Source organism: Nicotiana tabacum, chromosome 4, assembly GCF_000715075.1.
Source record: "Nicotiana tabacum cultivar K326 chromosome 4, ASM71507v2, whole genome shotgun sequence".
Taxonomy (NCBI): domain Eukaryota; kingdom Viridiplantae; phylum Streptophyta; class Magnoliopsida; order Solanales; family Solanaceae; genus Nicotiana; species Nicotiana tabacum.
In genome coordinates, this window is record NC_134083.1 from 126,345,851 (window position 1) to 126,417,427 (window position 71,577).

Below are 71,577 nucleotides of genomic sequence, written 5' to 3' on the forward strand. Positions count from 1 at the left end.
TATGTGATCCTTAACTTGATGTTGTAATGTTGTTTAAAGCTCATGTTGTATTCTTGACTGTCTCCCCCTGTATTGTTGTTCATTCTATTGAGATAGTGTTTAGTTATACATACTAGTATTATTCGACAGTACTAACGTCCCTTTTGTCGGGGGCGCTGCATCTTTAAATAGATGCAGGTGGTTACATAGCAGACAGTGTTGATCACAAATAGTGTTGCATCCTCTTCTCAGCGGACTCGGTGAGCCCCATTTCATTCTGGGGTCATGTATTGTACCTTTTGTTTATATTGTGGTCACTTTTTCAGGTATTGCCGGAGCCTTATTGCCGGTAACATATTTACTTTCTTTTGTATCTTTAGAGGCTCCGTAGACACTATGTGGGTTGTATATGGGTGCTAGAAAGGTCAAACGGATTATGTTGTATTTTGGATTTTTGTTCCACTAAATCACAAAATGTATGTATTTGAAACTTTATAGGGAAGTAGCAAAATAAAATGGTTTAGTAATGTCTATATATACGGTCATTCTACTGTTTAGCTAATAAAAACATGCCTTCTCTTATCATGGGTGAGTTGGGTAGAAAGTATCTAACATGCTTGCTCGTCCGGGTTCACTCGGTTGAGCGCTGGTCGCGCTTCCCGAGGTTGGGGCGTGACAAACTTGGTATCGGAGCCTAAGGTTTTAAAGTGTCCTAGGATGTCTCAGAGCCATGTCTGGTAGAGTCTTTCTTATTGGTGTGTTGTCGACCACATCTATAATTTGGAGGCTACTTGGACATTTAGGAACAATGCCCTTCTTTGATATTCTGGATCGTGCGATGAAACTAAATGTGCAATTGTTCCTCCTCTAACTCGTGCATTCCTTTAACTTTCAGTATATGGCACCTAAGAAGAGAGCAAGAACTGCCCAAGGAGCCAACGCCGCCTTAGGAGTGGCAATTGACCCTTTATTTGGTGATGCGGGTGAATATCAAAGGGGTGTGGATAATCCCCCGACTGCTACACTACCTGATTCCTACTACATCGGCCCAGGCCACACCAGTTCCTACACGTACTAAGGGTGCGATGGTTCCTCCACCTGACATTCCGATTGCACCTCCAGCCCCAGCTTCCGGCTCTGGTATTTCTGATGGGGATCTTAGGGGAGCTATTCAGATGCTGACTCAGATAGTGGCTTCTCAGGCCCAAAGGTCGAATGTTGCACCTACATCCTCTAGCCAGAAAGGGGATTCTACTAGTTCTAGGTTGAACAGGTTTATGCAGTTGGATCCTTCGGTGTTCACGGGTGCTAATCCTGAGGAGGACCCACAAGACTTCATTGATGAGATGCATAAGACTCTCTGGGTTATGCGCGCTACTAAGACGGAGGGAGTGGAGTTGGCCGCCTACCGCCTACCGCCTGAAAGGGGTGGCCTATTCTTGGTTTGAGCTGTGGGAGGAATCTCGGGAGGAGGGGAGCCCTCCAGTGAGATGGAGTGAGTTTGTTGATGCCTTTATAAACCATTTCTTTCCTGCCGAGACTAGGGCAGCCCGTGCCGCAGAGTTTGAGAATCTAAAGCAAGAGAGTAGGAGTGTGTGGGAGTATCACATGGAGTTCGTGCACCTGTCAAAATATGCTATTCACATGTTGCCTACTATGGAGGCTAGAGTGCGTCGGTTTGTGCACGGCCTTAGTCCCTTGGTTATCAATGAGGCCGCTACAACTGCCTTGAATTCAGATATGAACTATGGAAAAATGGTAGCATTTGCTCAAGCTACAGAGGACCGCAAGTTGAAGAACAAAAGGGAGCGAGAGGGTACCAGCAAGGCCCGGTCCGCGGGCAACATTGGGGAGTAATTTGGTGTGGGAAGATCAGCTTTCAGGGAAGGGTCATCAGGGCCATCCCAGTCTTATGCTCAGTCTTTAGCCAGTGCACTGCCAGCGGGGCACAGTCTGCAGTAGAGGAGTCGCTTCAGGTCAATCAGGGCAGCAGGGGACCCCACCATCAGGGCCGATCAAGAGGGAGATTCCCGCAGTAGCGGAGGCCCCCATGCCCCAATTGCAGGAAGATGCACTCGGGGATCTGCTACATGGACTTACCTATATGTTACGGGTGTAGATTGAGGGGTCATATTCATAGGGAGTGTCGTTCATCCCGCCAGGGTATGGGTAGGGGCACAACACAGCCATCCAGTTCTGCAGCTGCTACATCTTCAGCACCCTCTCCAGCTCGAGGCCCTCCGGCACCAGCAGGGCATGGTGCAGCTAGGGGTGGTGCGTAGAGTTCAGGAGGACCCAGCCATTTCTATGCTATGAGTGGTCACCAGAGTGCAGATGCTTCTCCAGATTTTGTCATAGGTATATCGATTGTCCAAACTCATGATGTATATGCTCTTATTGATCCCGGTTCCATCTTGTCCTATATTACCCCTTATGTTGCTATGGAATTTGGGATAGAACCGGAATAACTTCCTGAGCCGTTCTCTGTATCTACTCCGGTTGGCGAGTCTTTTGTGGCCGCACAAGTTTATAAGGGGTTGTGTTGTCACGGTGCGTGGTCGGGACACCATGGCCGATCTCATTGAATTGGGGATGGTTGATTTTGATGTAATTATGGGGATGGATTGACTTTATTCGTGTTTTGCTAAGCTCGACTGTCAAACTAGAACTGTGAGGTTGGAATTTCCAAATGAGCCGGTTATTGAGAGGAAGGGGAATAATGTGGTGCCAAAGGGTGGGTTTATTCCTTACCTTAAGGCCACAAAGATGATTATCAAGGGGTGTATCTATTATTTGGTCCGGGTTACGGACACCAGTGCTGAGGCGCCTACGTTCGAGTCTGTGCCAGGTGTGAATGAATTTCCAGAGGTCTTTCCTGATGAGCTCCCTAGGATTCTGCCAGACAGAGAGATTGATTTTGGGATTAAAGTGATGCCAGGCATGCAACCTATATCTATTCCGCCCTACAGGATGGCACCAGCAGAATTGAAGGAACTAAAGGAACAATTGAAGGATTTGTTAGAAAATGGTTTCATTCGACCGAGTGTGCCACCATGGGGTACACCGGTTCTCTTTGTGAGGAAGAAAGATGGATCACTGAGGATGTGTATTGACTATCGGCAGCTCAACAAAGTCACAATCAAAAACAAATACCCACTACTAAGAATAGATGATTTGTTTGATCAGTTACACGGTGCTAGATACTTCTCCAAAATTGATTTATGATCCGGGTACCACCAATTGAAGATCAGGGAGCAGGATATTCCGAAAAAAGCTTTCAGAATCCGGTATGAGCACTTTGAATTTCTGGTAATGTCTTTTGGGCTAACAAATGCCCCGGCAGCTTTCATGGACCTTATGAATCCGGTTTTCAAGCCTTTCCCCGACTCCTTTGTGATAGTGTTCATTGACGATATTCTTGTATATTCACGAGGTCGGGAGGACCATGCCGATCATCTCAGGGCAGTTTTGTAGACTCTTCATCAACACCAATTGTATGCGAAGTTTTCAAAAGTGTGAACTTTGGATTGAATCTGTCACATTCTTGGGTTATGTTGTCTCTAGAGAAGGAATTAAGGTTGATCCTCAAAAGATTTCAGCAGTAAAGAATTGGCCTAGACCTATAACGCGAACCAAGATTCGTAGTTTCTTGGGCTTAGCAGGGTATTACAGGAAGTTTGTGGAGGGGTTCTCTACTCTTTCCTCTCCGTTGACTCAATTGACTCAAAAAGCGGTTAAGTTCCAATGGTCCGATGCTTGTGAAAGGAGCTTCCGGGAGTAAAAATCGAGATTGACTGCAGCGCCAATGTTGACCCTGCCAGAGGGTACAAAAGGGTTTGTGTTCAAGGATCGGGCTTGGGTGTGTATTAATGCAACACGGCAAGGTTATATCCTATGCTTCTAGGCAACTCAAAAATCATGAAAAGAATTATCCAACTCATCACTTAGAACTTGCGGCGATGGTTTTTGCATTTAAAATTTGGCGTCACTAATTTGTATGGGGTCCATGTGGAGGTATTCACGGACTACAAAAGTCTTCAATATATTTTCAAACAAAATAAGCTGAATCTAAGGCAGAGAAGATGGCTTGAGTTACTCAAGGATTACGACATCGATATTCTATATCACCCGGGAAAAGCCAATGTTGTGGCGAATGCTCTTAGCCGAAAATCTATGGGTAGTTTAGCATACATGGAGGTATATCAAAGTCCATTGGCCAAGGAAGTCCATCAATTATCTAGTTTGGGAGTTCGTCTTACGGACTCTAATGAAGGAGGGGTAATTGTGCAAAATAGGGCTGAATCATCGCTTGTTGTGGAAGTCAAAGAGAAGCAATACAACGATCCATTTTTGGTGTAATTGAAGGAGGGGATTCAAAAACATAAAACTATGGCTTTTACTCTTGGCATGGATGATGGTACACTAAGGTACCAAGGGTGGCTATGTGTTCCGAATGTAGATGGTCTCCGGGAAAGAATCATGACCGAGGCTCACGCTTCTAGGTAATCGTTGCATCCAGGTTCTACAAAGATGTATCACGACTTCAAGGAAATCTATTGGTGGAATGGCATGAAAAGGAATGTGGCGGACTTTATGGCAAGGTGTCCGAATTATCAGCAAGTGAAGGCCGAATATCAATGGCCTGGTAGATTGGCACAGAACATAGAAATTCCAATGTGAAAGTGGGAGATGATTTTGTGGTAGGATTACCGCGCACTCCACGCAAGTTTGACTTAATTTGGGTGATCGTGGACCGACTCACGAAATCAGTACACTTCTTGCTTGTTAAATATACCGACACAGCAAAACAGTATGCTCAGTTGTATATCAAGGAAATAGTCAGGCTACATGGCACTCCAGTTTCTATCATTTCTGATCGAGGGGCTCAGTTCATGGCCAATTTTTGGAAGAAATTTCAGCAAGGTTTGGGTACTCAGGTAAATCTTAGTACAACCTTCCATCCACAGACTGACGGGCAAGCAGAGCGGACTATTCAGACGCTTGAGGACATGTTGCGTGCTTGTGTTCTTGATTTCAAGGGTAGCTGGGATGATCATTTGCAACTCATAGAGTTTGCTTATAACAACAACTTTCATACAAGTATTCAGATGGCACCATTTGAGGCATTGTATGGTAGGAGATGTAGATCTCCCATTGGGTGGTTCGAGATTGGGGAAGCAGAGTTAATAGGGCTAGACCTCGTGCATCATTAAGGAGCGGTTGGGAACTGCTCAGAGTTGTCAAAAATCCTATTCAAATGTTCGTCGCAGAGACATAGAGTTCAAAGAAGATGAATGGGTATTTCTGAAGGTTTCCCCCATGAAGGGAATAATGTGGTTCGGAAAGAAAGGGAAATTGAGTCCGAGGTATGTCGGGCCGTACAAAATCATCCAGAGGATCGGTGAGGCGGCGTACAAGATTGAGCTACCACCTGAGATGTCATTAGTGCACCCGGTATTCCATGTGTCCATGTTGAAGAAGGTAGTTGGAGATCCGTACGCTATTGTGCCGATTGTGACCATTGAGGTTAATGAAGAATTGTCATATGAAGAAATCCCAGTTGCCATTCTTGATAGACAAGTCCGAAGGTTGAGAAATAAAGAAATTGCCTCCGTGAAAGTGTTATGGCGAAACCAGCAGGTGGAAGAGGCTACTTGGGAGTTTGAGGAAGAAATGAATAAGAAGTATCCTTACTTGTTTGAATAGCTGTGTAATCCTTTCTTTTTATGAACTTGTCACCTATGAATTTTGTATCACTTGTTCAGTTAATGTAAATGTGTTCCTTTTGATTATACGTTGTTTTCATGAGGCCACAGTTGGTATTATTATGAGTTATGTTACATCGTTGGATTGTGTACATGTTTTTAGGATGTGATTCTGGGGCTCTCTAACAGGTGAATAGGCCTAGTTACAAAGGAAACTCTAGCAAAATTTTTGAAAATTTAGGGAGTTAGTTAAATTTTGGGTTGCTGGTGTAGGGTATGAAAACTGAGTTGCATGAGGTACTAATAGTAGACCCTGATCCTCATTCGAGGAAGAATGATCTTAAGTGGGGGAGGATGTAAGGCCCCATAAAAGTTTTCCTAAACACTCGGATTCCGTGATGCCAAAGCAGGCGTAGAGGTTAATAATAGTAGAAATTCTTCGCGGCGAGCTTGCGAACCGTGGTTCGGACTTTTTGGATTGAACCACTCTGTGGACCGAAGACTGGTCGCAGAGTGGGACAATTTTCTGGGGCATTTTTGGTGTCAATTTCGCGGCCATTATACGGTTGCATAACCGTTTCACGGGCCACACTCTTGTCACATATCCCGTCTTGGAATTTTTCGGAGGGAGGTTCTGCGGTGCACTATGCGACCATAGAACCGTTCTGCGGTGCATTATGCGGCCGCAGAGTAGGTCTGCGGGCCGCATAGTGACCGCAGACCCAGTCAGTGTTTTTCCAGCTTTGGCACCCCAATTTTGCGGACCATATAATCATTATGCGATCGCAGAACCTATTCCGGAGCTTTATTTTTGGGGTTTTTAAACCCGATCCTATTCCGTTAAAACACCTACCTTGGACCATTTTGAACATATGTTTTGATATTTTTATAGTGAGAGAGAGGGTCCTAGAGGGAGAAAGTGATCTTCATCAAATTGCTCTTCAATTCTCACTTAAAACCTTGAAGATTATCAAGAGAGACACCTAGGTCTTCTTCCTAAGAGATAAGATTCTATCACCCAAACTCTTAATTTCAAAATGTAACTAGAATGGGCCATTAGTATAGTAATTCATGGGGATGGGAGTGCTTACCTTACATGCATGTGTTCCTAAGGTATGTGTGGAGGTTGTGACTTAAAGATAGAAAAGAATGGGGTGTGGGTTGGTGGAGTCTTTCATAAAAAGGGGCATGAAACCTTAATACACACATTGTGTTTGATAGAATGCTCAAGTGAGCTAGAATTATGACCGTTTTCCTAATTTTGGGTTCAATTTTGCTATATTGCTAAAATAGATTGAAGTTGCTAATATTCCGGAACATCATAGAGTTTTAAGAGGCTCAATTGAGGTATGTTGGCTAAACCCCTCTTCTTAGAATTGAATCCCACGGTATTCATGCAATCGACGTAAGTCCCAAATTGAACGTCCTAGAAATTGCTATCGTGAATGTGCTTGCTTTGAAAATATATGTGTAATATATATTCCCATGCTTTCATCATGTTATCTTGTCATCTGAGGAAATGTTCAAAACTTAGAATGTGCTAAAAATGCCTAGACTTCAAGTCAAATTCGATTAAAGACTACTATGTCAAATTGTGTGAAAAGCCTTTATGTGCCTTAGATTCTAAATTTCTCACATGTGAAATCATAAGCCTTGAATGAAAAACCGTGTTATTATTGATGATAGCAATAATGTTGGAATGTGATAAAGAACTTGAATCATGAAATACGGCCAAGCATCCAGAATAACTTTATAATTGGGGCCACTCGTGCCATTGTATTGGGAAAAGGGGAAAGAAATATGAATTGAGATGATTAATTAAAAAGGGGTGATGTATCAAATGATATGGCCTAGCCAATCGGGCCGAGATCGAACTCCGTATAAGAACACAGTGGTATTGTATATGGAATTGTGAATATGGTTAATGTCTCAAATGAGATCAAATCGATCTTGCTGAAGAAGTTTGGTGAAACCCTCACAAAGGGGGACCTGACATGGTATTCACTCTTACCCGAGCATTCAATTGACTCTTTTGAAATGCTTGATTATTCATTCTTCAAGGCCTATGTCGGGGCAAGAAAGGTCCAAGCCAGAAAGGTAGACATATTTAGGATTGCGCAAGGTGAGCCTGAATTATTACAAAAATTTGTGATCCGATTCCAAAAGGAAAAGATGTTGCTACCGGCTGTACTAGATGAGTGGGCAACAGAGACATTCATAAAGGATTTGAATCTACAAAGCTCATGCGCCTCCCGGTAGTTGAAGGAAAGCCTGCGAATTCCAAGCAACCACATGGGTGGATGTCCATAACCGTTATGAGTCAAAAATAAGAATAGAAGATGATCAGCTCAGGTTCCCGACATCAACCAAGGGACGAGATCGAGACAAAAACCAAGACAAGTTCAAAAGTGACTTTGATGCTGATCGACGGTCTTCTAAAGGTCATTTCTTGCCATATGAAAGAACTAAGGGATGCATCAGCAAAGTGTTTCGGTCCTCAAGCAAGATCGTTCCCTATAGAAGAACCGACCGTGACCGGAATAGCAGGTCATTACAAGAACATGAGGTATCAGGGGCCCGGGACTCCACATATCCTAGGTTATCGGATTATAAATTTAACATCATCTTAGTAGAGTTGGTATCAACGATGAGGAATATCAAAGAAGCACGATTCCTAAAGCCAATGAGATCCAATCCCAGCCAGAGGGATCCCAACTTGTGGTGCAAATATCATGGGACTCATGGCCATAGAACTAGGGATTGCCGGCATCTACGAGAAGAGGTGGCGATGTTGTTAAAGAATGGCCATCTCAGGGAATGTTTAAGTGATTGAGCCAAAAATAATTACGGCTGAAGCCGGGATAATGCAAAGCCTTCAAAGGTGGTAGAAGACTCTCCTCGGCACTTACTATTACAATGAACGGGGAGGATAAGGAAAAAACTTCTTTCATAACAAATTATGGCACTTACTGTTACAATGTGAGGCCGTCTGGGCATAAGAACGCCAGAGCTACTTATCAAAGGCTCGATAACAAAATGTTTGAGAAACAAATAGGAAAAATAATGAAAGTATATATCAATGACATGTTACTCAAGTCTTTAAATGCAGGGGATCATTTGAAGCACCTCCAAGAGACTTTTGACATTCTCAGAAATACAACATGAAGCTTAACCCAGAAAAGTGTGCGTTCAGTGTTGGTCCTGTAAGTTCTTGGGGTTCTTTGTCTAGCAAATAGGGATCGAGGTAGATCCCGATAATATCAAAGACATCCCGGACTAGCTAACGAGCGTAAAGGAGGTATAGACATTAATCGGAAGGTTAGCCGCTTTAAGCAGGTTCATCTCAAGATCCTCGAAAAACTTTCACCACTTCTTCTCACTTCTCAAAAAGAAGAACAATTTCGAGTAGATCTAGAATACCAACAGGCATTGAGAGACCTAAAAAGGTACTTGTCAAGTCCCTCGTTACTGTTAAAACCGGGGGAAGGCGAGTAGTTACTAATATATATAGCAGTCTCGGAAGTAGCGGTAAGTGTTATTGTTATCCGAGAAGAAGAAGGTACGCAATTTCCTATTTATTATGTTAGTGAAATATTATCGGGAGCGGATACCCGCTATCCGCACCTCAAAAAAATGGCCTTAGCTCTTGTAGTCGCCTCTCGAAACCTTAGGCATTATTTTCAGTGCCACTGATAGCCGTTGTGACAACCTTTCCCTTAATGAATGTCCTTCACAAGCCTGAGTTGTCAGGCCGGTTGGCTAAATAGGTAGTCGAAATTAGTGAATTCGACATTGAGTACAAGCCTAGGATTGTGATCAAGTCACAAGTTTTGGCCAACTTGTGACTGCTTTCAGTCCCGGATCAATGCCCTTGGTGGCTAAGGAAGCAGTGTTGATGTCGAAAATAATATCGGGAGTTTTGTTTACGGATGGGGCTTCCAATGTAAAAGGGTCCAGTCTCGGGGTAGTTCTAGTTACACCCTCGGGAGAAACCCTGAGGCATGCCATTAAGACTATTCCATTAACTAACAATGAAGCCGAGTATGAGGCTTTGGTTACAGGAGTTGAACTGGCCCGAGGACTTGGCTTCGAGGTCATCGAGATCAAATGTGATTTCCAGCTGGTAGTAAACCAAGTGTGCGGGATGTTTGACATAAAGGAAGAACGTATCCAGCAATATGTGAATAAGGTTCAAGCATTGCTTTCACGATTCATGGAATGGTCGATCTTACATATTCCGAGAGAAGAAAATGTGGAAGCAGACGCATTGGCTAATTTGGGGTCATCAACAGAGATGAAAGGATCTGACTCCGGTACAGTAGTCCAACTTCTGCACTCAGTATTGGACATGGACGATTACTATAAGGTCAACTCAACCAACTTGGTCTAGGACTAGAGGAATGAGTTCATCGAATATCTTCGGCATGGCAAATTACCCGAAGACCTGAAGGCATCCTGGTCACTACGAACCAAAGCACCCCCTACTACCTCGTAAATGGACAATTATATAGAAGATCTTACCTAGGACCATTGGCCCAATGCTTGGGATCCTCAGAGGCGGACTACGTGATGAGAGAAGCCCACAAAGGGATTTGCGGGAACCATTCCAGTGTAGATTCGTCAGCTCTAAAGCTGGTTAGGGCAAGGTTACTATTGGCCCCATATGGATCAGGGCGTAAAGGCATTCGTTCAGAAATGCAACAAATGTTAACGCCATACGCAATTGGTGCACCAACCGGCAGAACTCTTGCATTCGGTGTTGTCCCCATGGCCATTCATGAAATGGAGAATGGACATAGTCGATCCTCCACCATCGGGCCCCAGAAAGGTATGATTTATGTTAGTTTTAAATAACTACTTCTCTAAATTAGTTGAAGAAGGTCCTTACCAAAAGATCGGTGAACGTGAAGTGATGGACTTCATATGGGACCACATAATCTGCCGATTTGGAATACCGAAGGAAATTGTTGTGACAACGGGCCGCAGTTCATAGGCTCAAAAGTCACAAAATTTTTGGAGGATTTGAAAACCAAGCTCTCTACCATCCAAGTGCTAACGGATAAGCGGAATCAAAAAATAAGGTGATTATCCAAAACCTTAAAAAGAAGCTAGAAGCTGCTAAAGGCAAATGGCCCGAAGAGCTACCGGGTGTATTATGGGCATACCAGACATTGGCGAAGTTGAGCACAGGTGAAACACCTTTCTCTCTCGTATATGGTGCGGAAGCTCTGATATCAATGGAAGTAGGAGAACCAACTCTAAGATTTTCCCAATCAAACAAAGAAGCAAATAATGAAGTACCGTTAGTGAGGCTGAACTTGCTAGACGAACACAGGGACTTGGCGTACGTGGGGATGGTGGCCCAAAAATAAAGGATGTAAAGATATTATAATCGGAGGCACAAGGTCCTTACCGGGTTTAAGTTTTTACCAGTAAAGGATCGTACGAATTGGAGAACCAAGATGGAGTCAAGTTGCCTAGTAATTGGAACGTGACTCACCTCAAAAGGTACTAATGCTGATGGATCCTATCAATATTGAAAATATGTGCTGCACTCTTTTTTCTTTCGACCAGTTTTTGTCCCAATCGGGTTTTTCTGGCAAGGTTTTTAATGAGGTAACAACGGAAAACATACTACAAAGGGAGCGTCATCGATAAGAATAAGACCTTTAAATGACAAGTCATTGAAATCTTCACATCAATGATAAATCTATATGGGATGGTTAAATAATCTTTGGCTAGATGGAAAACCACTGATGGAAAGCAAAGCTTGCCATCAAACCAAAGACTATTTAACCATTCTCGAGTTGTTTGCACCAATAAAGCAAGACTTCCAGCGTTCCAATTCTCATATTTCACATTCGAACACTAGGGGGAGTAATATAAGATACGGAAACAATGAATGTCATGAGAATTGGGGACTTCTAGAATCGGGAATAATAATGTCTCATCAGGGTTGGGGACTGCATGGCCAGCCCTGTAGAAATAACTTGTACAAATTAGCCTCATGTATTGGCAGTTTTTTTACTTTAGCAAATGAATGCTCGTGTACTTTTAAAGAAAGAAGGAATCAAATAAAATTATTTAATTTTTATCTTATTTATTGTCTAAATGATGAGTTGATTTTATCATTTGAAAGTTAACAAAATACTTCAAATGCTTTTGTCGAAATGAACAGGAGACGTCCTCTTCAAGAGCACTGTAAACACAAAAGGTCCCTCTCTTATGTAACCCTCACAGTAAAAGGTTGATTTCTCAAGAATTTATGCCCGGAATCAAAAGCTATCGGATGAAAGCATACCCAAAACTTTAACTAATTCAACGCAAAAGGAATGCATTTTTCACAACAGTTAAGCACAAATATTCTTCATTCATAAAAGTGTCAAAATTGGAGCCTGAAGAGGAGAGAGGGATATGCGTCTCCCCCGATGGAGGAAGGCGGATCTGCCGCCGGTTCTTGGCCTTCATCCTTGTCATCTTCAATCTCCCTTTCTGTTCCCGAGTACTCAGAACCGGTACTCGTGGAGTTAGTTGTAGAGGGCTGAGGAGGAAGGCATTTTCGAGCAGACAGCTTCAGTTCTCGGGCCTGGGCAATGAAATCATCTATATTAGAAATGCCCCTTTGGCCTCTTCCAAGGTCTTCCTACTCATATAGTATATTGCATAAGTCTTCTCAAATACGAGGGAATCCGCTTGGTTCTAGAGCTTTGCTTGAAACTTTTCAATTTTGGCCTGGAGGCCGTCTCGCTTGGATCTCAAGGCACTGAGGCGAGCATCGAGCTCTACATACATAGCCAAATGGAGCCGGTTTTGGTCCACTGACTTCTTTAGCCTCTCCTCCAGTTAGGCCCTCCTCTCCTTGGAAGCATTGGATTCCTCGGGTTTGGAGGTCAGCTCTGCCTTCAGGTTATTTATTTGATCCTCTGAGGCCGACTCGCGCTCGGCAGCTGTAAGCATAGCATCATGTAGCTAGGCCCACTTGGCCTTGGCCTCTTGAAGCTTTTCATGCAATTGAGCAGCTTCTTGACTATGGGCCATTTTCTCTTGCTCACTCTACTGCAACCGTGCCTCGAGCTCATCTATCTCAGCAGCTTTTGCCTCCAGAATCGGGAGGCACACAGCAAGTTGGTTCCGTTAGGCCAACAGTTGATCTCGCTCGGAAGCAAGTCCTTGCTTATCAAGGATCAATCTCTGCATGACTTCGGAAGTGAGAAAGTTGGCCTGTAAAAAAAAGAATATCAAGGTTAGAATTCCCATTGCAGCAAATAAATGGAAAAGAAGTGATAAGAGAACAAGAATGGTACCACTGCCACATTGTAATAGCATTATTTAACAACATTCCCCAGAAAAGGAATGCATTTTCTTCCAATCCTTCTCTGAAGCCAGAGGCTTCAGATAATTCGCAAGCTCCACCGGCTTGGACAAAAGATGGCTCCCTTTCAAAACCGAAAGAGTGGCACTTCTCCTCCCTCGAGGATCTGAGGAAGGGGTTGAGTAATTATGCCCCAAATTCCCGTGGTTGGGAGACCGGGGAGAGAAGCACCTCCCTCTCGGTCATCTGTTACCGGTAGAGGAGATGTAGTTGGTGCTGGCGGCAAAGGAGCGGTTGGTATTGATGGGCGTGAAGTTGTTGTCGTGGAAGGATGAGAAGAAGCTGCAACAGGGGCAGCGCTGATTATTTCTTGCTCAGTTGCCGAAGGCAGAGAGGCCCAGGGTCCGAACTCCTTGGACCGGAGACAACAACCAAATCCATCTCCCCCCAAAGTGCTTGGACCTCTTCTACGGTCGGGTTTTGATCCCAGCTGAGCATCCGGTTGAGCTGATGAAGATATTTTCCTCCTTTTAAGGGGAGCCACTTCATCACTGTCTTTCACATAATCTACAATAACCACGGTGGCCGGTTCGGTCATTGTCTTATCCCCAAAGTGCTTGGACCTCTTCTACGGTCGGGTTTTGAAGCTCTCCCAGCTGAGCATCCGGTTGAGTTGATGAAGATATTTTCCTCCTTTGAAGGGGAGCCACTTCATCACTGGCGTTTCCATCATCCACAACAACCACGGTGGCGGGTTCGATCATTGTCTTATTTTTTTTCTTACTTTGACTCCCAGCCGAGGAAGAACGTCGCTTTTTTGGTTGTTTGTTCTCTAGATGGGGACTCCGAGAGGAATCACTGGAAGTATATCCGCGGGCACTCTGTCGAACAAGGGCACTTTGTAATAACCTCATGGAGTCCTCGGGGTCAGCCAAAACATCGACCTCAGGGTAGGTGATAGACCCCTGCAGAACTCCTGAATTAAGCAACAAATGGAATTAGCAAAATTACCTATGTTCATACAAAGATAAAAGGAAGAAGGACTTGATTTACCATGGTTCTTGGCCTTCACCCATATTTGAGGGCCATCTCCTTCCACCAGCGGAATTCTAGTGTTGTGATTTCCAGAATCTTCTGAACCCACTGGTCTAGGCCTTGAACCCATGATGGTTCCCACCGGGTAGCTGGAACAAAAGAAACGAAGAGGTCAACAATAACAGAAAACAATCTTTTCACGAAGGAAGGAAATGAATAAATCGTAAACTTACAAAAGCGATTCCACGATTCAGGAAAAGATGGTGTTGTGGCTGGGATGATGTCCCTGGTAGCGATGATGATAAACCGCTCCATCCACCCACGATCATTTCATCATCCACGCTGGTGAGAAGAGCGTGGTGGCCACGTTTGCTGAATTTTATTACAATAGAGATCCGCAGTAGAGATTCATCATGTGTGCAAGGATTAGGATTTCCCCAATCTCCGTGCACAGTTGGTGAAAGCAAGCCACCGTTCGCCATATAGATGGCCCTACTTGTGCTAAGCAGACCCGGTACCGATGGCAAAACTCCAAAGTTACGGGGTATAGCCCTGCATTCGACCCCATAGAAAAGGGACCAAAGGGATACGTATAAACATTCGTAAAACCCTCTATGGTGAAGTTAACCCGCTCTATCATATTCGGAGCGAGGATGTCAAGGTTAGGGCAGTTGCAGTCCTCTTTCACGGTGGGGATACCAGAAGTTCGAATGGATGAGGGATACCTACTAACAACCCAAGTTCGTAAAGACGTAGAAGGGGCCTTCTCTTGGAAGTCATTATAAGTACTGAGGTTTTTAGGTATAATGGTATTTACAGTGGGAGGTTCAGAATAAACACCAACGTTTTTGTTTTTCTTTGGGCCTCCACCGAAGAGAATGCCAGAATTTCCATAGGGTGCGGTGAAAGAAGCCATGATAATAAAAGGTTAGTAAAGCTTTTGCTAAGAAAACCGGAAAAGATGAAAAATTCTCCAAGAAGAAGAGTGCAGAGAAGAAGAAGGACTTATAAAAACTTTGGAAGTATAAGAAGTAAAATAATGAGTAGAAGTGAAGGGGGTCTGATTATTTATAAAAAACATGGTAACACGCATCCTAAAAGTATTATAATATTATTTTATTTTTGTAAGCTATTGTTCTTCTGTATTTGACATTATTTGGATCATATTCAATTCGAATGAGGTCTATTTCTCAAGGCTATAACTATTCAAGTCACACGGTTTGAATTTACTTTATTATTGTTTACTTTACTTATAGTTGAATCTATCGCTTTGTGTCAAATTAATCTACGTATCCTTAAAATCAATTATAAATTCAATTGTTATCCGATTTTAAGGGTAAACAGTTTAGCGCCCATCGTGGGGCTAAGGATAATAGTGGTTATTTGATACAAATTTCCATAACACACACTATTTTTCATTTGTTCTTTGAAGTGTCTTTGATTCCAAGCTAAAATGCAAAAATGTCAAACTCTCAATGAGCACCTCTACATATTGACAATGAGTCCGATCACCAAGGTGAAAATAATAACATAGCACCCGTTAACGAGATACCGCCTGCTGATCCCGCTAGAATTCCAATCGCAGATCCGATTGACGTTAATTCACATGTGGCTATCGATGCAAATTTTCCTACCGACCCCAAAAATAGTGTTCGTGGTGGAGCCCGATCGGCAACTCAAAACACATAAAACTTTGAAGGAGATAGGATCAACCTACGAATGGTCTTCGAAATGTTGCAGGCTCAATAAGCGGTGATAGCTCAGTTACAGAACCAAAGTCGTGCACCAAGCAGGGCTGAGTCCGATCCTCCCCGGGAAGTCACCCGCAACGAACATGAATCGGGGGCTAGATCCAAAATTATAAAGATGCTTGAGGAGCTGACAAAATGGATAGAATAAGGGGAGAAGAAGATCGAGGCTAACGATAAAAAGATGGAAACTTACAATTCCAGGGTAGACCAACTCCCAGGAGCACCTCCGATATTGAAGGGCCTAGATTCCAGGAAGTTCGTACAAAAACCCTTTCCTCCGAGTGTGGCTCCTAAGCCGATCCCCAAAACATTCTGCATGCCTGAGATTCCTAAGTACAACGGAACGACTGACCCAAACGAGCACGTCACTTCATACACATGCGCCATCAAAGGAACCGACTTGGAGGATGATTAGATCGATTCTGTCTTACTGAAGAAATTCAGAGAAACCTTGTCAAAGGGAGTCATGATATGGTATCACAACTTACCCCCTAATTCTATTGATTCATTTGCTATACTTGTAGACTCTTTTGTGAAAGCACACGCTGGGGCTATCAAGGTCAAAACCAGGAAATCAGACCTCTTCAAAGTGAGGCAAAAGGATAATGAATGCTCATAGAATTCGTATCTCGATTTTAAATGGAATGGATGGACCTGCCACCGGTCGCTGATGATTGGTCTGTTCAAGCTTTTACTCAGGGACTTAATATTCGAAGCTCGGTGGCTTCACAACAGTTGAAGCAGAACTTAATAGAATATCCGGTTGTTACATGGGCTGATGTGTATAATCGGTATCAGTCAAAATCAGAGTCGAAGATGATCATCTTGGGGATCCTTCGGGGTCTGTTTATCCAGTCAGAACCTTCGACAGAGTCAAGAGAGAGAGAGATCGTGAACCAAGGCCAAATAGGGATATGTATCAACCATATAACAGAGATCACAGAAGTAGTGGGTCCGGGCGAAACCCCATAGGAAACGAAAGGAGGAACGACCGAGGTCAAAGCAGCCGGGGACTTATGACCAAAAATGACCTCAGCATGTGTAAAGACGCACCAAGGCTATCGGAATATAAATTTAATGTCGATGTTGCCGCCATTGTATCGGCTATCGGGCGCATCAAAGATACCAAATGGCCTCGACCCCTACAGTCTGATCCAACCCAAAGGGATCCTAACCAGACGTGCAAATATCACGGCACTCATGGTCACAGAACGGAGGATTGTCGATAGCTGAGAGAGGAAGTAGCTCGTCTATTCAACAATGGGCACCTTCGGGAGTTCTCGAGCACCCGAGCCAAGAATTATTTCAGGAAATTCTAACAAATAGGAATAACAAGAAGAACCCCAACACGTCATTAACATGATCATCATATGAGTTGATATCCCACAGTGGCCGATGTTGAAACGCACCAAAGTATCCATCACTAGAGAGAAACGAATTCAGGACTACATACCGGAAGGAACTTTATCTTTCAATGATGAAGATGCGGAAAGGATCGTACAACCCTACAATGATGCACTGGTAATATCTGTACTCGTAAATCAAATTCGGTTTAAACGTGTGTTAATTGATCCAAGTAGCTTAGTTAACATCATTCGATCAAGGGTCGTGGAACAACTCGGTTTGAAAGACCAAATCGTGCAGGCAGTTCGAGTTCTAAACGGATTCAACATGGCTTGTGAGACCACTAAAGGCGAAATAACATTACCAGTAAACACCGTCGGGACCATCTAGGAGACCAAATTTTATGTGATCGAAGGGGACATATGTCCAGCATCTTGAACCTCTTTGTAATTAAATCTGGCACTGCTCTCGGCTTAAATGGCAATTGCGTGTATTTTTTCGAATCCGGGCCTTTCAAAACTGGTGGTGCGCCCGAAATCTGATCCATTCGAGCGTGAAATTCCTTCGCATTTTGATCCATCCGTTCATTCATTTCCCTCATAAACCTCATGATTTTGATTTTTAAAGGGTCATTCCCGTTGTCATTCCCAGATTCGCTACCGGTTCCCTCGGCGCCGTCAAAGCCGACTTCACCTATTGGGGTGTTGTTGTCGACCTTCTAGGCCGTTTAATTTGCAAGAGCGTTGGGAGGAATCGGGACCCTTCCGTTTGCATTATTGGAAGCACATGATAACGCTATGTTTTAACTCCATCATTACTCGGTCTTGCCTGAGAGGTGACTCATGGTTGCCTTCTGCTGTTCTCTTAAGATTTTCACCATTTTCACGACATGTTCTTCCTCCACATCATCGGGAGTTGGCTCCTGCACATGTCTGGGTAAATGCCCTTCACGAACAGGGGTTGCTTCATCCCCTTCATTACGGGTGTCGCTGATTGAATCTTCATGTTGAGGCAAATCTTTGTGTCCCTCAACGTTGTGCATGATGTTGACATCATTAGCTACCATTGCTGATTTCGTGCTAAGAAAAAATCAAACACGTTAGTAATAAATGTAAGGATCAAAGCAATTACGCAACTGTCTAAGCCCCACGGTGGGTGCCAAACTGTTTACCCGCAAAATGGTATAATTAAATTTATTACGTGGTTTATAGACAAGAGAACTGATTTGATCCAAAATTGATAAATAAATAAGATAAAAGTAAGACTTAGTGATAGAAATTGAAGAGGAAGACAATCCTGGCTTTGAGCGCAATGTCTCCGAGGACAGAAATAAAAGCAATGATAAAGAGCAAATAAAGTTGTTTAATTGAGAGTAAAATATAGCATATGTTTCTCTAAGAATTTCTTGTGCTATAATGGCTGTTGAGCATGCTATTTATAACTATACCTAGGGAAACAAGATCCTAGGATGAAACCCCATTTAAATGATAATAAGGGAGTCATTGATGAATATGTAACGGTAAGCCATGAATGCAAATATCCTCTGTATCGGTTGCACGTTAATGTTAGAGAATATTCTCTCATTGAATCCTATCTGATGGCAAATACTCGATCTGTTCCCGTTGATCATGCTCCCTTCAGGATTTACCCAATGTCGATTGCAGTTGTTGTTCCCTGTACTGGCTGTTACTTGACTCGCCTTTTACCTGTGTTCGATTTCACGTGTCATGCTATCATTCGACCATTTATTATAAACCAATTTTACCCCATACAATAATGTTACTATCCTAATAGCTAGTTTCCATCAAGCAAATGAATAAAAGACATGTATTTTCCATATAACTTTTATAATTTAAGCATGGTTAAAAAATAAGCAATTTTATTATAATTAAATTATTTGTTTTTATGTAAATACTAGACATGACCGCCAACTATAATCAGTGCAGAGTTACCTTACATCCAATGACTTAGAATTTCGAAATCATATGTACGACCAGAACCATGAAAACTTCCACTACAATTCACGGCCTTGCCACCATTCCTTTGCCACTTTACTAAGTGTATTGGTAAAAAATAAATGTTACACGTGGAATTATATGAGGGTGACATGGCAAGAGACGTGGATCACTAAGAAGATGAAAACTGGAGTATCGCATTAAAAGATGCATAATTTACAACAGGTACGAATAAATCACTCACGAGACGAAAGGGTATGGTTGCTCGAGCCTAAATTACTCAGTGAAGAGACACAGGCCGGATGAATCAAGACAGTAAAGAGGGAAGATTCATGAACCTCTAATTAATGTAGAATAAGAATCAGAACCATTACAGAATCTTCATGAACAGCTACAATTGCCAATTATAACGTTTCATTAATATCATTAATGCTCATAATGATTCGATCATAAAAGGGAAGAAACGTTATATTTGTAAATCCCTATATAAGGGAAGGGAATTTCACTTGTAAAGATAGGCTCTGATTATTATTGAAATATAACTACTTTCTTGTGCTCTCAATTGATTATTTTGTCATTTCTTATTCTAATTTCCTTTCTTATTTCTGAGAGAATATTGAATTTCTTGATTATCAGTAACCCGAGTACTTCTAAAAATAGGCTTTGACTGAGAATCAAATTCTTTTGTTAAACAAATTGGTTCCGTTACTGGGAATCTGATAATCTTCTCTTACTTTCCAAATCACTCTGTCTCAACTGAATCATGTCGAATGTCAATGACAACAACCAACAGGTGGAAGGAACTCCAGTTCCATCACCTTAGGGAACCCCACGTAATTCAAGAGAAGCATCACCAGAAAAATCCACTACTCATAACAATGAACAACATGGAAATGAACAAACTGTCGAGCAGGATGCTGTGAAGCAGTTAATTGCTGAGTACGTGAATGATGCTCTCTAGGCTTTCGTGAGGGGACTACCAGCTGTGCCACCCACACCTCCACCAAATAATACTGCAACTGTGGAAATTCTACGGTCAGGGTTGATTAATTCTGGAAGCGGAGGAACTCCCAACGAGTCACGTAATGGGAGACCAGGTACGCCTAATAATTCTGATTTACAAACTTTAATACTAACCTTGCAGAAACAGGTGAAAGAATAAAACGACTGTATTGAGCAAATACCCGGCATACCACCTGTGATCAAAGGAGTTGATTTCGACAAATATTCACAATAACCATGGAAACCAAGCGCAGCTCCATTACCAATTCCCAAAAAATTCAAAATGCCTGACATCCCAAAATACGATAGAATGACCTATCCATGTGACCACGTCACTGCATTCATCACGGGAGTAAAAGGCAATGATTTAACCAAGTAGGAGATTGAATTTGTGCTGGTCAAAAAGTTTAGGGAAACACTTACTAAAGGAGCGTTAACATGGTACTCTCTTTTACCTGAAAATTCTATTGACTCTTTTGCTGAGCTTGCAGATCTATTTATAAAAGCACACTCGTGTGCACAAAAAGTTGAAAAGAGAATGGAGGATATATTCAAAGTAAAGCAAGGAGATACAGAATAGCTTCGAGAATTCATAGACAGATTCCAACGTGAAAGAATGTTGCTACCAAGAGTATCCGACAATTGGGCAGCCATGGCATTTGCAAGCAATTTAAACGAGAAAAGTTCAGAAGCTACGAGGAGGCTTAAAGAGAGCCTACGAGAATTCCCTGCCACAACATAGAATGATGTCTATAATAGGTACAATACCAAATTATGAATAGAAGAAGATATCGTAGCTCAGCCGAGGGTTGAAGAAAAAACAGGTTCGAGGCGGTCGGAATCTGAGAAGAGGTTCGGTAAGAATAGGTACGAGCCTTATATGGGACCTTCAAGGCGAGAAGCTCGTTCCAAATTCGAAAATGTGCGGGCTGATAACTGGTTCGCAAATAGAGATTCAGGTTCGTCAATGTCGAGATTCAGCAAAGATCGAGGTGAACGCAACAGAGATGCTAATACAAACGCAAGGATTGGGGACTACAATTTTAACGTAAATACCTCCGAGTTGGTCGCTGTTTTAAGAAGCATGGGGGATAAGGTACGATGGCCTAAAGAGATGAGATCAAATCCAAATAGAAGAAACCCAGACTTTTGGTGCTAGTTCCATAATGACCACGGCCATAGAACATTATACTGCAGATTATTACAAGGTGAGGTGGAACATTTATTAAGGCAGGGCTATCTGACGGAATTTTTTAGCGAGAAAGGCAAACAAGCTTACATGAAAAATAGGCAAGAACCCCTGAAACCTTCATCTCCAAAAAGAAAAGTAAATGTGATAAACGGCGAAGAAGAAGTCAACGGCGTAACCTATACAGCTGCGAGAAAAACAACAAAGTTCACAATAACTCACGGGAAGCGAACTCGCCAAACTCTGGAAGACGGCAACATAACCTTTGATGATGCAGATGCCGATAGATTAATGATTCCTCACAACGATGCACTGGTAATATATTTATTTATACATGATACTAATGTAAAACGAGTTTTGATTGACCCAGGTAGCTCCGTGAACATCATTCTATTACGAGTGGTGCACGAAATGTTGATAAGCGATCGTGTAGTTCCAAAAGCACGTTCCTTGTCTAGGTTTGATAACTCAACCATTGTTACAAAGGGCGAGATTGAACTAAGCACATACGCAGAAGGGGTCATCAAAGAAACAAAATTTCAAGTGATGGACACGGATATGGCCTATAATGTGATTCTTGGGAGGCCGTGGATTCATGATATGGATGCTGTGCCATCCACATTATATCAGGTTATCAAATTCCCTTCAAAATGGGGAATTTAACAATTTCGAGGAGATCAACAAACTTCAAGGAGCATTAATTCGGTGATACAACCAAGTCAAAAAGATATGAATGTAAGTCAAAAAGATACGAGTGCAAGTCAAAATGATGCGGGTGCAAGTGAGAAAGATGCGGTAAATCAAATTTCAACAGAAACTATACCAAAACAAACAGACATGGACTCCAGACCAGATGTAATTCAAGAGCCAGAGGAGAACGAGAACATTAAAACAACGATTGAGGAGCTTGAAGCTGTTCCACTTTTTGAACAATGGCCAGATCGAAGAATTTATATCGGAGCAAGGTTAAGCCTAGAAAGGAGAGGTAAATTAATTGAATATTTAAAAGCTAACACGGATTGTTTTGCATGGTCCTATTCAGATATGACAGGTATAACTCTGGAGGTGATGACTCATAAATTAAATAAAGATCCATCATTCATACCTGTCAAACAAAAGAAGAGGAAGCAAAGATCATTCAAAAATCAATTGATCGATGAAGAGGTACAGAAACTCTTAAAGATCGATACAATATGCGAGGTAAAATATCCTAATTGGCTAGCTAATACTGTGGTTGTTCCGAAAAAGAACGGTAAATGGAGAGTTTGTATGGATTACACTGACTTAAATAAAGCATGCCCGAAGGATTCATTCCCTTTACCGCATATAGATCAATTGATTGATGCTACCGCATGCCACGAATTATTAAGCTTTCTAGATGCGTATTCTGGTTATAATCAAATAAAAATGGACCCTTTAGACGAAGAAAAAACTTCATTTATTACAAACAGGGGGACTTATTGTTATAAAGTCATACTTTTTGGCTTGAAAAATGCTGGAGCCACGTGTCAGAGGTTGGTGACCAAGATGTTCCAAGAACACCTGGGGAAGACGATGGAAGTGTACATTGATGATATGTTGGTCAAATCTACACAAGCAGAAGGTCACTTTCAATATCTTTTAACTACCTTCGAGATCCTCCGCAGATATAATATGAAACTGAACCCAGAAAAGTGCGCTTTTGGCGTAGCTTCAGGTAAGTTTCTAGGATTTCTCATATCTAATAGAGGAATTGAAGTAAATCCTGCACAGATTAAAGCTATTGAAGAAATACCTGATATACTCACAAGCAAAAAAGAAGTACAAAGATTGACAGGTAGGATTGCAGCTCTGGGAATATTCATTTCAAGATCTTCAGAGAAAAAGTTTTGAAGAAGCAAAATCAATTTGAATGGACTAAAGAATGCCGACAAGCCCTCAAAGATTTGAAGGCATACTTAACAAATCCCCCCTACTGTCTAAACCAAGGGATGGAGAAATATTATTTGTACATCTTACAGTTGCAGAAGTAGCTATAAGTACAGTTTTAGTAAGGGAGGACAAAGGTAAACAATCTCCTATTTATTATGTTAGTAAATCTTTATTAGATACCGAAACTAGATATCCTCATCTAGAGAAACTAGCTTTATCATTAGTCATGGCAGCAAGGAAATTGAGGCCATATTTTCAATGCCATCCTATCTCCGTAGTAACTGTATATCCATTAAGGAGTATTTTGTATAAACAAGAATTGTCAGGCAGACTAGCAAAATAGGCAATAGAATATGACATTATTTATCAACCTAGAACATCAGTAAAATCTCAAGTTCTAGCAGATTTCGTCACAGATTTTAATACAAAAATAATTCCCAAAGTAGAAAAGGAATTACAAATTTTTATTGGAGCTAATCCAGGTATGTGGACTTTATTTACCGATGGCTCTTCAAATGTCAAAGGAGCCGGTTTGGGTATTGTCTTAATCCCACCCTCAGGTGAAAGTATAAGACAAATAATTAAATGTTACCCTATTACTAACAATGAAGCAGAGTATGAAGCTGTAATTGCAGGTTTGGAACTAGTGCGGGAACTCTCTATAGAGCAAATCATGATTAAAAGTGACTCTCAGCTGGTAGTCAATCAGATGCAGGGGACTTACACTGCTAGAGAGCCACGAATGCAATAATACTTGGAAAAGGCATGAGAACTGGTCAGGCAATTCCAATCATGGAAGATCGTGCAAATACCCAGGGAAGAAAACCCAAAAGCAGACGCGTTGGCTAACCTTGCTTCAGTTGCAGAAGTAATGAGTGAAGAAAATGCTATTGTAATACATTTATTTCATTCAGCATTTGACCAGGATAAATATGAGGTAAGCTTTAACAATTTAACCTGGGATTGGAGAAACGAGATTGTTAATTTTTTGCAGTACGGGATCGTACCTGAAGGCAAGAAAGGATCTCAAGTGCTTCGACGAAAAGTTGCTCGTTACTGCCTAATTCGAGATAATTTATATCGAAAAATGTTTGGCGGTCCTTTAGAAAGGTGCCTTGGACCCAATCAAACGGAGTACGTGATGAGGGAGGTACATGAAGGACATTGCGGAAATCACACAGGTGGAAGATCTTTAGTTAAAACACTAATCAGGGCAGGATACTACTGGCCTAAAATGGAAGAAGATGCGGAAAATTTTGTAGCCAAATGTGATAAGTGTCAACGATATACCAATAATATGCATCGACCTGCAAAGTTATTACATACAGTTATTTCCCTATGGCCATTTATGAAATGAGGAATGGATATAGTAGGGCCTTTACCACAAGCTAAAGGAAAGGTACGGTTCTTATTAGTATTAACAAATTACTTTTCAAAATGGGTAGAGATAGGAGCTTTCAAACAGGTACGAGAAAAGAAGGTGAAAGACTTCATTTGGCGAAACATTATATGCCGGTTTGGAGTTCCAAAAGAAATTGTATATGATAATGGCCCACAATTTATAGGCTCGAAAATCACGGAGTTCTTTCAAAGTTGGAAAATCAAACGAATAACCTCTTCACCTTACCATCCCGTGGTAAATGGACAAGCTGAGTCAACAAATAAGATTATCATCAATAATTTGAAGAAGAGACTAGAAAAATCAAAAGGGAATTGGCCTGAAGAATTACCAGGAGTGTTATGGGCTTATAGAACCACAGCAAAAATAACCACGAGAGAAACTCCATTTTTGCTTGTGTACGGTTCAGAAGCTTTAATCCCGGTTGAAATAGGAGAACCAAGCTCGAGATTGACATTGACAATCGAAGAGTCGAATGATGAGGAATTAAGAACAAACTTGGACTTACTCAAACAAAGAAGAGAAGCATCTTTAATATGGATGGCAACATAAAAGCAAATCATAGAACGATATTACAACAGAAAGGCTCACCTCAAGTACTTTAAAATTGGGGACTTCGTTCTTAAAAAGGTTTTCCATTCAACGAAAACAACCGAAGCAGGAAAGTTAAATCCAAATTGGGAAGGACCCTATAAAGTTCGAGGTATCGCTGGACAAGGTGCCTATGAGTTAGAAACCATGGATGGCAAGGTTTTACTATTGAGTTGGAATGCTGTTCATTTAAAGAAATACTATTTTTGAACAAAATAAATACCCACGATTAGGTATCGTTCAATTACGATTTTTGTTTTGTACAGTTAAAATTATACTAACAATTTTAGATGATAGGAAAAAAGCTAGCCCACTCCAAATGATGATATTAGACTTGAAGGACATGCGGAAGCAACATTATTCCCGGTCTAGGGTTGCAACCTTTCTGATGGAAATATAAAGGGTTAAGCAGTCATCATCTAAATTATATATACCTCCGAGTCCCGTATCTTTTTCCTTTTCAGGAAATAGACCACATGTAAGGAATAATCAAGTGCTCGAGATTTCATACTTCAAAGCTCAAACACTTGGGGGACTATATATATATAAGGAAGGCAAAGAAGACTGGAAACGTCAGAATTAAGGTCAAGCCCGTGGTCTACCCAATAAATCGAAAGTTAAGAGCAAAGTCAAGAGCCAACAACGCAAGCCTGATTCAAAAACCTATGAAGAATACACTCGTGGATGTAAATTTCAAAATCTTACGAATGTTTAGGTTAAAGGCAATATTTAATCATGGGTTGCAAGATATACCCTTGAATTTTGTAAAATCTGTTGTAAAGAAAATAGTTACGAAAGAGTTATAGATGATACTTAAATACATGTAAAGTATTATACAATTTGAAAGTTCGAATGATACAAAACTTCCTCAAAGTTATTCAAAGAAATGTGTGTGTTCCTATTTCTTCTTTCGTATGTTTACACCATTATGAAGTTGAGGCGTCTTCTTCATTAAGTGTCGTTTATAAAAGGGCCCTCTTTTATAATTCGTGCTTGTTCAAAAAGTCACGGAGTGTTGAAGCATTGTAAATGCATAATAAAAGAGTAGAACAGAAACTCAAAAATAAAATATTATATAAACCCGGTTAAAACTAAGTGTAAACTTAGTTCAAACCAAAGTATTTGATATTGAACCCCAAAACGGATTAGGGGTAAAACTTGCCAACCATTCCATAATTAAAAAAAAAAAAATACAATAAAATTTCCAAACATAAGTTCATTACGGGGTAGATTCTAAAGTAGTACTATCAGCAGCGGGAGAAGTAAAGATGGCATCATCAGCAGCAACAGAAGGTTCGACTTGAGCAGAAGCGATTTGAACACTAACTTCACCAGGAGTAAGTTTATCACCCTCGGGAATGCCGACCTCAGGTGAATAAAAGTTTTGACTTTGCTGAGTTTTTTCAATGGTTTTCTTAGTTTTTGCAATCTCAACAGTCAAGTCAAAACCTTCCTGGTTAGCCTTTATCAAAGTCTCGAGGCGCGTGTTCAAGAAAGCCCAACTTACATCAAGAGTTCATTTATCCTCAAGGGCCTCGTAATCCGTCTCCCATTGCTCATTTTCGGCCTCCAACTCTTTATTTTCAGTCAAAGCAGCATCATAAGAAGTTTGTAAAGGGGCGAGTGATCTCTCTAAGAACTGAACTTGGTTAGAAGACGTACGTAGATCTTCTTGAGTTCGGGTGAGCATTTGAACAAGATCCCTGTCATAAACTTCTTTTTGGTTCAGTAGTTCCTTCAAGCCCCTAATTTCTTCAGTGGGTTTGGAAAGCTGCTCAGCAAATGAAGACTCGAGAAGGTCTTTATCTTTGCCCGCTTGACTGGATGAGGCTTTCTCAACTGCCAACTCTACCGACGTTATCTTCACTTGCTGCTCCAAGGTACACTTTTCTTCCTCTAAGATTTCTTTCTCAAGTTGAAGACCTTCGAACTGTTCCTTCCAGTTATCCACTTCGATGCGATAGTCATTCATTAGCTTCTCAGTATGAACGATCCTCTTCATCATCTCCGTACTAATCAGATTGATCTACACAATGAAAAGGAAAATGTGATTGTCAAATTTATATGAAAAGGAAATCACATGCAAAATAAAAAGCTAAGGCTTATACCTTTAAAGATGAATGTACAATATCATTCATCGATGTTAAAGAAATTTGGTTTTCCAAATTGGACTTCTCAACTGGGCCAATCAATGGTTTCAGCCATACATCAGCTTGGCCAGATTTCTTCAGAAGATTACCATCCTCAGGAACCTCGATGGTAACTCTTTTCATTACCCTACTGTTACTGGAAGAACCAACTTCAACATGAGAAGTTGTAACAGTAGGGGTAGTTGAGGGAGTCAAAATAGCCACGTGCGAAGCAGTGGTAGCAGCAACAGGTGTGGGGAACTGAGGATCAACTGGAACAGATACAGAAAAAGAGGCATGGGGCGTTTCCTCAGAAATAAAGCCGAAGTCTTCATTATCAAACCCACGAGAAAAGAGCTATTTAGTAGAGTCACGGGGTACAACATGTATCTCTTCATCAGATCTCACTAAGGTAGCACCTTTGGACTCGTGCATGGGAACAGAACTGGGAGGAGGAGTAGCTTTGTCATCCGAAATGACACGTCTCCTAGCTCGAGGCTTACGAACTAACGAGCCTTTATCCCGTTCCTCTTCACCCTCGGAACTGTGTGCTCTATCAGCTTTTCTTTTTGATGAGGAACTCAAGATCATCTCTTGAGCCATCGATAGAGAGAATATCGAAGCGGCAATAGATGCGGCACTCACACCTCGAATGGGAAATCCTAGTAAAGAGAGGAGTTAGTAAATATTTTATGGAAGTAAGTTAGAAAGTAGAAGAGAAAGATACCGTGAGTCTTCACTTTCCAACCAAACCTATTAGAAAGGTACTTCCAGGACCTTTCTTTCATAGGAGCAACAATTAACAATGTTTCTACCCAACCACGGAAGTTTGGAATCTCCTCAACAACTTCCATGGTTGCTAAAAAAAAAGAGGAAAAGAAAAACAGTCACGAGATTGCAGGTTCTTCACATAGAAAAAATAAAAGAAGAGAAGGAACAAATCTGAAAAGAAACTTACGTGCAAAGTTCCACTTTTCTGGAAAAGGCATGTTCTTTTCACCCACTAACCCACTTGTGGGAGCAACAACGAATCAAGCATACCAACCACGATCTTTGTCATCTTCAGGGCTCACTAAAACTCTTTTACTCCTGGCCACGAGAGTAAAAACCCCAGAACGAAATAACTTGGGGGAATAAAGATGAATTAAATGATATAAGGTAAAGGGTAAAGAGGCCAAGTTTGACAAGTGTCTCAAGCATGCCACAACTCTCCATACAATAGGGCCAATCTGTCCTAAGCAAACGTTGAAAAAATAACAAAATTCTATGATGACTGGGTCGATAGGTGGTCTGAAGCCTAATGTAAAGGGATATGTATAAACAAAAGAACAATCAGCTTTGTATGAAGTGATCCTTTGATTTGCATTAGGGACTAAAATTGGAAAATTAAATTTTCAATGACATTCTTTTCGCACAAGAGAAATCAAGCCCTCAGAAATCTGTGAAGGATAAACATCAGCACAATCAAGAGAAGTCATGGAAGTAACTTGATTTCTAATCGATTCTCTATCAGTAAAAAAGAAAAGTTCAACGGGAATAATCTCATCAATAGTGGGTTCACGAAGCGGTTCACGAGACTCCATATTTCTGGCAAAAGATCTATGAGTTGAAGAAGCTCTAGTTCTAGAAGAAGGAGGGGTAGCAACGTTGGGTTGAGAAGTAGAACCACGAACAAATAAAGATCCTAAGCTACGCAACCTACCGCCTCTTCTACTCCTAACAAGAGCCATTGAAGGGGGAAGTTCATCTACAATTACTACTATGCAAGGATTAGGGTTTGATGAAGACATGGTCATACAAGAAAATAATGCGCGCTGAAGAACAAGAGCGATTAAAGAAGAAGAACAATGTAGATTGAAGGTTTTGTGAAACTAAAAATGACTGACGCAGTTGCAAGAAAGCTTTAAAAACCGCTGAAGAGTCGCAGACCCAATCGACGAAGGCCACGTAGCACATACATTAAATGAAAGTGACATGCAAAGCGATGGTTCTAAAGAAGACGCAATGATACATGGGAAACGGCGGCAAAAACTTCCCGCCATAAATACGTGCCACTTCCCAAATATTCAATTGCAGAATATTCGGCAAGTAGGGGGAGTATCTGTATTGGTAAAAAATAAATGTATACGTGAAATTATATGAGGATGACAGGACAAGATACGTAGATCACTAAGAAGATGACAACTGGAGTGTCGCATTAAAAGATTCATAATTTACAACAGGTCACGAGACGAAAGGGTACGGTTGCTCGAGCCTAAATTACTGAGTGAATAGACACAAGCATAATGAATCAAGACAGTAAAGAGGAAAGATTCATGAACCTCTAATTAATATGGAAGAAGAATCACAACCGTTACAGAATCTTCATGAACAATTACGGTTGCTAATTATAACGTTTCATTAATGTCATTAATGCTCATAATGATTCGGTCATAAAAGGGAAGGAACGTTATATTTGTAAATCCCTATATAAGGGAAGGGAATTTCACTTGTAAAGACAGGCTCTGATTATTATTGGAATATAACTACTTTCTTGTGCTCTCAATCGATTATTTTGTCATTTCTTATTCTAATTTCCTTTCTTATTTCTGAGAGAATATTGAATTTCTTGATTATTAGTAACCCGAGTACTTCTAAAAATAGGCTTTGACTGAGAATCAAATTCTTTGGTTAAACACTAAGTTCAACGGAGTTGCGATATATATATTGGCTTGCTTATGTACATCATTATTAGTGGTGTTGGCTGGAGTTAGAAGCAAAAGAAAGGCTAACACCCACAATAATGACTATACTTATTGTATTTGGAACCAAATTGATACGTACTTAATAATCTAGACAAAAGATTTTCAAGAATTATTGATAGGAATTTGTTTAAAAGACGTCCTTAGGTGTTTTAATATTTAATAAAGAACATACTTACAATCACAACCAAGAAAGTAGAGTGGTAATTATACTCGTGCTGTACTAGTGACGAGGCTATAATCTTAGTTGTTTAAACTTGACAACCATATCATAAAAAAGATAAGAATTATTTTATTTTAAATGTTAGGTGTGTGACCATCAAATCAAAAAATTTAAATTATTAAAGACACATTTTATTTCTGAACACATTTTTTACTATTGATCACAATAGAATGGGTGGGATCTGCTCCTTCATATTCTTTCCACTATTTATCAATGCTATCTTAGATTACTATTAAAAGTTGATAGTTTCCCGTTTAAGCTACTTATTTTAGTCAAATGCAAGAATGTAGGCTTTACCGGATAACTTAATTTGAGAAAAAGCAACTAAGAAGATCTGGTTGATCAATGATTAGAAAACTGGAGATGTATTAAAACCATAGCTAGGAATTTTGGATATTTATGAAGAAATACTTTCTTTTATATTTGAAAAGATTACAATAACAAAAATAACGAGTATATAAGGATTCTTATATTTGATCCCAATTTATTTGGGACTCATACATAGTAATTGTATGTATTCATTATTACAATCGATTGCAGCAAAAGAACAATCAATTTCAACTTCATTTAATGCATCGCATAGTGTTAAATATTATATCCTCTTACCAACAATAATTGTGATGGAGTGATAAGTATTTATTTATTTTTAACCAGAGATCTCGGGTGTATCGGAGCCGAAACAAAATAAAAAATACAAAAACACGTCCTCTTGCAATAAATCCATAGCTGCGTAAATTGCTCTACATTTGATCCTTGGATCAACTCTGAACTTGAGATTGGTGGGTGACGGCTTGCTTTTATTTTGCGCCGCACTCAATTTCCACGCTGAAAGCAAGTCCACTAGTCAGTAAATGTTACGGCCCAAAATTTCATTGGGACCGTGGTGCCACCTAATTTAACTTATTAGACGAACCAACATAAAATAAAACTCAAATATAACAAAATAAGAGTTAACATAAATCATAAACAGGGCTAATACATAACATAAGTCTAAAACTGATACATAAGTGCGAAAATAATATAATTACCCCTAGGAGCTGATGTCACAATGTCATGAGTTTTAAAGAATATCATATATTTTACATAAGTCTCATAAATACACCATGAAAATGATTCTAAGGTGTTGCGGATAAACAAGCAGTTTACTTCGAGTCTCCAAAGATAACCAGCTACTGAGCTCTCCTAGGTATCAGATAAAAATATATAGAAGTATAATATGAGTATAAAAATTAATGTGTATTCAGTAAGTAGTCTAACTCCACTAAAGTAGTGATGAGGTTTTGACAAAAAAATACTCATTTTATATTACATGTACAATTCATATGTAAAACTATTACAAGGAAAGAAAGGCACAGAAAATAGCATTTAAAGATATACACAGATAGAGCATGATATACAAGTTATCTCTAACTTGACTAATCAAGTCCAAGCATACAACAAAAGCATAGAATCAACGTGTATAGAAGACATGCGCAACAAAGCATTAAAAATTTCTATTATATAGAAACGGGAGTGAGGTAGGACGAACAGAGTTCGTCGAACACGACATCTACATGGCTATTTGTCTATTATACCCTTGACCTACCCCCGTTAATTAGTACAGTAGTAATTACTCCTTTAGGGATAAATTGGTAATTGAACTTTTTCATCTTCTTCCTTTCTAACACTTATATATTCCACTTTTAATTAATTCATAATTATTTCTCTACTGCTAACTCTAATAGTACAATCCAGAAACTCCTCCTATTATCACTAATCATCTTCTTCCTTTCTATTACTCCTCAGAGACCTTGAATTCGTTGTCGTTCAGATTTCTCCACTCGGTTCCAAGTTGTCTATGCTAATTTCCTTACTTCTCAATCAGTGAGTTTTCTGCTTTCTTATCTTTGTTTAACACACCCGGTTATTGATGATGGCACCTTACTGAAAATATGTTAAATTTGTATGTTCTTTTGAATAGTTTGTTGTTGGATTTCTACATGCATATCGATGATAGTATCAATTTTTATAAAGGTTTGGTTTGGAAATAGATGCCCAAATTCGATTTTTTCGGTAAACATTTATTCTTTTTCCCTCTTCAATAGATGTCGATTTCTATTATTTAGATGATTTTGTATTTATTGTCTCCTTCAACTGGTAAGTAAGCTACAATTGATTTTGTGTTGGCTGAGAGGTAGGTTAACTCTCATCCCTTCTTTGCCGAATAAGCTGTTATTTTGTGCTGTTTTCTTCTCCGTCATATTAGGGTTTCAATACGGCCAAAAAAAAAATGGAAAGGATGAAGATGAAATTGTTATGGTATTGAGTTCTATTTATGTCAATTAATTTATTCCAGGATGCTGTTTGTACGGCTCAGATCTTTGCTGTCCGCGCATGTATGAAAATCGTAAGCATCCTATTTGTTACTCCAATTTTAAAGAAAAAACAGGTAAATGCCTTTTCTTACCTCAACTACGATTTAGAATTTTTTTCCTAAAATGTAGTTATCTTAAGTTCTCTACTAAATCTGAAGGAAAGGTTAGTATTTTATGTGTAATTACTAAAAAATGTGCCTTTTGTGTTTCCTTTGCTTCTTTTGGGTCAGAAATTGGTTCTAGATTTATCATTTGATTATTTAGAAACTTTTAAAGTATTGGGGAAATGGCCGATGAATACGATAAGTTTACCTGATTTATATCCTGCATATGCCGCAAATTTGCTACTATCATGTAGAAGTTCGATCAGGACATGAACTTGCCTATATCTATTAGAAACTGGAGCTAATTAACAATATTTTGATTCAACCAATTCTCTATGATATGAAGCTGAAGAATCATTTTTGAATTGTCGTTGTGTATCCTTTTAAGATGAGGCACACTGCAGAATGAACTAAGGAAGTATCCACTTCATATTTTATCTTCTTATGATTGATCAATTTTTATACCATCACTCGCTTCTTGTAACAATTTCTAGAACGGCTAGACTTACTTCCTTAAATTGGTATTTGAGTCTATATATTTGTTGCCCTGATGAAACCTAATACAACTTCTAACTTCTTTTTCTTCTAACAAAAAGATGCCTTATTAGTTTTTTAGAACTTCTTTTATGATCTTGTTAACTTTACTATGCTTACAAAAGCTTATTCATATGGAGTAATCTTACAGAAGAACAGTTCTTACGAATCGTCGATCTTAAAGTTAATGCCACTAAAATTTCAAATGCACTCTTATTGATGAAGATCCTTTAACGTTTTACTTTTGCAATAGAAACTTTTTCCTGAAGACAATAGTCATGCTTTTACTCCAAAAGGTAATTTGGGTAGCTTATATTGTAATTTTTGTTAATAATGTTGTAGCTAGAGGTCAAAATTTGAGGTGGTTTGGCATTGTAGAAATTTTCATGGTTAATAACACATGTCAACTAAAACACTTACTAATACAAATAGACTTAGGTCTTTTGGTCTTTACATATAGACATGTGATTTATTTATGGAAGCAAAGACATTTTTTTCTTTTCTGGAGCATTTGAACTTTGAATTGTGGGCTTTAGATATATGATTTTGGTGAGGATACTGGTTTTTTGGATTAAAAGAGATAAAAGAGTGTCTACCAATCCCAATTTTTCTGTATTTTCGATGTTTGACAGTATAAAGCATATGATGTCATTTACAGGCATTGTAAGGAAATTTGGCCATGTGGCCTAGACTTTATAAAGTAAATTGGCTTCACCATATCTAAATATCCATGTACACTAGCTAAATAAAGAGGGCTTGTATTTTGAGTAGTTGCATAAATGCAGCTGTGAGCTCCATATAAATTGTTAGGAAGAATGGAAAAAATGCATTAAACACAACTGCCAAGTGTGTGTCCTTACATATTCTAAAAGCGCTTAACGAGCAAGATCTAGATATAATATCCATCAAGAAAAAGCGTCAAACTGTACTTCATATGACTTGAAGGTCAGGATAGTTTTGTGATCGAGGAAATTCTAGATACGGACAACTAATATTGATTAAGCGTGGCAAGAAGGGCAACACAGCTTTGCATATATTCACATGGAAATGTCATCCACATGTATCTTTTTATTTTGTTTCTTAAGGTTATGATATGACTCTTGCTTTTCTTAACACATTAAAGACCTGCACTCATTTCTGGATGACGAAGTTAAAACTCAATTTTTGTAGCACCCAATTTCTTAATCATTGCATTATATTCATTTCTAAAGATTGAGTTCTTGAACTGTCAATACTTTTGTTTTTCATCTTATTGTTAAATAAAATGGTTAGTAGAGGTTTATTCTAGACAAATTGCCTGGAGAATGATATAAAATTTTCTTATAAAAATTTAGAGAAGGAAAAATATTATAGGTTACAACATTGCAGTAGATGACTGGTGTAAGGACCTCTGGATGCACTGTTATTTTAAGTTGGGGACTAATTGGTACTCATAGGCAGACAACACTATATGGATTGACTTCCTTATATTATAGTTCCAATGGTCTTTAAATTTGTACTCATTGGTATGTGAATTTATGTGCTATATTTATATTTCATAAATTACAACAGCATGGTATATGCATTTCAATATAGCTATCGAATGAGTATAATTTTCACAGAATTGACCCCGGTAAAGACTTGAAACGTGGAGATTATAGTCAATGATTTCATATACTGCACCAACAAACTCATATGATGACAATCTCACATTCCCGTATGGTTATGTTCTTTTTGAAGGTACTGTAATAAAACTTCTAATATGTTGCTGTGTTAGAAAGGCAAAGGTTGGCTACAAAGCTGGGTGGATAGTTTGCGTCGTAGCAAATGAAAAAGTAAGATGTATTTGTAATGCGCTTGAAAATGCATACATTTACTACATCTTTGGGTATTATATCTATACTATTTAACTATATATGATTGAACTGAATAACTTGAAATGTATAATATATATATATATATATATATATATATATATATTGCAGTATTGTACATAAAAGTGTCGTATTATGCACAATCATGGTACATAGAAGTCTTCTGCTATGGTTCAGGAAGCTCAGAACATTGACATGTCACTTTCAGCTCTAGCAGATGTAATATCTGCTATAGAATAGAAGCATCCACAATCTATATAGGTAGCTTCTAATCTTTGATGTATGTAGGTTACAATTGAGTCATTTGATATTCACCAAGGTTCATTAGGCAATCAAATAGTTCTTTTAACTTCAAATTTGTCTAGAAATTCTGATTTCTAAAAATCGTACTAATCAAAGTTGTAAGATTCTTTATATTAATGTTCCTTTTGTTCTCTATAGTTTGAGTTGCCATGTTTTTGATGCATGTGGAAACTCGACTACTTTGATTTTTGTGGAAATCATTCATTCTTATAGGGAGTAATGTGAGACTGGTTTGTTGGACAAACAACAACAATTAGCGACATCCAAGAGATGAGATTGATAGAGTGTTAAAACAGAAGAATGCTACCGACTGCTTCTTTAAGCATCTCTCACTTCTTTTTTCGATTCTTTCTTGGTTGCAGATTGTCTAGGGTTGATGTGTTTTCTTATGGTTTGGTGTTGTGCTTCCTTTTTTAATTGGGTGTTGTACTTGGTTTGAAAATTCTTTTGGAAATAACTCCCTTCCAAAACTCTTTAGACCCTGTAATTTTGCGGCTTACTAGCTCAATGATTTCCTGCGAAGCTCTGTTTACTACAACTTTACTATGTTGGGCCCGTGCGTAGCACGTGCAACACCTACTAGTACATGAATAAGCATGGGTTTCAATTAAAATAGATAAAGCTTCTACTTTTATGCCCGGACTCATCAAATGGTATCATAACAAACCTGAAATCTATCACTCTCTCACAAACTTGCGTGAACGTCCCCAACAAAGAAATGGGAGGGCAACCCTATGTATCCTTATCCATGTGCAAACTATGAATGTAAATCCATATGTTCTAACTGATACCTCATTAAAAATATGGATTGGCACGCCCTAACTGATACCTCAAACAGGAACGTGAATCCACACGTCCTAACTGATACCTCAAATATAGAATGAATTCACACACCTTAACTCACACCTCAAACATGAACATAAATTCACATGCCCTAAACTGATATCTCAAATAAAGAGGAATGTGAATCCGTACTGCCTAACTGCTTACAGATATAAATCCACATGTCTCCATATGCATCTCAATCAGGCAATGAGAACAAACATATGCTATCAAAATACATTGGTATGATTGGATGGAGTCCCGAGAGGCTCGAGTGTGTTTTAGATAGGTTCTAGATCATTTTGATGCTTCTTGGCAGGTCTGATGCTAGTACCCCGCAACTGCGAAGTGCGGTGCACAAATGCGATGTTGCACCTGCGAGGGAGAAGTCCGCACCTGCGAAGGTAGGCCTGGGACTGGAAGTATGCAGATGTGTAGGGGTGGTTGCTCCTTAGGAGGGCGCTTCTATGTGGTTTAGTCGCACCAGCGGAGCCGCAGATGCGAGCCGTGTGTGTAGATGCAAAAGGTCGGCAGTTTAAGTGAAGCCTATAGAAGCGAGACTTGGGTCGTAAATGCGACTTTGCACAAGCGAAAGTTGGACCGCAGATGCAAGATCACTTCGCAGCAAATTATAATCGATGGTTTGGCTTCATTTTATCATATTTTGATATTGGGAGCTTGGATTGGAGTGATTTTCTAGGCGACTTTCACCCACTTGGATTGGGTAAGTGTTCTTAACTCGGATTTGATTATTATTCGTTATTCTATCATTGATTTTGGCTTTTGATTGATAAAATCTAAGAGAAAAAATTGGGGTTTTTGTGAGAAATTTTAGGAGAATGTGTAACGACCCGACCGATCGTTTTTAGTATTTGCATTCAGTTCGGCAGTTTGAGGTCACGAATATCTTCACATGGTGTATTTTGTTTTGCGTGCATCGTTTGTTTCGATTTTCAAGTTGTTCGGAATTGATTTAGAAGGATGAATCTGACTTGAGAAGCTTGAAGTTGAAAGAGTTCACCAAGTTTGACTTTTCAGTATTTGACCTTGGATCAGAATATTTGCATATGGATAATTCTAGAGCGTTTCGACACAAATTGGCAAAAATTGGCAATTTAAAGGTTTAGAATTTTTCTAAATTTGACCATGGTTTGACTTTATAGCTACCGGGTTCAGATTTTGATTTCAAGACTTGAATAAGTCCGTCATTTGGAACTTGTCTGCAAAATTTGGTGTGATTAGAAGTTGGTTGGTAGGATTCAGACGCGTGGTTGTGTTTCTAGTAATTTTTGAAGTTCAATGATAATTTCATGTGTTTTGGTGTCCGATTCGTGGTTCTAGATGTCATTTTGGTGTTTTTATCGAGCGAGCGAGTTCGTATGATATTTATGCACTTGTGTAGATATTTCATGTGGAGCTCCGGGGGCTCGGGTGGGTTTTGGACGCGTTTCAGAGTGTTTGGAAGAGTTTCAGTTTTGTTGGTTTTGGTCTGGTGCTCAAGTCTCGCAAATGCGAGATTTTGTTCGCATTTGTGAACCTCGCATTTGCGAGGAGGGTTACACATTTGCGAGGTTGTGGTTGCACTGTTGAGTTCACATTTGCGAAGAAGTTGATCGCATTTGCGATGGCACCTAGGCAAGGTATTTTTCCGCATTTACGACCCACTCGTCGCTTTAGCGAGGTGCCCAGCTTCGCATTTGCGAGCTTTTATGTCTCATTTGCGACGTCAACAAAGTTGGTCAGTGATCGCTTTTGCTATCAAGTTTCTGCAATTGCGGGGTTCACATTTGCGAAACCCAGATCGCAAATGCGATATCTGCAACTTGTTTATAGGTGAGTATTTAGGGACTTAGCTTCATTTTACCATATTTTGAACCCTAGACTCGGTAGGAGGCGATTTGGTGGAGAGATTATTTATACCAAACTATTGGGTAAGTGATTTTAATTAATTTTCAATAAACAATTTTTCATGATTATATACAAAATTTAATATTTAATTCATGAGAATCTAAGAGATATTTTGGGGATTTGATCTATGTTTTGAAAAATAAAAATTTGAGATTTGAGAGTCGAATTGGACTCGAATTTGAAAACCAAACACATATATGAACTCGTGTGGCTATAGGTAGTCGATACCTTCCCTTCGACTCGAGTTATGATTGGACGGTCCCGGGGTTGACTTTTGTTGACTTTTGGGGAATTGTATAAAGATGATAGCTTTATTAATTGGAATTGGTTTCTCTTGCATTGTTTGATATTGTTAAGTCATTTTTGGCTAGATTTGAGCCGAGCGGAGGTGAATTTTAAAGGGAAAAGCTTTTTTGAGTATTGATTTGGCCTAATTGAGGTAAGTATCTTGCTTAACTTTGTGTAGGGGAAAACTACTCCTTAGGATTTGGGTTGATTGCACTATTTAAATTATGTGAAAGACGTGTACACGAGCTTAAATGTGGCATTTGACTGGTTTAGACTTTTAGGATTCTTTCATGCGTTTAATTGAAGTGTTTAATACATGTTCTATCATTTATTGTCAAGTTTACTCCTTACCTGCATTAATTGTTAATTACAATTACTTGTTGAATTCATGCCATATCCGTTATGTTCCTTAATTGTTAATTGATTCTTTGTAATTGTGCCTTTATTCATGAACAGTCATTACTTGCTATTTGACTTTGTGAGTCATCATGTAACTATTTTATCCGCTTGTGACCTTCTTTGTTTAGTTCCTTTATTTCGTTTAATTTTGTGATACGTCATAATTGGTTGTAGTTTGTTTTCTTAATTCATATTGTTTGGGGATCGGGTTGCACGCCGCAATGGTATTGAAATAATATGAAAAGATATGGTACAGAGCGATAAGAACAGATGATATGATATAAGAGGGATCGGGTTGCACGCCGCAAAAGATTGATATGTTGTGATTGTTTGTGATAATAAAGTTATTCCTGGTTGTGATTCTCGTAGTACATTTTATGTTGGAATGGTTTGTCGGATGAACATTTATTATTGTTTCTTAAACCATTTCACTTCTATTTTGATCGTATTTGGTGGACTGTCGGTATTCTAGTAATGGAACGATGTTGACTTCTTGTGTGAGTCATGCATTCTACGTGATTTGTTGTGTTACCTTAACATGCCAATTTGTGTCTCAGTTATTTCTTGATAAATTGATTGTCAAGGTGAATTTATGTGCATGAGGTTATTATCTCATATTAGGTTAAGTTGTTGGTAACTTAGCGGTTCTAAATAAAAGAATTCTTAAGTTGTTTTACTTATGTGACTTTCAAAATAAAACTCGTTATCTCACTCGGTACTTCACTATTTTAAATGCTTATCTCATATTTACTTTAATTGGGTTTTCAAATTTCATGCTTCACCCTATTTGATGTTTTCTTTACTTGAAAAGTGTCATCACATTTTACTTACATATTTAACTCGTTAATTTAACAGGTGTTTTACTTTGTTTAAACACGATATTTTTACTTATTTTATTGATTTCTAAACTAAACCTATATGATACTCTATTTGTATAATTTGTTCTTATTTTACTTTATTTGATTTCTAAAATATACTCATTATCTCATTTGACGTCTTACTTTATTTCAGAGTATTATTACGGTTATTTGGTATTATATATACAATTCTTGATCACTTTAATTGATATTTGACACGGTTGCAATGTACATGGTAGCAGGTGGGCCTTGTCGAGCGAAGGTGATTGTTATTTGTGGGTACAAGGTGCCAGACATGACGATTTGGAAATTGACTCATGATTTGTGGTTACGAGGTGTGGTGCCTTGGGGTAACTCTTGTTGCAAGTCCATGCGTTGGGAATGATTTGATTAATTGAGCTGCCATCTGTTTTCCTTATTTGAGTTCATTCATATCTCTTTGGTGTTGTTACTGCTTTATTCCCATTTACTTCTTGCTGCTATTTATGCTTCTATTATTTTCATTATTGGTTGTAAATCAATAATCTTTTCGTTATTAGTCATACATTGATGTTCTTTCCATTGTTAGCTTCATGTTATATCTTGCACAGGTTTATATGTCTAGTGGGTGTCTTGATCTGGCCTCGTCACTACTCTACCGAGGTTTGACTTGATACTTACTGGGTACCGCTATGGTGTACTCATGCTACGCTTCTGCAGTGATGTATTTGATATTTCTAGTTTTTCATTTCCATTGTTTACTATTATTTCGGGACAATGATGTACTTGATATTTCTAGTTACTCTCAGAAAAGCTTATGTCTTGTACTACCGGTTTTGGAATTGTATTACTGATGTTGGATCAACTATGTTGTTTCAGTTATTAATTAGTGTATTGAAGTTAAGTTAGTAAAATTTCGTTAATTCTCAGCACGTGTTAGGCTAACTTAGTTCCAGTGATTAGGTGCCATGAAGACTACCTAAGATAGGGTTTTGGGATCGTGACAAATTGGTATCAGAGCTTCTAGGTTTCATAGGTGCTACGAGTCATAAGCAAGTTTAGTAAAGTCTTGCAGTCGGTACAGAGACGTCTGAACTTATTTTCGAGAGTCTACAAAACTATTAGGAAACTCCACTTATTTCATTCCTTATCGTGCGACATTGATTCAGCTTAAAATATATATTTTATATTCATTTGCATCCACTTGTGTATGATATTGCGCACTCGACATCAGCTATACACCGACGGTTTGTGATGTTGCGGACATGCTACGAGGGGGCCATGGATGCTCAATCATTGTTTCAGGATGTTCTCCAAGCTCAAGACGGGGATGTGTTGAGAAATCTTTCAATTGTTCACGAGTGGAGTGCAGCGGGTTCTGGCATCTGGTTGGTAAGTACAAGATTAAGAGGACTTAATTGATTGCCTAGTTGTTGTGATCATGGTAAGGTTATGAGAAAATATTGATTTGAGTATAGTTGGTGGTACTAGAGACTATGTGTTTTGTATTGGACTTCTATTTAGTGAAAGGTACATATTGTCATTCAAGGCACTCGAGGAAACGAACTTGACTATAATGAGGAGGGAAATGCGCTTAATAGATGATTTGAAGTGTCTTACAATGGGGGTTGTACGAGCTATGAAGGTTGGTATTGTGGATCATCGAATGTTATGTTCTTTGGCTTTGCGCCAAGTGGGGGAGTCTACTATCGACGATCAGATTGCATGGTCATGTGATATATTAGTCTTGGTTTGAGGTATATATGTGGTATCGAAGGGTCCCCCGAAATTTGTGTATGGCTAAGGACTGAGATTTGCATGGAATAGTGCTGGGACTTGTGGTATTTCCGTGTCATTAATAATTTAACGTCTCAGTATTAGAGAGGTTAGAGGAACAACTTCAGATTCACAGAAGGTCTCTTCAGAGTGGGTATCTCGGTTGCAGCATTATGGGGTCCTTCAGAGAAAATATAGTGGTTTATGAGCTTCTAGGCTACGTGGTTCATGCTCGGATCTTCTGCATTGAGCTTTGGTTTTGGGATCGTTGTGTACCGACAGGTAGGAGTGTTATCCTGAAGAAAAGTCAAGGAGGATCCGAAGAAATGGGTCAGCTCGGTGGTGTTGGGTCAGCATAGCAATAAAGGTAATTGGTCCTTTTTGGGTGGCAATTCTTTACCTGTGTTTGTGGAAGTACTCTTGGGTTGGACGGTTTGCATGACTCGGTTGAGTTGGGAAAATTCAGTTTTGATGGCTTGACTATGTGCGGACAAGTTTCGAAGAGTTCTTGATGGTGTCGACCACAGCTTGAGCTGGCTGGCTGCTACTAGCATAAGGAATATGTTGCGCATTATGGTTTTCTCCTAGATGGATATCAGAAGTTGAGAGAATGCTGGCACTATTAGATATCGCATGAGTAGAGCGTGCATTCTAGGAGGCACCTTGTGTTTTGACTTGCGGATGCTTGACTGGTGTTACGGTGATCTCCTGCTTTCGGGATTCTGAGGTTCAGGTTTTGCTGCGTAACAGGGAAGATCTATGTGGGCGTCTTCCGTAAGATGATGAAGTGCGAGTGATGTACCAGCCATTTGAGTAGCGAAATTAGGATCGGGTTTTGGGGGCTGGATGTCCTCGTAGGCGGACTATTCCTTGATTCCGGATTGTGGGGAAATGTTGAGAATAGGATAACCAATGACATACATTATGGATAGGTTGCTATAGTCTTTTGGAAGGTTATTTATCTATTTGGGAATGATAGGAATTGGTTTGGGGGCTATTTGAAAGCCTAATGAGAATGCGTATTCTATATCATATCAGGTTTGGTTACTCTTACGCAATTGCTATCGTGGGTATATTACCGGACATAATGGATGTTATTCGTTCCCCAATCTATGCTATGTGCTTCTCTATTATGCTATGATGGGTTATGAGATTATATAATTATTCACACGCATGTTGTAATCCCATTAAGGACTTATGGCGATATGGGCTAGATGGCCCTCGTGATGTTGATTTGCTTATTGCACCTTAGTTGTGCTTGTTTTTCTCCGTATTGTGTTATTCCTATTCATCTTTCCACATTTATATTTGTGCATTCTAGCGTGCTTGATGTTGGCATACATGTGATTAGTGATCCCGATCATTTTGGCTTGATGGGTATCCCTATGTGGATTGATATATTTGGTATCGGGTTGCGCTCCGCATCTGATGTTATGTGGGATACCCTTCCTTGTGTTTATTTCATGTTTTATTTTACCTCTGTGGGATGAGTTAATGAAATTGTACTTTTATTGTTATATTTGTTGTACTTGTTAGATAGTCCTCGTACCTTGATTTATTTCTGTTGTGAGATACTTTCTTTCTGAGTTGTTGCTTGTTTGGTGAATGGACCGTGTTGTGTGAGAATCCATGTGGTTTTAGGGTGATTTGTTAGTTAGGCTGCTTGTATTGGCTGAGATGAGGTTTCTAGACCTGATATTCGCACTATCAAATCAGGATGAGGAGTGTTTGGAAGAATGATACCTTATTTCTGCTCATAATTTGGCAATGAGCCTTGTCGGACGAGAGAGCTTCTTGACTTGTTGATTTAGTGGGTGGTTATGAGTTTTTGCATGTTTCTTTTATCACTAGCAACGTTGCGGAGGTCCAGAACGAGGTTTTATTTGGCATGAAGTGTATTACCGGTACAGAGATTGTTATAGAGCTGCTCTGGTGGTCGGAAGTTATTGCTACAAACATCTGGGTTATATGGAATGTCAGGTGATTATACCTTGGGTTGAGGTTGCGACTTGATCCAACTTGTTCATGCTTATACAGTGTATTGATGCGAGATTCGGGTCTTATTATGAGTTTCAGACATTGAGGATTGGGTTCTAAGGTTTATGGACTAAGGATGAGGTGAAATCTTCAGTTAAGTTGTGTTGTTAGGCTTACATGGATTGGGGTGACATGGGATCACACCCGGGTGTATGTATGGTGAGCTCATGCAGTGATTTGGTGACTTTGGAACGACTCCTGGCACGTTCGAGGACGAATGTATGTTTTAGTGGGGAAGGATGTAACGACCTGACCGGTCGTTTTGAGTATTTGCATTTAGTTCAGGGGTGAGAGGTCACGATTGCTTCACATGGTGTATTGTGACTTGCGTGCCTTGTTGGTGTCGATTTTCAAGTGGTTCGGAATTGATTTAGAAGGATGACTCTTACTTGAGAAGCTTGAAGTTGAAAGAGTTGACCAAGTTTGACTTTTGAGTATTTGACCTCGGATCGGTGTTTTGATTATTCCGGTAGGTCCGAATGGTAATTTTGGACTTGGACGTATGCTCAGATTTGCATCTGGATGTTTCTAGAAGGTTTCGGTACTAATTGGCGAAAATTAGCAATTTAAAGGTTTAGAATTTTTCTAAGTTTAACCATGATTTGACTTTATGGCTGCCGGGTTTGGATTTAGGTTTCGAGACTTGGAATAGGTCCGTTTTGCCATTTGAAACTTGTCTGCAAAATTTGGTGTAATTCGGAGTTGGTTTGATATGATTCAGACGCGTGGTTGTGTTTCTAGTAATTCTTGAAGTTCATGGTGAATTTCATGTGTTTTGGTATGGTTCTAGATGTCATTTTGGTATTTTTACCGCGTGAGCGAGTTCGTATGATATTTATGCACTTGTGTGCATATTTCGTGTGGAGCTCCAGGGGCTCGGGTGGGTTTCAAATGCGTTTCAGAGTGTTTGGAAGAGTTTTAGTTTTGCTGGTTTTGGTCTGGTTCTTCAGGTCTTGCAAATGCGAGATTTTGTTCGCATTTGCGAACCTCGAATTTGCAAGGAGGGTTACACATTTGCGATGTTGGGGTGGCACTGTTGAGTTCACATTTGCGATGGCACCTGGGCATGGTATTTTTTCGCATTTGCGACACACCTGTCGCTTTTGCGAGGTGCCCGGCTTACCATTTGCGAGCTTTTATGTCGCATTTGCAACGTCAACAAGGTTGTTCAGTGGTCACTTTTGTGATCAAGTTTCCGCAATTGTGGGGTTCCCATTTGCGAACCCCAGGTCGCAAATGCGTGATCTACAGCTTGTTTATAGCTGAGTATTTCGGGACTTAGCTTCATTTTACTTTATTTTGAACCCTAGACTTGGTAGGAGGCAATTTTGTGGAGTGATTTTCATATTGGGTAATTGATTTTAATCAATTTTCAATTATATTTCATGATTATATACAAGATTTAACATCAAATTCATGAGAATCTAAGAGAAATTTTGGGAATTTTGTCTATATTTTGAAAAATAAAAATTTGAGAGTCGAATTGGACTCGGATTTGAAAACCAAACACATATGTGAACTCGTGGAGCTATGGTTAATCGAGACCTATCATTCGACTTGGGTTATGATCGGGCGGGCCCGGGGTTGACTTTTGAGGAATTGTATATAGATCATAGCTTTATTAATTAGAATTGATTTCTCTTGCATTGTTTGTTATTATTAAGTCATTTTTTGGCTAGATTTGAGCTGAGCAGAGGTGAATTTTAAAGGGAAAAGCTTTTTTGAGTATTGATTTGGCCTAATTGAGGTAAATATCTTGCCTAACTTTGTGTGGGGGAAACTACCCCTTAGGATTTGGGTTGATTGTACTATTTGAATTATGTGAAAGACGTGTACACGAGGTGACGAGTGTGCACACAAGCTTATATGTGGCATTAGTCCGGTTTATACTCTTAGGTTTCTTTCTTGCATTTAATTGAAGTGTTTAATACATGTTCTATCTTTTATTATCAAGTTTACTCCTTACTTGCTTTAATTGTTAATTGCAATTACTTGTTGAATTCATGCCTTATCCGTTACGTGCCATAATTGTTAATTGATTCTTTGTAATTGTGCCTTTATTGATGAACCATTATTACTTGCTATTTGACTTTGTGAGTCATCATGTAACTATTTTATCCGCTTGTGCCCTTCTTTGTTTAGTTCCTTTATTTTGTTTAATTTTATGATACGTCTTAATTGGTTGTAGTTTGTTTTCTTAATCCATATTATTTGGGGATCGGGTTGCACACTGCAACGGTATTGAAACGATATGGAAAGATATGATATGGAGCGACAAGGACGGATGATATGATATAGGTGGGACCGAGTTACACGCCGCAACAGATTGATATGTTGTAACTGTTTGTGATAATAAAGTTATTCCCGGTTGTGATCCTCATAGTACATTTTATGTTGGAACGGTTTATCAGATGAATGGTTATTGTTGTTTTTAAAATCATTTCACTTGCATTTTGATCGTATTTGGTTGACTGTTGGTATTCTATTAATGGAACCATGATGACTTCTTGTGTGAGTCATGCATTCTACGTGATTTGTTGTGTTACTTTAACATGCCAATTTGTGTCTCTATTATTTCTTGGTAAATTGATTGTCAAGGTGAATTTATGTTCATAGGGTCATTATCTCATATTCAGTTGAGTTGTTGGTAACTTAGCGATTCTAAATAAAAGAATTCTTAAGGTGTTTTACTTATGTGACTTTCAAAATTAAACTCGTTATCTCACTCAGTGCTTTACTCTTTAAAATGGTTATCTCATATTTACTTTAATTGGGTTTTCAAATTATATTCATCACCCTATTTGATGTTTTCTTTACTTGAAAATTGTCATCACATTTTACTTTTTACAAATTACATATTTAACTCGTTAATTTAACGGGTGTTTTACTTTGTTTAAACACAATATTTTTACTTATTTCATTGGTTTCTAAGCTAAACCTATCTAATACTCTATTTAGTAGAACTTGTTCTTATTTTACTTTATTTGATTTCTAAAATAAGCTCATTATCTCATTTGACGCCTTACTTTATTTCAGATTATTATTACGGTTATCTGGTATTAAATATACATTTCTCGATCACTTTAATTGATATTTAACACGGTTACAATGTACATGGTAGCACGTGGGCCTTGCCGTACGAAGGTGATTGTTATTGTGGGTACGAGGTGTTAGAAGTGACGATTTGAAAATTGACTAACGATTTGTGGTTACGAGGTGTGGTGCCTCGGGGTAACTCTTGTTGCAAGTCCATGCTTTGGGAACAATGTGATTAATTGAGCTTCCATCTGTTTTCCTTATTTGAGTTCATTCATATCTCCTCGGTGTTCGGATTATGTTACTGCTTTATTCCTGTCTACTTCTTGCTGCTATTTGTGCTTCTATTATTTTTATTGTTGGATGTAAATCAATAATCTTTCCGCTGTTAGTCTTACATTGATGTTCTTTCCATTGTTAGCTTCATGTTATATCTTGCACAAGTTTATATGTCTAGTAGGTATCTTGACCTGGCCTCGTCACTACTCTACCGTGGTTAGGCTTGATACTTACTGGGTACCGCCGTGGTGTACTCATGCTATGCTTCTGCACATTTTTGTAGATATCCAGGTACTTCTGATCGAGTTGGTTTTGTGACTTATGTCTGCGCGGCTGGAGACTTCAAGGTATACCTGATTGACGTTCGGAGGCCCCAGAGTCACCTTCTTTTGTTTTAAATTTCCATCGTTTACTATTATTCCGGGACAGTGATGTACTTGATATTTCTAGTTACTCTCAGAAAAGCTTATGTTCTGTACTATCGATTTTGGGATTGTATGACCGATGTTGGTTCAACTATGTTGTTTCAATTATTAATTAATGTATTGCAGTTAAGTTAGTTAAATTTCATAATTCTCAGCATGTGTTAGGCTTACCTAGTTCTAGTGACTAGGTGCCATCACGACTACCTAAGGTGGGGTTTTGGGGTTGTGACCGAATGAATAACTGATAGTTGAACCCCGATTCAAAGTCAAATTTGGATGAAACTTGTATATTTGGACTCATATTTAGTGGGTAGTCGGGATTTGTGACTTTTGTCGTGTTCCGGGAAGTAGGATCAGATTGATTTTTTTTGTTGACTTTGTACAATTTGATAAGGATTGGAGCTTTATTGTTTGTAATTGATTCCTATAGCTTTGTGAAGTTTTTGGGTTGTATTTTGGCTATATCTGACCCGTTCGGAGGCCAATTCTAAGGGCAAGGGCTTTTTGGAGTATTGATTCTCGTACTTTGAGGTAAGTATATTTCCTAGGGTTAGATTGAGGTTATTCTTTGTAGACTATGCTGTTTGCTATATGATGGGGGTGACACATATGCAAGGTGACGAGCACATATGTGCGCACCACGTTTATTCATGATCCGAGTAGATTCTAGGCTCTTATATGCCTTGTTGACTATCATGCTTACTTTATACCGTGGTTTTCTACACTTGTCGACTACATGAGCTATTTTTCATCTTAAAAATCATGTCTAGGCCATTTTGTTTTCTATTTGAGACATGATAGAGCTATTTTTGCTATGGTGAGATATTTGCCTTAGTCGTAGTCATATTCCTTAGCCATGATATTATATTCGTGTGTTATATCTCTATTTCTGTGCACTCTTTATATGCTACTCACATGTTATTGGTGCCCTTATTTGTGTGACATGGGTTTGAGCTGAATTATGACATGTTCTTATACTTTGTGCGGTATTTTGTTTATGGTACCGTGAGAGGTTGGCATATTGAGACTTGAAGAGATTAATGACTGATCATGGGCCACAGAGCCGTGTTCGTATTGATAGTAAGGTGATGCCTGTGCCAGGCCCCATATTAGGCTGAGTGGAATTGATACTGAGGTGACGCGTATGCTAGGCTCCGTTTGGGCTAACTGACAATTGATTGCTGACTTGGATCCGATTAGCGCTTAGGCTAGGATTGTAACAATCCGGTCGGTCGTTTTGTGTATTGTGGCCCTGTTCCCCGTTTGTTGCCTCTTATATGTTCATTTGTGGTTATGGGACATCCTGGGATGGTTGGATTGGTTTCGGAGAAGTTTCGGAATGAGTTGGGACACTTAGTCCCAAGGTTGAAAGCTTAAGTTGAAAGAGTTGACCGGAGTTTGACTTTTGTGTAGACGACTCCAAAATAGTATTTTCATGATTCCAATAGTTTTGTATGGTGGTTATGGACTTAGGCATATGTTAGGATGTTGATTTGGAGGTCCGTAGGTGGATTTGATGCCTTTTGGTGAACATTGGAAAATTGAAGGTTAGAAGGTTGAGAGGTATGAACGAGACTTGATTTTGTTGATACCGAGTTCAGATTTTGGTTTTGGTAGTTTGAATAGGCCCATTGTGTCATTTGAGACTAGTGTGCAAAATTTGAGATTATTCGGAGTTGATTTGATATGGTTCAACATGAGTTTTAGAAGTTGGAAGTTCATTAGTTTCATTAGGGTGCAATTCGTGGGTTTGATGTTATTTGATGTGATTTGAGGCTCCAAGTAAGTTCATATTATATTTTATGACTTGTTGGTATGTTTGAACGGGGTCTCGGGGGCGTCGAGTGTGATTCGGATGGAGTTCAGATTCATTTTGGACTTAGATGAATTGCTGAAGGAAATTTATCTTCTGGCATTTTTGTACCTGCAGTAGGATTGGCCGCAGGTGCAGCCTCTTGTGTGAAGATGTGAGGTTGGATTGGATGGGGGAATGGTCATAGATGTGCAAAGTTTTTCGCAGAAGCGGATGCACTTCTGCGAGTGAACTTCCGCAGGAGCGGAGTTTGGCTTGAGCTGGGAGGAGCGCATGTGCGAGGTATTATCCGCATCTACGAGCCCGCAGATGCGGTGTAGTGAGCATAGAAGCGAAGAAAGGATGTAGGCCTGGGTGTCTACGGATGTGGACTTTGGAGTGCAGAAGCGATTCCGCAGGTGCAGAGAGGGGGATCGCATGTGCGTTTGGTCGGAACTTTAGTGGGTTCCACATATGCGGAAGTTTGACTGCAAAATCAGCATCGCAGGTGCGATGGATTTAGCCGCAAGTGCGAGAATCATTTGGTAGAACATATAAATGAGGTTTTGGTTATTTTGTTGTCATTTTTTTATTTGTGTAGCTTAGTCTAAGGAGACTTTTGGAGCGCTTTTCATCCTAATTGAAGAGGTAAGTGAAGTTTGATCACTTTTGATGTTATATATTGATTACCCATTGATTATTACACCTAGTTTATGCGTATTTGGAGTGAAATTTAGGGATTTTAGGCTATGTTATTGGAGAGTGAGATTTGGCGATTTGAGGGTTGATTTGTGGATGAAATTGGATGAAATTAGTATGGCTGGACTCGTAATTGAATAGGTGTCGGAATTTATGAATTTTTTCGGGTTCCGGGATGAGGCCTGAGGTTGACTTTTGGCTTGACTTTGCATATTTGATTTAAGACTTTAGCTTTATCATTTGAAATTGTTTCAGATGGTTTTTATTGATGATATTAAGTTGCTTTGGCTAGATTCGAGTCGCTCGGAGGGCGATTCGTGAGGCAAGAGCCTTATGGATTTTTATTTGCACATTTTAAGGTAAGTGACATATCTAAACTTAGATTTGAGGGTAGTTATCCTTGGGAACCATGCTGTATGCGATGTATTAGGGTGAAGCACATGCTAGGTGACAGGCATGTGGGTGTGCACCAGAGTAATAATGATCCGAGTTGACTTTTAGACTATCTAGCTATCATACCTTATTTTATCCGTGTTTTTCCCTACTTGTTGGATTATCTGAGCTATGATTCTTGTTATAAATCATATTTAGGCTATGTGGTCATTTGGTTGAGACTTAATGTGGATATTTCTATTTTGATCTATCTGACTTAACTGTGGTTATACACTCAGTCATGATTCTTCATTTGCATGTCATATCTGAGTCTCTGTACATTATTCATTGTTATATCATATGTTGTTGTGGTTTTCCATATGTGATACTATTTGGGCTGAGTGATATGAGATTTTGAGCCTTTGAGACTTGAGAGGTTGATGACAGAGGTGGGCCTTAGAGCCGTGTTGAGAGTGTTATTTGGATGCATGCCGCAACATGCCATATTAGCTTTATTGTTAATTAGATCGGGCTGCACGTCGCAGCATGCCATATTGGCTTTATATATATTGCTTGGGCAAAATATATATATATATATATATATATATATATATATACGCGTGCTTTGGTGAGGGGCATTGATGCCAGGCACCCGTACAGTGCTGAGTGATTGTGTGTGTGTGATGAAGTGGGCATTTGAGACAAAGACCTTGAGTATGTTGAGAGTGTTAGCACTTAGGGATACCACTGTGAAATCATTCACTTGGCATGCATATTTAACATGTAGGCATAGAGATGCATCATTCCTCATGTAAGCTGGTAAATGAAAAGTACTTATCAATGTTGGGTTTTAATTATTATACTTGGAAGCTTGTCTAAATTCCTGTAATGTGAATGAGCTGATTATGGTAATTTTTTTGAGTTACTTATTGTTACTGTCATCATTATATCTATGTTGTTATTGATATTGGTCTGTGACTGTCTTCTTCTAAGCTCGTTACTGATTTTAGCCCAAGGTTAGTTTTGTTGCTTATTGGGTACATGTGGTTGGTTGTACTATTACTATACTTTATACTTCGTGTGCAAATATAGGTACATCTGGACGTGGTGATTGCTAGAGCCGTGTTGGTGCCAGTATTTGGGAGACTTCGAGGTAGCTACTATGTCGTCCGTAGACCTTGAATCTCTTTCCTTTGTTTCCTTTATTACTGTTCTATTGCCCAGACAATTATATTGAGAATTTGGTTTGTATTTTGATATTCAGTAGTGCTCATGTACTCGCTAACGCAAGATCATTGGGATGGTTATATTAGTTTTGTAGTTGCTTTCTCAATTATTTTATGATATTTTCGATGTTGAGTTTATTAAACCGTGTTTTTATCAAATTTGTAGTTATTGTATGACCGTTGGTTTTCCTAGTAAGTAGTGTTAGGCACTGTCGCGACTCCGATGGGAGTTGGGTCATGACAAGTTGGTATTATAGCACTAGGTTGCTTAGGTCTCACGAGTCATAAGCAAGTTTAGTAGAGTCTTGCAGATCGGTATGGAGATGTCTGTAATTATCTTAGAGAGGCTACCGAACTATTAGGAAACTTCACTTTCTTGCATTCTTGTCGTGTGGATTTGTTATTTTCGAAGTTTGAAACTTCTATTCTTCTATTCTCTTACAGATGGTGAGGACACGTGCGACCGAATTAGGCGGACGACCACCAATACCACCAGTTAAGACAGCGAGAGGCCGGGGCCGTGGTAGAGGCTGAGGTGGGGCTCGCATTGGAGCGAGGGCAGCACCTGTGGAGCCACCAGTTGCTCCAGTGGAGGAGCAAGTACCAGATATTGTTGAGCCGGTGGGACCAGCTCAGGCAGTAACAATTCCTATTATTATTCCTGGCCTTAAGGAGGATTTAGCCCAAATTTTGACTGTGTGCATGAGCTTGGCTTAGGCGGTTTTAATTCCGGTTTCACCAGCCACTATATAGGCTTGGGGAGGCGCCCAGACTCCCGGCATCTGTACTCTAGAGTAGCTAGCATAGGGTCTTCAGACATCGGGGGTGTTAGCAGTTCAGCCGATTGCTGCTACTCGGGCCGAGGTTGTCCCATCTATGAGTGATGAGGAGCAGAAGAGGTTGGAGCGGTTTAGGAGGCTTAAGCCTCCAGATTTCAGTGGAGCAGAGTCAGAGGATGCTCAGGAGTGTCTAGATATGTGTCAGCAAATTCTTCGCACAACGAGTATTTTGGACACTAATGGGGTTATATTTACTACATTTCAACCGATAGGGTCAGCCTATAGACGGTGGTCGGTTTATGAGTTAAGCTGGCTAGCTGCGCAGAGAGAGGATCAAGAGGTTCATTGATGGCCTCAACTATACCCTACGCTATAGTTTGGCTCGAGAGGCCGATATATATGCTAGGTTTGACCAGGTGGTCGAGATTGCTAGGCACATGGATCAGGTTTGTAATCTTGAGCGCGAGGAGTGGGAGGGAAAAAGGCCCCGTAGTTCAGGTGGTTTTAGCGGTACCTCATCTGGAGGTCAGTCACATCACATCAGAGGTCATCCTTATAGGCCTGCTCATATGGTTCGGCAGGTCCCTTGTGGTCTATCAGATAGCCACGACTCATACAACACTCGTCTGGTTCAGTTATCTTTTAGTGCACTCCAGCTCAGAGTGCTTACTGTGATCCATCAGCTCAGGGTTCATTAGTACCGGGTTCTTCCAGTGGGTATTCTAGTTCTCGGGGTCCAATTTAGGTTCCTCGGGCATCTCTAGGTCAGGGGTGCTACGAGTGTAGGGAGTTGGGGCATGTGACGAGGTTTTTCCCCTGTTTTATTAGAGGTCCCGTATAACAGAGAGGTCAGGCTATGACTCCCATACCAGTTACTACACCACCAGCTCAACTAGCTCGGGGTGGAGGTCGTACAGGTCGAGGTCGCCCTAGAGAGGGAGGTTCGTCAGGTGGTGGTCAGGCTCGATGCTATGCTTTTCCTGCCAAGCCAGAGGCAATTGCTTCTGATGCTGAGATCACAAGTATTGTTTCAGTGTGCCATGGGGATGCTTCAGTATTATTTGACCCTGGTTCCACTTATTCATACATGTCATCGTACTTTGCTCATTATTTGGATATGCCTCGTGATTCTTTAGTTATGCCTGTTCATGTATCTATGTTGGTGGGTGATTCTATTATTGTGGACCATGTGTGTTGGTCGTTTGTTGTCACTATAGGGGGCTATGAGATCAGAGTTGATCTTTTACTGCTTAGAATGGTTGATTTTGACGTGATTTTGGGCATGGATTGGTTGTCGCCATGCCCCACTATTATTGATTGTCACGCTAAGATTGTGACATTGGTGATGCCGGGGGTGCCAAGGTTGGAGTTGAGAGGCTCCCTGCATTATGTTCCTAGTAAAGTGATTTCACATTTGAAGGCTCAACGGATGGTTGAGAAGGGATGTTTGGCATATTCGGCCTTTGTGAGGGATGTTAACGCTGATACTCCTACCATTGAGTCAGTTGCGGTAGTGAGAGACTTCCTAGATGTATTTCCATCGGACCTGCCGGGCATGCCACCTGACAGAGATATAGATTTTGGTATTGACTTGGTGCCAGGAACTCAGCCCATCTCTATTTCACCGTATCGCATGGAACCTATTGAGTTGAAGGAGTTGAAGGAGAAGTTGCAGGAGCTGCTTGATAAAGGCTTCATCAGGCCTAGTGTGTCGCCTTGAGGTGCACTGGTTCTATTTGTGAGGAAGAAGGATGGCACGATGAGGATGTGTATTGACTATAGGCAGTTGAACAAGGTTACTATTAAGAACAAGTACCCTCTACCGCGCATTGATGACTTATTTAATCAGCTTCATGGTGCTAGAGTGTTCTCGAAGATTGATTTGAGGTCATGGTATCATCAGTTGAAGATCTGAGATTCAGACATTAAGAAGATGGCTTTCAAGACCCGCTATCGTCACTACGAGTTTCTGGTGATGTCTTTTGGGCTGACCAATGCCCCAAGAGCCTTTATGTACTTGATGAATATTGTGTTCCAACCGTATCTTGATTCTTTGGTCATAGTATTTATTGATGATATATTGGTGTACTCACGCAACCAGAAGGATCATGAGCAACATCTAAGCTTCATACTCCAGACTTTGAGGGAGAAAAAGCTATATGCGAAATTCTCCAAGTGTGAGTTTTGGCTTGATTTGTTGGCATTCTTAGGGCACGTGGTGTCTAGTGAGGGGATCAAGGTGGATCCGAAGAAGATTGAGGAAGTTCAGAGTTGGCCCAGACCGTCTTCTGCTATTGAGATCCGTAGTTTCCTTTGTTTGGCAGGTTATTATCATTGTTTTGTGGAGGGTTTCTCGTCCATTGCTGCATTTTTGACTAGATTGACCAAGAAGGGTGCTCATTTCAGATGGTCCAACAAGTGTAAGGTAAGCTTTCAGAAGCTCAAGACTGCATTGACTACCACCCTAGTGTTGGTGTTGCCTACGGGCTCGGGATCTTACACCGTGTATTGTGATATGCCGCGTATTGTTCTTGGCGCGGTATTGATGCAGGATGGTAGGGTGATTGCGTACACGTCTTGGCAGTTGAAGGTTCATGAGAAGAATTACCCTGTGCATGACTTAGAGTTGGCAGCCATTGTTCACACGTTGAAGATTTGGAGGCACTATCTGTACGGTGTTTCATGTGAGGTCTATACCGACCATCGGATTCTCCAACATTTGTTCAAGTAGAAGGACCTTAATTTGCGGCAATGGAGATGGTTAGAGTTGTTGAAAGACTATGATATCACAATATTATATCATCATGGGAAGGCCAATGTGGTGGCCGATGCATTTAGTAGGTAAGTTGAGAGTATGGGCAATTTGACATATTTACCGGTAGTAGAGAGGTCACTAGCCGGGTTCTTGCTTACGTTGTGGGTCAGTCATAGTTGTTGGAGTATATCAAGGCTCGCCATTTTAATGATCCTCACTTGATGGTGTTGACTGATAAGTAAGGATTTTTGACTACATGTTAGCACCTTTTAGCTTTTGTTTTAGTCTAAAAGCATTGAATTGTGTTCCCGAAACTGATGAAATGTGCTAAATTGTAGGAATATTGGAAGATGGACTCCCAAGATGAAATCCAACTCAAAAAGAAGTAATCTAAACTCAAGGCAATAAAAGGCATAGAATCTCACAAAGTGTGGACCGCAAAATTTCATCTACGGCCGTAAATGATAAAGGAAAGTCCAGCAGACTTTTGTGCAAATTGCGGCCTGCACATGAATTGTGCGGCTGCAAAAGCTAGGCTAGGAACAAAGTTCAAAGAATGTGAAATTTCCCAAGTTCCAAGTCCCTCAGAAGTGCGGACCGCACAAGAATTATGCGGCCACAGAAATAAAAGTGCAGACCGCAGAACCAAGTTGCGACTGCAGTTACAAATCTGCGGACCGCAGATCAGAATTATGCGGCCGCAGATCAGAATTATAAGGCCGCGGACCTCTAATTCCTAACAAGTTGAAGAAATCTGCAGACTGCACATGGAATTGTGTAGCCGTAGAACCTTCCGAGGGGCATTTTTGTCTGATTTGTCAGCTTTGTATAAATAGAAGAGTTTTACGAAATTAGGTCAACTTTTGACATCAGCAGCTACAGTAGCTGTTTCTTTTTGTTTCTTTTAGTAGTTTTTCATATTTTGGGATAATTTAACATAGATTTTATCATTTTATTTTTACAACATGAGTTTAATTAGCATTTCTTCTTCTATTTCATCAATTTCAAGCATGAGTAGCTAGATTTTTACTAGGGTTGTGACCCAACCCTAGTGTGCAAACCTTATGGGTGTTTAACTTAATGCTTGTTTATAGGTTGTGTGTTTATTATTTAGCCTTGTTCATGCTTTAATTTGTGGAATTAATGGTTGCAAACATTACTTCATGCCTATTTGACTTAGTCTCTACTTGAGAAAGAGAGTCTTAGTCTAGGAAAACTTGGCTAACAAGAAATTGGGTCAATCGAGAGATTGATAAGCCCAATTAAAGGGTTGAACCTAGAGATAATAAAACCCGACTTGAGCTTTTATTCAACCATTTTGTTCAATACCCATTTGGACTTGAGAAAGCCAAATTGGGAAAAATCACTCTCTGACCGAGAGGTATTGAGTGGGTAATTGAGAGTTGATAGCTATAACACACCCCGATCAACAAAATAAGAATTAAGGTTTATATCCCATTAGGCAAATGCCTAGGTTTGTAGGCTTTTTACAAAACTTGAAAAACAACAAAAACAATTTCATAGTTTTACTTCTTAACTTTGCAATCTTAGTTTAAATTAGATATAGAATCAACCCCAATTTGTGGAAGTGTATTTTGAGGTAGTTCAAACTCATGTACTACAATATATACGCCTAACTCCCATACATAACTCCCTTTGAAAATCGACCCCGTCTCATTTTGGGTACTACTATTGCAATCGACCGTTTTATAGCCTTGAATTGATGTGTGAAATTGGATGAGATTAATTTTTGGCGCCATTGCCGGGGAGTTAAAAAATGGTGTTAACTATATATTTAGATGTGTTTTTGAAATATTTTCTTTTCCTTCCTTGTTACTAACGTGTTGAGAAATTGTAGGTGCAATCATGGCAAACAATAATCTTGGAAACATAGCTTTGGGGGACGTGGACATTGAGGATGATCAAATGTATAAGGTCCCTCTTGAACCTCAAGCTAATAGACGAGGCCGAGCACCTCATGACAATGTACCCGCTCCACCCCCACCTCCACCAAGAGCGGCTCAACACTGGGTGTTGCCGAATGAAGGGTATGCAAGTGCTATAGTCCCTCCCCATATTAGGTCGGGCAACTTTTAAATAACCAACGTGATGCTCACTTTGCTCAAGCAATGAGGGTTCTTGACCGGTGCACCGGGTCAAAATGCATACAAACACTTGAAGGGGTTCATAGATACTTGTTGGGGGAGTAGACAAACTAATGTCTCTGAGGATGCCTTGAGGCTAAGGCATTTTCCCTTCTCTCTATGAGGGAAAGCTTTAGATTGGTTGGAACGTTTGCCAAATCATTCCATTCATACTTGGGATGAATTAGCGGATAAATTTATTTCTAAGTACTTCTTTTCCAGGCACATGGCTATTCTTCGGGATGAAATTCTAGCATTCAAGTAAGATCCCAATGAACCACTACATGAGATATGGGAACGATATAGAATAATGGTGAAAGAGTGTCCCAACAATGATATGATGGAGAACATGATTCAACAAACTTTCTATCGGGGGATCAATACAAGCAACCAATGTGTAGTGAATCAACTTGCCGGTGGGAACTTTATGACTACACCTTATGCGGAGGTGTGTGATATTTTGGATGAGATGGTGGATACTTTATCGGCGTGGCAATCCCTGGCTAATGTTCCACAAGGGGATCCCAAAGTGATTCACCTTCACAAAGGATTGCATGAACATGGGCAATCCATAGCCGAATTGACCACCACCATGAAACAATTGGCAAAGGCTCAATTTCAATAAGTGCAAAACCCGAGGCAAGTCAATGCAATGGAGGGAGTAAACATGATGGTGAACAAACGGAGAACAAAGGATCCGCAAGTGCAATAAAGAGTGGAAAGTTTTATGCAAGAAGATAGTTGGTTTGAGTAAGAGGATTCCTATAATGACCAATATGAAGAGGTCCAATAATTGAACAACTTTCAAGGGCAAAGAAACCAAGGCCTAAGCCAACAATAATGGAGACCTCAAAACAATCAAGGAAATTGGAATTCTCACAATCAAGGTAATTGGAGTGGTGGAAACAATCAAAGAAATTGGAATAACAACAACAATCAAGGCAATTGGAGTGGAGGCAATAATCAAGGGAATTGGCATAACAACAATAACCAAGGCAATTCGGGAGGCAACAATCAAGGCAGGTGGAATAACAATCAAGGAAATCGGGGGTCGTGTTTTCAAAGGCCCCCGATGTATCAACAACCGAGCAACCCACCTCCTTATCCTTCCCATGGTCCTAGTTCTTCCAACAATGAAATGGGCCAAATTTAGAGAATGTTCAAGAAAATGATGGAGAAGAATGCCGATTCTGATGCCCAACTTGCTTCACACAACACATCAATCTGCAACTTTGAATTGCTAAAGTTCAAGTTGACAACCACTCCCATTATCACCACTCATAATTGGAGTATTCATTTTGAGCTCATGTGCGATGCTAGTGATGTAGCGGTTGGAGCAGTTTTGGGGCAACGCATCAACAAGATTTTCATCTGGTTTACTATGCTAGTAAGACCATGAATGATGCCCAAGTCAACTACACCATTACGGAGAAAGAGCTCCTCACCATTGTGTTTGCTATTGAGAAGTTCCGCCCGTACTTGATGGGTTCAAAGGTTATTCTTCATACGAATCATGCAGCACTTTGCTATATTATGACCAAGAAAGATTCCAAAGCTTGGTTGATGAGATGGGTGCTATTATTGCAAGAGTTTGATATTGATACCCAAGATCGAAAAGGGAGTGAAAATCAAGTGGCGGACCACTTGTCTCATTTGGAGGAGGAGGGGAGGCCGCATGATGGCCTTCAAATTAATGATTCCTTCTCCGATGAGCAACATTTAGCTATTTCAATGAAGGAGGTTCCATGGTTCGCGGATCTAGCAAACTTCCAGGTTTGTGGAATCATCCCGGATGAGTTCTCTTCAAATCAATGGAAGAAGCTCAAACGGGATTGTCAAGATTATTATTAGGATGAGCCATACCTTTTCTGAATTTGCACGGATGGAGTAATTAGAAGATGTGTGCCATACGAAGAGCAAAGTTATTTTCTTTAGTCTTGCCATTCTTCGCGTTATGGTGGTCACAATGGCAGAGCAAGAACGACGGCCAAAGTACTAAGTTATGATTTCTATTGGCCCACTCTTTACAAAGATGCAAGTGATATGGTGAAATGATGTGATGAATGTCAACGGGCCGGTGATAACTCACGGTGTCAACGGGCCAAAGTGATAAGTTATGGTTTCTATTATTTTTCTGTTCAACTTACAGTTGAAGATGTTTCCTGGAAAGCTGAAATCTAAATGGAGTGGTCCCTTTGTAATTGTGGGTGTAACGCCTTTTGGTGCATTGGACTTGAAGAACAAAAATAATGAGGTTTTCCGAGTCAATGGTCACCGGGTACAACACTATTTGGGATAGGTTGATGATGGCCATGTGGTGGCAGTGATTCATTTCAAATGATGGCAATCTGCATCGTGCCGTGCCGTTAAATCAGACGCTTCTTGGGAGGCAACCCATGTTCCTTTTTCTTTTCTTTTTATCTTTTGTAGTTAGGTGTTATTTTGGTGCTAAATGGTTTTGAAGTATATTGCAGGAATGAGTGTACTTTACAGGAATTATTCACAGAAAATTGGCTAAGTGTGGAAAGAATTGTGGACTGCAGATGTATTGTGCGAACTGAAAAATGTTGGTTGCTACAACAAAAAGGTGATCTGCGGCCGCACAATTACCTTGCAGACCGCACAATTTGAAAAGGAAAAATGACAACTCTCTGAAGTTAGTTTGTCAGAGAATGTCACACCCCAACCTCGGGGAGCGAGACTGGCGCTCAACCGAGTGGACCCGGTCAAGCAAGCCTGCTAGACACTATCTACCCAATTCACCTGTGATCCAGAGAAGGCATGCTCTCATTAGTTAGGTAGTATAAAGTTTATACATATATACATTACTAAGTCGTTTCATTTTGTTACATCATTGTTAAGTTTCAAAATAATCCTTATGACCGAGTGGAACAAGATCCCAGGATACGACATTATCCGTTGACCTTTCTAACACCCATATACAACCCATATAGTGTCTACGGAGCCTCTAAAGATACAAAAAAGAGTAAAGATAGTGCCGGCAACAAGGCCTCGGCTATACCTCAAAAAATGACCACAATATAAACAAAAGGTACAATACATGACCCCGGAATGAAATGGGGCTCATGGAGTTCGCTGAGAAGAGGATGCAACACTATCTGTGATCAACACTGTTTGCTATAGAACCACCTGCATCCATTTAAAGATGCGCCCCCGGCAAAAGGGACGTTAGTACTGTCGAATAGTACAATTATGTAAAACTAAAATATTGTCTCAATAGAATGAACAATAATACATGGGGAAACATTCAAGAATGCAATATGAGCTTTAAATAACACTAAAACATCAAGTTCAGGATCACATAGATTTTTAAGTCAATTCCCGCATTATTAGGTTGGATGGGTTTTTTCTAGTGTCAATATGACACAATCCACAATACCACTATGTTTTTACATGGAGTCTGATCTTGGCCAGATCGGCTAAGCCATCTCATTTGAGATATTAACCATATTCACAATTTCATCCACAATACCATCGTGTCCTTACACACAGTCCGATCTCGGCCCGATCGGCTAAGCCATCTCATTTGAGACATCAACCATATTCACAATTAGTCATCTCCAATACCACCATTTCCTTACACGGAGTCCGATCTCGGCCAGATCGGCTAAGCCATATTATTTGAGACATCAACCATTTTCAATCAGTCATCTTAATACATATTTCTTTCCCATCTATTTAATACAATGGCACAAGTGGCCCTAATTTTAAAGTTATTCTTGGCGCTTGGCCATATTTCATGATTCATGTTCTTTTCCACATTCCAACATTATTATTATCATCAATAACAACACGGTTTTTCATTCAAGACTTTTGGATTCACATGTGAGCAATTTAGAATCTAAGGCATATAGAGGCTTTTCACACAATTTGGCATAACAGTCTTTAATCGAATTTGACTTGATGTCTAGGAATTTTTGGCACATATTCTAAGTTTTGAACATTTCCTCAGATGACGAGATAATGTGATGAAAGCATGGGAATACATATTACACATATATTTTTAAAACAAGCTCATTCGGGATAGCAATTTCTAGGACGTTCAATTTGGGACTTGCATCGATTTCATGAATACCATGGGGTTCAATTCTAAGAAGAGGGGGTTTAGCCAACATACCTCAATTGAGCTTCTTAAAACTCTAAGATGTTCCGGAATATTAGCAACTTCAATCTATTTTAGCAATATAGCAAAATTGAACAAATAATTAGGAAAACGATCATGATTCTAGCTCACTTGAGCATTTTATCAAACACTATGTGTGTATTAAGGTTTTAAGGTCCCTTTTTGTGGAAGATTCCATCATTTTCCAACCCATTCTTTACCATCTTTAGCTCACAACCTTATTATACCCTTTGGTAACACATGCATGCAAGATGAACAACTCCCATGCCCAAATATTATCTTACTAATTGTCCATTCAAGTTATATTTCGAATTTAAGAGCTTGGTGATAGAATCTTACCTCTTAGGATGAAGACCTAGGGTGCTTCTCTTGAAAATCTTCAAAGGTTTAAGCAAGAATTGAAGATAAATTTTTGATTAGGATCACTTTCTCCTTCTAGGACTCTCTCTCTCACTCCAAAGATATCAGAAAATAAGCTCAAAATGGTCTATGGGATGTATTTTAATAGAATAGGGTCGGGTTTAAAAACCCCAAAAATGAAGCTCCAAAATGGTTCTGCGGTCGCATATGTGACCGTATAATGATTATGCGGTCTGCGAAATGGCCGCGAAAGGTGGCTCTGGGAACTAGGCTGGCCTGCTTCACTCTGTGGTCGTTATGCTGCCCGTAGACCTGTTCTGCGGCCGCTTAATGTGCCGCAGAACCTCCCTCCGTAAAATTCTAAGAATGACTATGTGACCAAAGTGCGGCCCGCAAAACGGTTATGCGGTCGCATAATTGGCCGCAAAATTGACACCAAAAATGCCCTAGAAAACTGCCTCACTTTGCGACCATTCTGCAGTCCGCAGAGTGGTTCTGCGGCCGCAGAAATGCCTATTTCTGCCCAACATTTTCCTTCAACTTCCCAGGCACTGGCTAACATTAACCTCTACGCTTACTTCTGCATTACGGAATCCGAGTTTTTAGGAAAACTTTTACGGGGCCTTACAGAGAAATGGCCAAATTGCATCCGCAAGACAAAATCTGCGGTCCGCAACAAATTCTATGGCCGCAATGATAATTCTGTGGACCGCAGCACAAAAGGGCTTTTGAGCCCCCAAGTAACATTGTGCGGTCCGCAACGGGAATTCTGCGGTCACACTCAACTCTCTTTCTCAGTCAAAACCGTCCACTATAAATAGAAGGCCTAGTGCTACTGTTACTTTTTTCCCCTCTCTGAGCATTCACAAGTTTAAAACATTAAAATCATCTGGTAAATCATCTTCCCCACACACTAAACATCTGTGATCACTCATTTGCAGTACTTCAAATTTGGTATGCCTCAATTACTTGTAGAATTTTTTAATTTTTAGTTTAATTTACAACTTGTTAGTTAGTTTCAAGCCAATTGTCAGTAGAATTCAATTATACAACCGTGTGGGGTTAAGACTGTAGTGGGTCAACTAGTACTTGCTCTATGGAGAATGGGTAAATAGGTTTTAATGATTATACACTACCACCATGTCAAATTTGTGCATAAATTGCAAACCCTAGAACTCTGATCATAATTGTGTTGAAATCTACGGCCGTACAAGAAATTGTGCGGTCCGCAGAAATTGAAATTAGGGTACTTTAGTCAAGCATGATTCTGAGGCCGCAGTGAAAAATGTGTGGACTGCAAATCGCGACCACAGAACAACTAGTTCTCTGTTATCAGAGAGTTGTCAATTTGATGACTCACATATGCGGCCTCAATGGAAAATGTGCAGACCGCAGAAAAGTGATTGCAGCTGCAAAACAGTCCATTCTCTATTATGAGAGAGTTGTAATATTGGTAGTATCTGAGCTAAGGCCGCAATGATAATTATGCGGTCCGCAATCCAATTTTGCGATCGCATTAATAATTGTGCGGACCGCAAATCCAATTCTGTGGCTGCAAGATTTAATTGTGTGGTCCGTAATGCCCAGTCTGCGGCCGCAATGATAATTCTGCGGACCGCACTCCTCTACCCTGCAAGCATGCTTTACACTGTATTGTTCATTGTCTCTTTGGTGTGTTCTTGTATGTTTGTACATGAATTACAACTGACACATGTTATTGCTTGGTACAGAAAATGGTTAGATCTCTAGGCAGAGGTGATACTTCAAAGGGGAGGGGTGAACCTTCCAGGGGTCGAGGCAAGAGTGTTTTAGACCTTGCCCTCCAAAAGATATTCTCAAAGAAGGATATAGGCGGCCGAGGGAGAAATGCAGAGCCCTCCGAATCCAGTTCTTATGCCTCATCTAGGGAGGCATCAGAGGGCAACTCGGTTCAAGAGCTGTCGGCTGTCCAATCAAAACCATTAGGAAGGTATCAAATCTTGGACGAGCCTTCCACATTGCATAGCACCTCTAAGGGTTCGGAAAGTGCTAGTCAAGCTTTCGAGCCCGCCTCTACACTTGTCCATGAGGCACCAGCGACTACAGTTGATGACATCCCAGATGATGGCCAAGGGGGAGATACTACAGTTGCCGTCCTTGAGCGCTAGAAGAAGAAAGAGGTATGGGAGGACTGGTTCATCAGTCTGGTTGCCTTCACTAGCTTCCGCGGGTGGTGGCCGGTGAGGTCGCTCACTCTTGAGAGATAGTTCCAATTATAAGATCTAGAAAAGTATAACCCGACAGTCTTGAGGTAGTTCCAGAGCGGAAAGGGTGGATGTGGTTCACCCAGAGCATAGTGGATGTAAAGTATTATCTTGTTTGGGAGTTCTACGCCAATGTGGGGCACATCAAGAAAGGGACAAAGATAACTAAATTGAGGAACTTAAAGTTGCGTTTTGACCTGCACACATTGAACACCTATTTAGGGTTTGATGATGTTGAGCCCGCATAATATTTGGAGAAGTTGGCAATGGGAGATGTAGCTCGCCTATGGCTAGCAGAGATTCTGGCAGCTCCTGGGCCATCACCACCATGGATTTCTGCAGGGGTGTATTCACAGAAGCACCCTCAGTTTTAAGGTGAAGGGGTGGCAGACCTTTGCATGTAGCCAACTCGACCCGTGTCAGAATGAGACAAATATTCCTATCTAGTGGGCAGTTTTAGTCGCCTCCATCATGGTCGGGTACCCGATCACTGTGGGTGTTGTGATGTCAGCCAACATATATGTGGTCACCAGGCAGGCTGATACCTCCTACCCGTATCCCAACACCATTACTGAGTATCTTACGGATGCACGGGTGAAGCTGAGAGATTTTGATACGAAGGTGTGGGTGAAGAAGCCTTTCTCATGGTATTCGTGATGGATGCACATAACCCTAAGAAAAAGGGTCAGCCGACTACCACCATAGGCCAGTCTGATGAGCCATCGGTGGTAGTTGACATGCCATTTACGTCAGCAGAGCCTTCAGCCAGTGCAACAGCTATGCCATCACCTCCAGCCTTAGTGTCTCCAGCAACCCCCATTATAGGTTCCACCTCGGCTTTGAAGCCAGTGCCGAGGCCCACTGCTCCACTATCTACGCTGCGAGGCTCAACAACTGGATACAGACAACTACTGCAAAGCTGTCTGACATATCCAGTAATTTTGTAGCACAGTCGTCCACTCCGGCACCCCGGATTCCCCCCACAGTTGAAGAAACTCTGAAGAAGCTCTTAGAGAATCAAAACACAATCATGGCCACTTTGGTGCAGCATGGGTCAGTGATAGAAGAGCTGGGAAAGGAAGTGAAGAAGATGCAGAAGTTCCAGGCCTCTAAGAAGTCAGTGAACAAGCTCTGGAGGCAGGTTACCATGCTTGTAGCAGTTGAAGACATTCCATTTGACATGCTGATGGACCCGCACCACCCAGGCCCAGATTCTACAGCACATACAACACCAGCTGGCCAGTCTGAAGAGCCAGACCTTGCTGTTGACACTGCCGAGGTAGTACGTCAGATGTTCACCAACCCAGTGTCGCTCGGAGTTGATGATGATGAGATCCAGTTGGATGTGACTGAGGTCGGTGTTGCTGCTGTGGACACAGAGATGGGCAAGGGACCATAGGGAGTTTTCTTCACTCTTACCCTTTCTTTACTCTTATTTTGTTAAGCATTGGGGTCAATGCTTATTTTTATTCGGGGGTTATTCGGGGGCAGGGGGTGGAGTTTATTTGATATATTTTGATGATTATGAGACAATTGGTTTGTAATAACTGACATTATTTTCTTCTTTTTCCTTATTCTGTATATATTCTCTCTTTTCCTCCCTTATTATGTATATATCTTCTTTTATTATGTATATTCATTATGTTTTCGATAGTTTTTGCTTTGTAGCTTCTTTACATGTATTCTCTTATTAGTTAGTGTTTAACTAACTAGGTTCTTTTTGAATTAGTAGCTTCTTTCTGAATTAATAGCTTCCTTTTGTGTTTCACTAGATAATAACCCTTTGGTTTTCTTAATGCCACGTTTCTTTCCAAAGGTAGTTTTTGTGTGAACCGGGTGACCTTTCCCAACGATGGATGGCGTGACAACCTTCGTAAGGAACTGAGTCCATTTTGGTGTTTAGGTAATAATAGTAGTGGTAATGAATAAAAAGACCTAATTAAGTCATGCTTGAAGAGTCAAACATGCTTCACTTAGTACCAACACACTTAACTACGTGCTTATGGTTAACAACAAGTGTTTTGGAAAGAAAGAGCTCTAGTTAGTGACTTTGTGACTCTTGTGTTGACTTAGGAAATCATCGAGTGGTTTAATCGAACCATAGTGATTTTCAATCTTGAATGTGGTCGTCGTGGGCCCTCGACTCTATCCTATTTAACAATCCAGTTGCGTGAGAGGTAAGATGTTTTTATTGTAAGTCCAAGTACCCCGTGCAAATTGTCTAGAACTTGCCACGAATGTGTTACAAGGCAAAATCGTAAGTTTTGTTTGGCTTGAGAAGTGATTGTAGGCTTTCCTTGACCCGCTTGAATTCTCCATTACATACCAATGTTGTTATCCCTAGTCAACCCATTTGAGCCTCAAGCCTTTCTCATTTGATAACCATGTTACAAGCCCGTACCCGTTTTGTCGTGACCCTCTCTTGGCACCCGAGCTTTCCTTAATACTCTTGTGAAATAATTGGCTAAAAACGTAAGTTTGGTGGAGAGATGAGGATATTGAAAGAGGTGTCAAGGCACAAAAATATAAAAGAAATGATGAGAAGGAAAGGCAAGGAAAATAAAAGAACAAAAAGAAAAATGCAAAAGAAAGTGAATAAGTGAAAGAGTTGAAGAAATTCAAAGAAAAGTAATGGTACAAAGCATGGAGAAATCAAAGAGGGAGAAAATGAATGTCATAATCAAGAAAGAATGATGCTAAGTCTCTCTAGTTTCCCTGAGGAAAAGAAAATGCCTCAAAGAATTGGCGAAGCATGAGCCGAGAACAAAAACAATGGAGTGCTTAAGGAAAGATGAACCCGCTCTATCATAGCATATCCAACCTTAGTCCAAAAGCCTTCATTGCATTTCGAAAAAGCCCTACGTGATTTCAAGACGAGTGAGCTTACATTAGTGGTGATCTACATGAGGGGCAAGCCTATGGTACTTAAAGCCGTACTTGCAACATTCTCTTGAGATAGATGAGTGAACCTTTCAAAAATCTTTGGATTGAGTGCTAGAATTCTTAAGTGAGATAGGCAAGCTGAGAGTAGAGGAGGAGGAGTTTGGGATCCACAATGACCTACATGAAAGAGTAAGCTTCCACGATGAATAAAGTCAACTCTTGATGCTCAAGTGTCCCATTAGAACTATTAGTGAATAAAAGTTTAACTTGTCGCCTTGTTGATAATACATAAGTTGTGTGGGTAATTGTTGGTACCAATTGATGTTTGAACGACTCACCTCTGATTGGTTGTAATGGCCCTTAACTTGTGGAGGTGGGGAATATTTTATTTTCTTGAGGACAAGCAAAGAATTAAGTTTGGGGGAGTTGATAAGTGGAGATTTTGACTACTTATTAGCAACTTTTAGCTTTTGTTTTAGTCTAAAAGCATTGAATTGTGTTCCTGAAACTGATGAAATGTGTTAAATTGCAGGAATATTGGAAGATGGACTCTCGAGATGAAATCCAACTCAAAAAGGAGTAATCTAAACTCAAGGCAATAAAAGGCATAGAAGCTCACAAAGTGAGGACCGCAGAATTTCTTCTGCGGCCGTAGATGAAGAAGGAAAGTCCAGCAGATTTTTGTGCAAAACAAAGTTCAGAGAATGTGCAATTTCCCAAGTTCCAAGTCCCTCAGAAGTGCAGACCGCACAAGAATTGTGCGGCCGCAGAAGAAGTGCCTTGCGGCCGCAAAAGTAAAAGTGCGGACCGCAGAACCAAGTTGCTACCGCAGTTACAAACCTGCGGACCGTAGAAAGAATGCCTCACAGCCGTAAATCAGAATTATACAGCCGCATACCTCCAGTTCCTAGCAAGTTGAAGAAATCTGCGGACCGCACATGGAATTGTGCGGCCGCAGATCCTCCCGAGGGGCATTTTTGTCCGAAATTATTAACTTTGTATAAATAGAAGAGTTTTACGAAATTAGGTCAACTTTTGGCATAAACAACTACAATAGCCCTTTCTTTTTGCTTTTTTTTTAGTAGTTTTTCATATTTTGGGATAATTTAACATAGATTTTATCATTATAATTTTACAACATGAGTTTAATTAGCATTTATTCTTCTATTTCTTCAATTTCAAGCATGAGTAGCTAGATTTTTACTAGGGTTGTGACCCAACCCTAGTGTGTAAACCTTTTGGGTGTTTAACTCAATGCTTGTTTATGGTTGGGTATTTATTATTTAGCCTTGTTTATGCTTTAATTTATGGAATTAATGGTTGCAAATATTAATTCATGCCTTTGATATCCAAAAACTACTCAACAACACTCGGACAAGTAGGGAATGTTAGGGTGAACTTTGACTCAGTCTCTACTTGAGAAAGAGAGACTTAGTCTAGGACAACTCGACTAACAAGAAATTGGGTCAATCAAGAGATTGATAATCCCAATTAAAAGGTTCAACGTAGAGATAGTAATAACCCGACTTGAGCTTTTATCAACTGTTTTGTGCAATTACCATTTGGACTTGAGAAAGCCAAATTGGGCAAAAATCACTCTTTGACCGAGAGATATTGAGTGGGTAATTGAGAGTTGATAGCTATAATACACCCTGATAAAAAAAAACAAGCATTAAGGTTTATATCCCATCAGGCAAACACCTAGGTGATGGTCATAGCCCTAGGCTTTTTACAAAACTTCAAAAATAACTAAAATAATTTCTTAGTTTTACTTCTTAACTTTTCAATCTTAGTTTAAATTAGACATAAAATCAACCCCAATTTGTGAAAGTGTAAATTGAGGTAGGTCAAACTCACATACTATAATATATACGCTTAACTCCCACACATAACTCCCTGTAGAAATTGACCCCGACTCTTGTTGGGTAATACTATTGCAATCGACCATTTCATAACCTTGAATTGAGGTGTGAAATTGGACGAGATCATTGAGGGACACAGTTCAACGGGGTGGTGCTATGGAGGTTGTGATTGGTGATTATGGTGTTATGCGGCTTCAAGGCTGGATTTATATTCCAAATGTTGATGGGTTGAGAGATTTAATCCTTGAGGAGGCTCACGGCTTGCACTATTCCATTCACCCGGGTGTCACAAAGATGTACCGTGACTTGAAACAACACTATTGGTGGTGAAGAATAAAGAAAGATATTGTTGCTTATGTCTCTCGGTTTTTGAATTGTCAACAGGTGAAGTATGAGCATCAGAAATCGGGAGGGCTGACTTAGAGATTGGAGATACCGGAATGGAAGAAGGAGCACATCACTATGGATTTTATGGTAGGCTTACCTCATACCTTGAAGAAATATGACATAGTCTGGGTTATTGTGGACTGGTTGACTAAGGCCGCACACTTTATTCCGATGTTGAATTCCTATTCTTCAGAGCGGCTGGCTTAGATTTACATCTAGGAGATTATCCGTTTGCATGGCGTGCCCATTTTCATCATTTCTGATCGAGGTACGCAGTTCACAACACAGTTTTTGAGAACGGTACAGTGAGAGTTGGGGACAAGAGTAGAGTTAAGTAAAACATTCCATCCTCAGATAGATGGGCAGTTCGAGTGCACTATTCAAATCTTGGAGGACATGTTATGGATTTCGGGGGGGTTCATGGGATCTATTTCTTCCATTAGCTGAGTTTGCTTACAACACCAATTTTCCGTCGAGTATCCAGATGACCCCTTTTTTAAATCTTGTTTGCTCCTTTCGTTGGTATCATTCTCCCACGAACCCGATCCTTTTTATGCTCTACTATATCAGAATTATTTTTCTTCTGCTTAATCTTCAATATAGGGTAATCCCTTATGAAGTGATCGTGACTACCATACTTAAGCACCCATCATGTCGCTCTTCCCTAGAGCCTTTTTCGAAAGACCATTATTCCTTATTATGTGTCAGAATCTGCATGTTGGCAAAGCTATGTTATAAATTTCAATTTTTAGCTTTTTGGTAGCCTCGAGAACCAAGTTTGTATCTTTGCGTGACTCTACCATCTGTCGTTACCAAGTCATAGGACTTCAAGTTTTCAATGAGATTATCTGTAATGACCAGGTTGGTCATTTTGTGTATTTGAGCCTTGTTTTCCTATTTGATTCTTCATGTATGCTTTTTTTTTTTATGTGACTTGCGGGGATGGTTAGTTTGGTTTCTGGAAGGTTTGGGAGTGAATTGGAATACTTAGTTCCATTATTGAAGCTTAACTTGTTAGAGTTGACCGATGTTTGAATTTTGAGTAGACGACCTCAGATTAGTGATTTGATGATTCCAATAGGTTCATATGGTAATTTTGGACTTGGGCGTAAAATCAAATTTGGATTTGGAGGTTCCCAGAGGGTTTTGGCTTATTTGCCGAAAGTTGGCAATTTGAAGGTTGGAGAGTTTATAAGTTTGAACAGGAGTTGACTTTGATGATATCAGGTTCCGATTAGGGTTCCGGGACTTAGAGAAGGTTCATTTGGTTGAGTGGAAGTTATGTCCAAAGTTTGGTTGTGATCCAAAGTGGTTAGGCATGAATCAAATGCTTGGTTGGGAGTTTAGAAGCTTATGAACTTAAGAGAAATTTAATTTGTGGTTTGATCTTCGATTCATAGATGTGATGAACTCGTATGTGTTTGGAAGCTTTGATAGGTCTGGGTAGTATTTATGGACTTGTTGGTATGATTGGACAAGGTCACAAGTGACTTGGGTGATTTTTGGACCACCCAAAGTAGGTTTGATGTCGCAAATTTTGCTGGTATCTGGTGCGCTTCATGATCACAGAGCATGTTCGCACATCTCGTGATCGTGAAGAAGGATTTTGGAGCAGGATGGTTTGTTCTTCGTGTTCTCAGGATGAAGGTTGCGTTCGCGGTGGGTTGTTGCCAGTTGGTCTTTGCGTTCGTGCCTTGTGTATCGCATTTGCTAAGTAGTGAGGCAGGCTGGAGGTTGGCCTTTGCTATTGCGGGAAGGGGCTTGCATTCGCGTAGTTCTAGGGCATTTGTGCATCATGTTCGCGAGGTAACTTCCACAAAAGGCTTTTGAGGTTGTGGTTATGTTTGGCCTTTGCGATTGTGAGGGGCCTATTGCAATCGCGAATGATAGTTCTGATTTAAGTTCTAATTTCGGGATTTTAGCCCATTATCTCATATTTTGAATCCTAGACTTTGAGAGGGCGATATTTAAAGAATATTTTCATATAAGGCAAAAGAGTAAGTTATTCTACTTAATTTTGTTAATATATTGTATTTCCAGGATTATTACACAGATTATGGAATTTGGAATAGAAATTTAGGAGTTTTGTCTACAATTTTGGAGAGTGAAAATTGGGGATTTGGGAGTCGATTTGAACTCGATTTTGGAATCTAATTACATATTTGAAATTGTGTGGTTACGGGCAGTCAGGATGTACTTTTTGACTCGGGTTTTGACCATTTAGGCCCGGGTTAACTTTTGTTGACTTTTGGGAATTTGATTAAAGATTGAACCTTTATTGTTTGGAATTGATTACTATGGCTTTGTTTGATGTTATTGATCTGTATTTGGCTAGATTCGTCTCGTTTGGAGATTGATTTGAAAGGGAAGGTTATTTTGGAAGGTTGAAGACTATCAGGTGGAGGTAAGTCTCTTGTCTATCCTTGTAAGAGGGAATTCTTCCCATAGGTGATATATTTGCTACTCGTTACTCGATTTAGGATCCACGTTTATGAGAGTTGATGAGCTTATATGCCTTGCTAGGTAGGCCTTATCTGGTAAATGTGTGGCTTAAGATTATGCCTTATTTTGACTATGTTAAATTCTCATTCATGTTTTACTGATTCTATGACTATTTGATGACTTGTAATTGTGGCTTAGAAGCGTGCCTAGAATTATGACTTGTGATTTGGGCATAAATGATTGTTTTTCCACCTTGAGCCTTCTTGTCG

The 71,577-nt window shown here is 40.0% G+C and overlaps 1 protein-coding gene and 1 long non-coding RNA gene across 8 annotated transcripts; both read left to right on the forward strand.

The window, feature by feature from the left end:
- Nucleotides 1-9,549: 9,549 nt before the first annotated feature.
- Nucleotides 9,550-10,074, forward strand: LOC107790022 (uncharacterized). Its single transcript, XM_016611919.1, has one exon. It carries the CDS (start codon nucleotides 9,550-9,552, stop codon nucleotides 10,072-10,074), a length of 525 nt encoding a protein of 174 aa, XP_016467405.1.
- A 21,893-nt stretch (nucleotides 10,075-31,967) lies between these two features.
- Nucleotides 31,968-40,249, forward strand: LOC107790023 (uncharacterized). 7 transcript variants are annotated; one of them, XR_012708938.1, is made up of 5 exons: nucleotides 31,968-32,129; nucleotides 32,602-35,072; nucleotides 36,556-36,960; nucleotides 38,516-38,583; nucleotides 39,928-40,249. It is a non-coding gene; the product is annotated as an uncharacterized LOC107790023 (long non-coding RNA). The 7 variants fall into 7 exon arrangements; XR_012708936.1 differs by having other exon boundaries at nucleotides 39,931-40,249; XR_012708935.1 differs by lacking the exon at nucleotides 36,556-36,960 and having other exon boundaries at nucleotides 32,602-32,694; nucleotides 34,978-35,072; nucleotides 39,931-40,249.
- Nucleotides 40,250-71,577: the final 31,328 nt, after the last annotated feature.

Coding starts and splice junctions, on each gene's coding strand:
- LOC107790022 (XM_016611919.1), top strand. CDS start 9,550: ATGCCCTTGGTGGCTAAGGAAGCAGTGTTGATGTCGAAAATAATATCG.